Raw genomic sequence first — 64,493 nt, 5'->3', positions numbered from 1 at the left:
TGTGTGTGTGTGTGTGTGTGTGTGTGTTTAATTGATTTAAGAGAGAGAGAGAGAGAGAGAGAGAGAGAGAGAAGCATCAATGTGAGAAACACCAATCATTTGCCTCACATGTATGCACTTACTGGGGATTGAATGACTAGGTATGTGCCCTGAACAGGAATCAATCCCACAAACTTTGGGTGCATGGGACAACGCTCCAGCCAACTGAGCCACACTGGCCAGGGCTATTTGTATTTAATTTGCATCAAATAAAAACTGATGTGGTTTAGTATGAGAGCCACCTGCCCCCCCTCCAAAAAATGTATGCCTCTAGAGCAGTGGTTCTCAACCTTGGCTGCACATTAGAATCACCTGGGAATCTTTTTAAAATCCTGATTTCTGAGCCTCTTCCTCCGGAAATTCTGTTTCTTTGTTACTAATGTTGTGGCCCCACCCCATAACAAAGAAACAGAATTTCCGGAGGAAGAGGCTCAGAAATCAGGATTTTAAAAGGATTCCCAGGTGATTCTAATGTGCAGCCAAGGTTGAGAACCACTGCTCTAGAGTGAGGAGAGTGACAGTTAACATTTTATGGGAGAACACGTTAGTGCCGTGGTTGGCAAACTGCAGCTCGAAAGCCACATGAGACTCTGGCCACTTGAGTGTGTCTCTTCCTAAGCCTTAGGAGTACCCTAACTAAGTTAATAACAATGTACCTTCCTATATAGTTTAAGTTTAAAACATTTGGCTCTCAAAAGAAATTTCAATCATTGTACTGTTGATATTTAGCTCTGTTGACTAATGAGTTTGCCGACCACTGTGTTACTGGAATCTAAAAGGGATCTTAAATTAGGAACTCCTGGTTCCATGAAGATTTTAAGTCAGAAGCACTTTGGAAACAACAGACAGTTATTCAAGTTATTTTCTGCCAGAAGTAAATTGGAAGAATTTCATCAAAAGCAATTATTGAGGTTCTACTATATGCCTGGGATTGTACCAAGTGTGTTATATATGCCATCAAATTAATCCTTACAAAAACTTTCCAAAGCTGGTGCTAGTTTTTTGGTTTTCACTGGGGAAGAAGCAGAGCGTTAGAGAGGCAGACTAAGTCTCCAGATTGCCATGGCTTTAAACCCTGGTCTTGTTGCCTCAAAACTTAATTGATTGCTGCTGCAAGATACTACATTTTTATTTTAACGAGGCTTTTCAGGCCTTAACCCAGCATATAGTTCGATAAGATTTTGTCCCCCAGGGAGCATTGTTAGCAATGTCTGAGACATTTTTGAGGGTCACAACTCAGGGAGGAAGTTGTGCTGTTCACATCCAGTGGGTAGAGACCATTGATACTGATTGTATATACAGTAGGGCCTTGACTTACGAATGTCCCGACTAACGAGTTTTTCGAGATAGGAGCCGTTTCTCGGCCGATTTTTTGCTTTGAGTTGCGAGCTAAAATTCAGGTTATGAGCCAGCTTCAGATACCCCACCGCTATTTGGTGCAGCAAACATCACAGTGAACGCCACAACATCAGCCCAGCATCACGTGTCTCACCCGTTCACTTTTTGATTTGACATACGAGTAATTTGGGTTACAAGCTCTGTAACGGAATGAATTAAACTCGTAAGTCAAGGCCCCACTGTACTAATGCACAGGACAGCCCATTACAACAGAGAATCTTCTGGCACAGAATGTCAAGTGTTGAGGTTGAGAAAACCTGATGCTTGAAAACTGCAGATGCAACAAAGAAAACACTAGGGGTCAGTAAGAACTCATGAAAGTCACTTCCTGTGTAATCTTCCACCTGGTAAAAAGGGTTCTACATTGATTCTAAAACTCTATGTGGTATGTACTGTAGGAAGTGAGTAAAAATGGTTTGGGGAACCAGGTCTTTTCACTGTGGGAGAAGGGATCTACAGATATGAAATGGGCAAAGTGAGGAAGAACCTTTCAGGGTTGGCTTTGACTTGCAGATATTAGTGTAAATAGGCAAACATACACTGTACAAGGAGGAATTCTGATGTCCACCCAAATTTGGGTTTCATATCTAATTCTTTTATTTTTCTTGGAGAGGCCTTCTCTGAGAATTCACCCTGAGAAGATTCCGCCCCCTCCCCGCCCCCAGTTTCTCTCCTCACACACCAGATTTTCCCTTCATAATGCTCATCAAAATGGGTAATTGCATACATACTCCTGTGTGGGTTTTTTAAATGTTTGTAAGATCCATGAGGGCAGGAGCAGGTCTGTTTTGTCCTCACTGTGCATCCAGTACATAGCGCTGTGCCTGACACCCAAGAGGTATAAACAAGCATCTCTTAGCCGAATGACTGGTAATGTTGGTTAGATGGCTTCTGGTGCACTCAGAACAGACACTGTGTGTGATGAAGGCATGGGTTCAATGCTGACGCGGCTCTTGAATCTCCACATTCAGGCACCTGTAGCCCCTGGAAGTAAGTGAACCTGTTAAAATTCAGAGCTAGACTTCAAAAGATGAAGGCAACAATAAAATTCCATATGATTTTATTCAATATTGACATTTCCCCCTCTGCCTCCTCTTCCCCCTGGAAATTACTGAAATTAATATTACTAATTGTTCCTCATAGAACCTACATATATTTATGCTAAGTATGGGTTTATCAATTTAAGCTCTTTGCCCAGTTCATGGTAAATATTTGAAAGGTGTCATTAAAAACAGGAATACATGTTGGCCAGTATTGCTCAGTGGTTGAGCGTCAGCCTATGAACCAAGGAACTCATGGTTTGATTCCTGGTCAAGGCACATCCCCAGGTTGTGCACTGGTTCCCAGTGTGGGCCATGCAAGAGGTAGCTGGTCACTGGTTCTCTCTCATCATTGATATTTCTGTCTCTCTCTCCTTTTCCCTTCCTCTCTGAGATCAATAAAAAATATATTTTAAAGAAAACAGGACTATAGCATTTAGGGGCTGAATAAAGCATGTACCTGAAAAGTATCTCTCTCTCATCTCAATCCCTATATTTTCTAAAACTTGAATATAAGGTGCAACTGAAATGAATTTTTATTCTGAAAAAGGAGAAGTTCTCTGCTAAAGTGGGGGTGGCTATCAGTATTACAAAGGAATAGAGAGCCTTAGTATAGTCCTGATGGAAAAGTGTTTTGAGAAAAAACTTTACTGAGTTTTCTCCACGGCTTCTTGATTTTACACATGAGTAGCCCCACCCAATCCCCTAACTAGCTTAACAAAAAGTATTACAATCCTATCTAATAAAAGAGAAACATGGTAATTGGCGTACGACCGCTACCCTCCCCATTGGCTAATCAGCAAGATATGCAAATTAACTGCCAGCCAAGATGGCGGCCGGCAGCCAGGCAGCTTGAAACTAACATGAGGCTTGCTTGCTTCAGTGACGGAGGACTCCAACGTTCCCTGCCTGCCTTGCCGGCCTCTGAGCCTGCAGTTTCAAACATTGTAACAAATAGAGACACTAAACAAAACCCAAGAAACCAGCTTTCAGCCGGATGGGATCTCAGAGCTGGAGTTGATACAGAGTTTCGATTATAGAACCGAAACAAACCAGATACCTGCTTTCAGGAGCGGAGGCCTAAGAGCTGGAGCCTCAGAGCTAAAGCTGGCCAAGAATTAAAAAAAAAAGAAAAGAAAAAAAGAAGCAGTTGGGAGCTTCAGTCCCAGCCTGAAAACAGCCCTCAGCCCCTCACCCAGACTGGCCAGGCACCCCAGTGGGGACCCCCACCCTGAAGGGTGTGTGACCAGCTGCAAACAGCCATCATCCCCTCACCCAGGCTGGCCAGGCACCCAGTGGGGACCCCTACCCTGATCCAGAACACCCTTCAGGGCAAACCAACCAGCCCCCACCCATGCACCAGGCCTCTATTCTATATAGTAAAAGGGTAATATGCCTCCCAGCACTGGGATCATCGGAGCCGAGAGGCCTCCCGGCACTGGGATCAGTGTGACAGGGGGCAGCGCCCAAACCCCCTGATTGCCCTGTGGCTCTGTGTGTGACAGGGGGCAGGACCACAACCTCCCTATCGGCCCTGCTCTGTGAGTGACATGGGGGAGCTCCTCAACCCCCTGATGGGCCCTGCTCTGTGCATGACAGGGTACAGAGCCCCAACTCCCCTGATGGGCCCTGCTCTGTGCGTGACAGGGGGCAGCGCCCCAACCCCCTGATTGGCCCTGCTCTGTGCATGACAGGGGGTGGCACCACAACCTCCCCATCGACTCTGCCTTGAGTGTGACAGGGGCCAGTGCCCCAACTCCCCAATCGGCCCTACCATGAGCGTGACTGAGGGTGGCATTGCAACCTCCCAATCTGCCCTGCTCTGTGCATGACAGGGGGCGGCGCCCCAACTCCCCAATCGGCCCTGCTCTGAGCCCTGCACATCCCCTACTGGGGATTGAGCCCGAAACCCTGCCATCCAGGAGCAGGCTAAGCCAGCAGGTCATTATCTCCCAAGGGGTCCCAGACTGTGAGAGGGCACAGGCCGGGCTGAGGGGCCCCCCCACCCCTCTAGTGCACAAATTTTTGTGCACCGGGCCTCTAGTAATAATATAATACATATAATGTACATCTCAAATAATTTTGTAATATGTTACAATAGTGTATAATAATATAACAAGACTAAAGGTACGGTGCACGAAATTCATGCACTTGGGGTGGTGAGTGGGGTGTCCCTCAGCCTGGCCTGTGCCCTCTCACAGTCCGGGAGACCTCAGGGGAGCCCTCAGGGGATGTCTGACTGCCAGCTTAGGTCAGCCCTCCCCCCACTCCCCGTGGGCCTAAGCCGGCAGTCAGAAATCCTTAGCACTGCCGCAGAAGTGGAAGAGGCTCCCGCCACCACCGCTGCACTCACCAGCCATGAGCCTGGCTTCTGGCTGAGTGGTGCTCCCCCTGTGGGAGTGCACTGACCACCAGAGGGCAGCTACTATGTTGAGTGTCTGCCCCCTGGTGGTCAGTGCACATCATAGCAAGCTGTTTAGCAGCCTTAGCATATTATTAGCATATTATGCTTTGATTGGTTGAACGGACCACCAGACGACCGAACACTTAGCATATTAGGCTTTTATTATATAGGATTGAGTATATGGAATCTTATTTATACATTCCACTAGAGCTTGTTGGAAAATAACCATACAAATAATAAATTCTCTGACTTACCTCTAAAAACTGTATGCAAAAGAAGATACTAATATGGTTTTAAATATCCTTTCTCACTTTATTAATTCATACTTTTTTAATTCACATAGAGTTATAACATAATGAGAAGAACGTTATAACTTAAATAAAGATCCCTGGCCAGTTCCAAAATTAAACTCATATGACTAGGCCAGTGGTTGGCAAACTCATTAGTCAACAGAGTTAAATATCAACAGTACAACTGTTGAAATTTCTTTTGAGAGCCAAATTTTTTAAACTTAAACTATATAGGTGGGTACATTGTTATTAACTTAATTAAGGTACTCCTAAGGCTTAGGAAGAGCCACACTCAAGGGGCCAAAGAGCCGCATGTGGCTCGCGAGTCGCAGTTTGCCGACCACGGGACTAGGCTGTTCCTTTTCCTCTTTTTAAAAATATGTTTTTATTGAATTTAGAGTGACAAGGGAGAAGGAGAGAAACGTCTATGAAATAAAAGCATCAACATCAATTGGCTACCTTCTGCACATCCCCTACTGGGGATTGAGCCCGAAACCCTGCAAGTGTCCTGACTGGGAATCAATCAAACCAATGACGTCTTGGTACACAGGTCAATGCTTAGCCACTGAGCAACACTGGCCATGCTAGGTTGTTTCTTTAAAGAGAAAGTACCATGTGTCATAGAAAGGAAAATATGAGCCATTGCAGGGAGCCATTCAACTCCTTAGGAGAGCTGCATAAATTCAAGGCATTTGCCTCATTTTGGCCTTTTTTTTTTTTATTGAGTTTTTTACAGAGAGAAAGGGAGAGGGATAGAGAGTTAGAAACATCAATGAGAGAGAAACATTGATCAGCTGCCTCCTGCACACCCCCTACTGGGGATGTGCCCGCAACCAAGGTACATGCCCTTGACTGGAATCAAACCTGGGACCCTTCAGTCCGCAGGCCGACGTTCTGTCCACTGATCCAAACCGGTTATGGCTTTGGCCTTCTTTTTTATTTCTTTTGTTTCTTCACAGATCAAAAGCCCTACCCAATTTTAGAAATACTAGTGCCAGCCTCTGACCTAAGCTAATCATGACCCAGATAAAATTATTAATTAGAATTGGAAGCAAATAAATACCATTCCTCTTATTTTTGTTTTAATTGCCCATATTAAAATGACTCATCAAGATGATGATGAAGTATCTGTCATGGGTTTTCAAAACTCTGCAGAACAGTCACAGGGGGAGGGGTGGAAGGAAAATGTGAGATTGCACAAGTTACAGTCCATAGCGTTTTATGGATCTTTGTTTTAGAAACAATTCCCAAGTAGAATGTTTGTTTCCATACAGCAACTTATGCAAACATTTACAGTTCATTTTTCAAGCAATATTGTTCTTCATAAAGAACTCCCTTATTATCTCTTCTGAAATTTTAATTACTGCCTTATAATTAATTATACGTGTTTATTCCTGATCCTTTGAACATCTAGGTGTCTCGGTCTAAGACAGTGCCAGGTAGAGCTTATTTTAAGTGTTCAACTTAGTGATAATGATTTATTTGTTATTTTGGCATATTTATTCTCCTCATTCCTTGTCCTCAATTTTTCAATGTCAAGATCACACAGATTAATTCGTAATATATGTTGTTTCAAATTTTATCTTTCATCATGTGCCATATTTTTCTTAAAATAAAGACACAATAAACCAGCATTTATCTGCTAGAACAAAGTTGCACATAGAACAGGCCTCAGGCATTCCACCCTGGAATGATGGCTGTGAGGGAGGCAAAGCTTTCTTGAGCAACTGGATCCTTGTTGCTATGTAGAAGGTGGAGACAACTTTGGGTGGCACCATGTTCCCTATGATGCTAAAACAACAGGTGGGAGCTGACTAATTTGTCTAATACTCCCATTGATTCATGTATAAATCCGTATGTAGCTATACATTAATGAACCAGGTAAGCTGTATACAATATGAGGCATGTAAACATTTGAATGTTGTGAACAGAAATGAAATATTTTTATCAAGTATACAATATGGATTTTTAACCTATTGTTCATGCAAATATAGGGGGGGAAGTAGATTTATAGTTGTAAGTACTCAAAACACAGAGTTTATTCTTGTACAATTATTTATTGATGGTTGTATTATTTTCTATACAAACAACTGCAAACCAACTTTTGCCCCACCCTGTATGTAATTCTGCAGTCACTTTTGCCTGTCTGTGTGTATGCCACACACATTGCAGGCTCTTTTGAAATGTTTTCTTTATTTGAAGTGAAAGCATTTTTCTCTAATCCATGCTAACTACCAGAGCCATTGTTAGTTTTAAAATACATATTTATCTATTGTCATAACTATGAATGTTGCCAGGTGGGTACTTGAAATATCAGGGGAGATACTTTGTAAAGTTATGAGATTGTCTAACCACTATGCTGTACATACAAAACTAATATGGAGTACAAAATAATATTGAATGTAAAAAATACAAATTTATAAAATTCCTATGAAAAACAATTTGGTGATGTATATCAAAGTTACAAACACACATTAAAATTGATTCAACATATATGATTTGTACATCATGGCTAATGAAAGAAGCTCTAAGATGCATTGTTAAGTGAATAAATCCAAGTAAAGAAAAGTTAACATCAAGAGAGAAACTAAGATGGCGGCATAGGGAAACACCGAAATTGCTGCCTCCTACAACAACTTCAAAACACAATAAACTGACAAAACGGACATCATCCAGAACTTACAGGAAGGCTGGTGGAGTGGACCTTCTATAACTAGAAGGAAGGAGAAAAGCACATTGAGGGTCAGGAGCTGCGGAAGTAAAGTGCAAAGGTACGGAGGCTCGAGAGTGCGCGGAAAGGGGCTGGTACCTGAGGACGCGGCTGTCTTTTTGAATCAGGAGGGAGTCACAAGCTCCCAACTGCTCTAAACTCCGGTTCCGGGAAGTCTCTGGGGACCCAGGACTCATACGGGGAGAAACTGGACTGTCTGGCAGCGGGCAGAACTCGGAACTCAAGGGCAGCTTTCCCTTAGAGGTGCTTGCAGCAATTGGATTGTCTGGACACTGAGATGCATGCGCGGCCCCTTAGGGCAGGGCTGAGAATCCGCCATAGTTCCTTGCTCCACCCTTTGATTCCCTGAGACCCCGCCCCACCCAGGCTGCAGCAGAGGCTTTTGCATATGAATGCCCTGGCCCTTTGCAACCTGAAAATTACCTAATAAATTGCAGCTGGGCCACAGAACCAGAACTTCCAAGAGAAGACCCAAGGCCCCACAGTAGCTTGCATTGCTTCACAACTGGGCCTCATCAGGGCACCTCCAAACTCCAAAAAAGGAAGGGGAATCTGCAGTTCTCTTCATAGCTCCTGCTGGGTAACCTCCAAGAGCCAGTGTACCCAGTGGTCAGAGAGGGACCATCCGGATTACAACTCCTCAGATCCATAAGGGACACACCCAGGGGGCAGACTCAGTGAGCACCAAAGCCCCACTGAAGCAAGTCTTGCCCCAGAAGGGTGTCTTCAGCACAGAAGTTCTCCCACTGCAGACACAGCCAATTCTCACTGCCAATTGGCCTGGAGATCAATTCCTCCCAGTGATCCTACAACAATCAAGGCTTAACTACAACAAGACTGTGCACAAAGCCCACAAGGGGGTGCACCAAGAGTGTCCACCTCAAGTAACTGGGGAGGCTGAGCCACTGGGCCCTACAGGACACCTAGCACACAAAACCACTCTACCAACACAGGGAAGCATAAAAAATGCGGAGACAAAGAAACAGGTCACAAATGACAGAAATGGAGGAAAGCAAACGACTAGATATAGAGTTCAAAACCACGTTTATAAGGTTTTTCAAGAATTTTATGGAAACCGCCGATAAATTTAGTGAGACCCTCAAGAAATCTAGTGAGACCCTCGAGGATATGAAAAAGGACCAACTAGAAATTAAGCATACACTGGCTGAAATAAAGAATAATATACAGAGATCCAACAGCAGACAAGAGGATCCCAAGAATCAAGTCAAAGATTTGAAATACAAAGAAACAAAAAATACCCAACCGAAAAAGAAAAAAGATTCCAAAAATATGAAGATAGTGTAAGGAGCCTCTGGGACAACTTCAAGCATACCAACATCAGAAGAAGAGAGAGGGCAAGATATTGAAAACCTATTTGAAGAAATAATGACAGAAAACTTCCCCTACCTGGTGAAAGAAATAGACTTACAAGTCCAGGAAGCAGAGAGAACCCCAAACAAAAGGAACCCAAAGAGGACCACACCAAGACATATCATAATTAAAATGCCAAGAGCAAAAGACAAAGAGAGAATCTTAAAAGCAGCAAGAGAAAGAAACTCAGTTACCTATAAGGGAGTACCCATACGACTGTCAGCTGATTTCTCAACAGAAACCATGCAGGCCAGAAGAGAGTGGCAAGAAATATTCAAAGTGATGAATAGCAAGAACCTACAACCAAGATTACTTTATCCAGCAAAGCTATCATTCAGAATTGAAGGTCAGATAAAGAGCTTCACAGATAAGAAAAAGCTAAAGGAGTTCATTACCACCAAACCAGCATTATATGAAATGCTGAAAGGTATTCTTTAAGAAGAGGAAGAAGAAAAAGGAACTCTTACCATTTGCCACAGCATGGATGGAACTGGAGAGTGGATAAATACCACATGATCTCACTCATTTGTGGAATAAAATGAACAACATAAACTGATGAACAAGGACTGATCCAGAGACGGAGAGGCATTGATTGGACTGTCGGGCCTTGGAGGGAAGGTAGGGGAGGATGGGGGGTAAGGGGGAAAGATCAACCAAAGTACTTATATGCAAGCATATAGGCCTAACCAATGGACACGGACAACGGGGGGCGGGGGGGGGGGGGGTGAGGGCATGAGCGGGGGGGGGGGGTAGGGGGTAACGTGGGGATAAGTACACCTATGTAATATCTTAATCAATAAAAAATATATTTTAAAAAAAGTTAACATTTGTTTTAAAGGGGAAGAGAAGGTGAAAACTAAGCAAATTTGATTACATGTGCTGTATATACCTGCCTCTGGAAAGATATGTAAGAAACTCACACCTGAGGTGCTGGGGACTTAGTGAGAATGAGGTTTTTTCTTATACATCCTTTTGCACCTTTTTTGGTAAGAATCATATAAATCTAATATTTATTCAAAAATAATATTAACATTTTAAAAGTAAAATAAATAAAACATTTATCTTCAAAAATCAGTATTTATTAAGGGTAATTCTAAATGGTATATAAATATATAAGTTTTCTTTATTGCTTTTCTTAATAATTGTTTTTTTAATATATTCTTTTCTGTCTTACACAGATACTCTCTCTCTCTTTGAGTGGAGATATTTTTCATCTGTTTTGTTTTTATTTGTCTACATCAAGCAGGTGAAATTCACAGAATTCTATTTCTATTTACAATTTCTGTCTTTGGGTGTTAAAAGATGTAGTGTATTTGTGGGTGGTGGTTAGAGTACGTGACTCTTGGTATGTCCTGTATGCAACATTCTTACCTAGACCCCTTTTCAGGAAATAGCAATTGCAATCAAATTCTGATTGCAGTGTGTTTCTGTGTATCAAATGGATCCTATGCTGTTTAAAATAAAATATATTAATCAAATATGTCAAACTACTTAGATATTCAGCAGTGATTTTGTGGTTAAAGTGATGCTCTAATACATTATAGTGGAAAGAAAAGATTCTTACCTAATGTTTGGCATAGCTTAGTATCATTGAGTAATATTTCTCAATGATACTATAAGGGGGTAGGTCTATAAGGAAATATCTGATATTCTAGTAGACCCTGAAAGAAAAGCAGAGTATAAGCCTCGCTAAAAGAATAAAAATGGAAGAGTGAAGAAGGGCAGACGAATAGCTGGAGAGCGAGGGTATGACTGTGTGCTGTGAGGGGTGAAGAATGGATGGTTTGCAGGGAGAAGGCAGAAGAGTAAAACAATGAATGTAAAGATGAAATCAAAGCCCACATTATCTAAGTATTATTGAAGTGCAAGTCTAGCAAAAAGTTTCAGTAGTCTGAATGTTAGAGGAGAAAAAAATATTACTAATGGCGCCTGATCAGGTAACCGATAACATAACCCAATGTAGAATTCAGAAAGTATAATCCGTGGGTTCATTCAAGGATAGATCCAGGCATTTCGTAAATTTACTTATTAAAAAAAAATGCTAAAACTATTTAAACATCTCTTTTAAAAAAAAAAAAACAAACTAATCACATTTTTAAATGAGGCGCCACATAAAAAACATGGCCCATGAAGCTTCAGGATTCTACTTGTTGGGAAGAGCAGGCTGCCATCCCAAGACTAAAGGCTCCTTTCAGCAGAGCTGGCTGCCACACCCTCCAGAAACATGTCCCTGGCAAGGCGAGCCGTGGGGAGGAGGCTTGATTGTGTTGTTTATATTAGAGATACACTGGTTTAGTACTCAGCCTCTTTTCTTAGACTTTCATTCTTATAGAAAAGAATTCCCAAAACTATGTGAGTCCCATTTTCTCCAATCACAGTTTTCTTTTCTTTTTAGTTTTTTCCTGTATAGCTAAACAGGGGAATGGATGCAAAAGCTTAATAATAAGAAAAATTCCAACCTGACCAGTGTATCTCAGTGGTTAGAGCATGGCCCGAGCACCAAAGTGAGTTCAATTCTCAGTCAAGGACACGTACCTGGGTTGTGAGTTTGCTTCCCACTCCTGGTCTGGGGTCCTGAGGAGGCAACCAGTCTATGTTTCTCTCTCTCTCTCTCTCTCTCTCTCTCTCTCTCTCTCTCTCTCTCTCTCTTTCTCTCCTTCTCTCTCTTCCCTCTGAAAAGCCAATAGAAAAAAGTATCTTGAGGTGAAGAACATCAAAAAAGAAAGAAAGAAAACTCCCCAACATTCAAATAAAAAAATCCACAACTGAAATGTTTCACCATTTCAGTTGCCCTTGCCCTTGCCCCTTACCTTTCTTTGACGTCATTGGCTTGACCAGTATCAATTGGCTGCTTCTGACAGTACTTCATTTGGAAACTATGGTGACTCAGACATCAGCTGAGACAATGAAAGTTATTTGAAACAAGATCTGGGAGTGTATTATTGGGGTGTACCCCGTCACTTGTGTAGCATAGGATATGCAAAGTTACTCAATGCAAAGCCCTCTCAGGCCACTCTTAAATGTTTAATGGTACAGTGTTACCAGTACTTTTCAGTAGTAAAACATTACAGAATTTTTGTTCAGTTCTGTCTAAAGCTATTAAAAATCTAAATTGTAGGTAGTGAAGATAGTGAAGCAATCTCATTACAATGAAGCAGCATCATGGGAATGATTCACCTGATACAAGTTTCCAATCCAGCAAGTTAAGAACGGTGGTTAATATTATAGTTATTATATCAGTGAATTTCAAGTTGAATTAAGTTTGACATGAGCAAAGGTATTGAACTAGTTATAAGCTGGAGTGTGTCCCCAGCTCACTTAAAAGTGGAAATACTATTCAAATTTTAAGTGTTTGGGGAAAATACTCTAAACTTTCTCTGAATCATTGCCATCAGATAAAACTAAAAATGCAGAATGACTGCAAAATTAACACACACACACACACACACACACACACACACACACACACACACACACAGGGTATGCAACTGGCATTAGATAATCAAGCCCAGAGACAACACAAAGAAGGAGTAGGACTCTTCTCAAAAGAGAAAGCAGAGAGGAAAAAAGGGAGGGACCCAACAAAGGAAGGGATGACCCTAAAGAGGATGCAGAGGGCCCCTTTGCTGTGCCCCGGACAGTTGTACATTTTGGCGGCATGTAATTATAAAGTTAACAACTATCAAGCTTTTTCTTTTGTGTTAACTTGTGAATCTCCCAGCAGCCTTAGGAAGGGAGCAGGATTGGAACTGTCTCACCCAGTTTGTCACTTACCAAGTGGACAAAGTCAGGATTTCAAGTTAGTTCTTCTGACTTCACATCCAGGATTCTTTCTGTCCTGTTCTCAGTGGGAGCCCTTGGAAAGGGACTTGAGACAATGAGCACCTGGAGTCCAGGAGGAAGAAGAGCTTGATGATCAGAAAGTGGGAATTGAGAAGTAGAGAGGGACACACATGTGCACGCACACGTGCACGCGCGTGCACACACACACAGGAGAGATCATAAAATAAAAACACATTTTCCTTTTAAATAATTTCAAGTATGAAACTTCTTTGTAAACTTGAAAAATTCTGCAAGTGTCATTTCTAAACTGTGCCCATTCCTTTGTGAAATAAAGGAGAAAAACAACTCCCCTCTTTTTCTTCCTGCTTCATTTTTTATCATAGAGGCCCTGGCTCCAAGTCTCAGAATACAGACTTATGAATAGAACAGGATTGATCATGGTTAAGAGGTGGGATCTTGTATCAAACTTTCTGGATTTGAAAATACAGTCAGTCATTTATGTGTTAAATAGCTAAACCTGTATAAGTTTCCCATCTTTAAAATGAAAAAAAAACACACACAATAATTCCTGACTCTCAGGATTTTGATGAAAATTATGTTAGGTCATCATGGGAGTGCCTGGTACCTGCCACACACCCAATGAAGATTAGCTCCTCTTACTAAATGCCTATAGTTCAGCTGCTGATGAACAATATTTTTCCTTTGGGGGAAAAAAACACTGAGGTTTAATAACCTTTAAATGAGGTTCTGAGCAAGTTGATGGTGACTTAAGAAAGAAGTGGTGTTGATCATAATTTTTTAAATAAGTAAAATGAATGGCATGCCATAATTTGTTTAACCAATGTAAACAAAACCAAGGATGGATATTCTATGTGAGATAGCTGAAAAATAAAAACATTGTTAAGAAGCATGGTTTAACTCTCTCAGTTGCACCTATACCGAGTGTTTTCTACAAATAAAATTCAGCTAATTTGAAGAATCAGAAGGTTGTTTGAGTACAGTCAGTCCCTTGCTTAAGGGGTGAAAATTCTGCCATAGAGAAGAATAGTCTTGGTTTCCTTGTGAAAGATAAGAAAGAGGAAAAACGCGCAGTCCACCCTGAAGATTTCAGGATTTTCCACTCTGCTTGTTTGGTTGGTGAGGGTTAACTCTGAATCATCCTCAGTAACCTCTAGCACGGCCAGTGGATTATCTTGGAGACTGCCAGGCTTTGACCTGCAGTTATGCCAGACAAATTAGCCCTTGAGATGTCAAAGACATCAGTCATTTATGGAGCTGCCAATATGGCAGTCAAATCTCCATTGCACCAATCAGGTCTGAGCTGAAGTGAGGAGGCTAAAAAGAGCTAATTCCAATGTAATCCTGATATTCGGGGGGCTAGCAATCTAAATCCATGCCAGTCAGCCCAGTGTACATTCTTGATAACCTATAATTAAGTCACTACCTCGTTCCCAGAAACTGGTCTTGCAGAACCTGTTACAGAGGCCATAAAACTGTGAACAGTGCACTGCCGTGGAGGGAGGGTTATTAACGCTGGCACCAGGCCAGACCATCAGATATGGCCTGGAGACCCCCCAACACCTGGGGGCCTTCTTGCAAAGCTCACAAAAAGGACCGGAAGCATAATCCATATTTGCAGGACAAAGACCCCAGGAAGATACAAAAGAGAAGCCCCCTGCATGTTACTTTATTAACATTTGGAAAGTTATTCTGAGTCCACCAGCATAAATAAACAGTGTCCCTCCTTTTCCTTAAAGCTTCGCTTGGATTTTTCTTGGTCTTCTGCAACAGAAGCAGATGCAGAACCACAGCTGTGTCTCTCATGTTGGCTGAGCCTATCCATATTTTTAGTTCTTCACAGGTGAGTTTCTTGGTAACCTATGGGAGAGAAAGTGAGAATCAACATGTAAATGAATTTTATATTGAAAATAAAATTATACTAAAACGTGAAGCATCCTAAGGGTTGGATGTGAGATTATGAGTAAGCAAGGCTAGTTCTCACTGTCATTTTGGGAAGCAGATTCTATCACAGTGCTAGTAAGTGGAAGAAATTCGGCCATGGGCAAGAATTGCAGTCAAAGCTTGTAGTCCTAGAATCTGTGCCTTTGAACCTATAATTCAAAGCATGGAATCTAAGCCTGGGCACACCAACCAAGAGCCACTCAGGAAAACATAGATCATCATGGGAAGTTTCTACTTTCCTTCCTCCTATGATTCCTCTATAAATTGCTTAATTTATATATAATAACTGAACACTTTATATAAGTGTCCACCCTTTTCTGGTGGTCACATTAAAGGAAATCTTTGGAACCTGAGATCCTCCAATTCTGACAACACAAGTTATAATTCTAGATTGAACAACTCAACTTAAAATATCCAAATGGATTGTATTTATATCAAAGTAAGTAACATGTAAAACAACCACCAACCAGGAAGACCCAAAGAGGAAGTACATGGTTGTGCTTTGAAAGTCATAAACTTTTACAAGTGCAAGCAACACACTCTAGTGCATGGGTGTCCTTTATTTAGAGATCCTGCTCATTTTTTAAGTGGACATTAGCACTGCATTAAGTAGTGTGTACGCGGTTGGTTTTAATGCTTCAGCCTCTGTATGTGTAATCCTCAAGCTCAGAGCCTTCTCCTGTGGCTGTGGCCGTGAAGGCTCTGTGGTTTTTCTGTTCCAGGTGGATGTCCTCCCTGGGGAGGAGGATGACCATATTCTGGTGATCCTCTGTATCAGGCATCTTAAGGACCTGGACTTTATGGCTCCTTTATGGAGTCCAATTTCAAGTGTTCTTGAGCCTCATCATCTGCAAAGCTTTACTCTGGAACTGTAAACCTAAACACAATGAAACAGCAAAACTAATGCCTTCTTATTTTTCCACTTAAGACAGGAAATTTCCATTTATATTCATTCTCCAAAATTGCCCACATTGAGTGATCAAAACAAAAGCCACTCATCTTTCCACAGAGTTATATGTGATCATTATTGTGATGATTTAAAGGTGAGGGGAGCCTAAACAAAGAAATGATTGAAGCACAAAGGATATTCTGTTTTTGGTCAACTGTCCTTTCTTGATGCCCACAAGCCGTTAATTCACTTCAAAGAGCTAAATATGCACCATAAGATCTTATCAGGATAACCATTTTTAAAAGTCAAATAGGTTCTTTCAAGAATATAATTTAGGAATCTCTCCAGCTCACGTAAAATCCACCAGTCTGCAGCATTGAGTTGCAGATTACAAAATAGTTACAAATAAGTCAAGAATGTAGAACTCAGGCTCTACATAATGAAGCCATTTAATGAAATTTAGTTACGACTATCACCCTTTTTTATGTTTATCTCTTTCAAATGCCTATTAACTGGCTAAAGATATCTGTATTGACCAGATTTTACTGGGAAATTAAAGATTCTGTTTATTAACTGTTTTCTCTAGCAAGTCTGTTTTTGGTGTATGTTTGCCCTTTCAAGTATCTCTATGAATCCTGCTAAAATCTTTCACTCCATCTTCCTAATACTGTGGTCCCCTCAACTGGGCTGATCCTTGAACAAACCTATAGAAGCTACTTAAAAATACATATATGCAAGCACTTCTTGCAAATCAGAATCTTCAGGATTGTGGCCCTGGAATCTTAAATTAAAAAAAGAAAAGAGCTATAAAATATATAATTTTATTATTGGTTTTATGATCTCAATATCTGATGGCAATATTCTTTTGAAAGAGAGTTCTAGATACTTCCAGAGGTGACTGATGTGTTTGGCTAGAGAATTACATTTTTCCTTGAAGTCATTCACTATTTCTTTTACAGGAAAAATATTTATTCACAAATATAAGCTCTCCTAATTTTTACAGTTGACTATAACAAATTTTAAATTGACCAATAATTTCAAACATTTGTTGGTAATACATCTGATAAAGTGTATACATTTGATAGCAAAAGGACTTAATTATAATGTACAAACTCATTCTTTCATGTTAAATAGCATGTTTTGTTTTGATTGCAGCCTGCTATTTGGGAGGCACTAAGCAAAGAAGTTGGAAGACTAAGGTTGATAGGACAGTGTACCTGGGACCTTTTATTTTGACTGTGAATCTTGTTCACCAATGTTGATGTACTTCTTAAGATCACACCCACTTTATGATCTGCCTGGTGTGCTGTTTGTTGTTGTTTTTCTGAATATTTTTTGTAATTTTTAAAATTGTTTCAATTAGTTTCAGGACATGCCTCTTAATTCCAGCAGTGTCTATTAGTTCTTCCCCATCATCTACTTTATTTCCAGTTTTCAGTAAGTACATTACCTCATAATGTCTTAAGGTTAGCCTAAATTTACTGTAAGGCCTTTCAAGGCCTTATATTTTTTACATCAGTTTTAATTTTACAACTAAAGTGCTAAAAAAAACACAAAAAACAGCATTTCTCTTTTCAAAATATGATAAAAAGCACTATGGTGAATTTTTTAAGGTTCAATAAATCTTTTAAATGTATTGAAAATCAAACTTGCACTTTATTGAAAATGTAGCAAAGAAAGCCACTTGGAAATTAACTTACCTACCAAAGGCCAGAAATAATTTAACAGATTGTAAGGGTGAAAAAACTTTGAGGTTTACCTTTAAGAGAAAAGCAAATTAAATCATGAGACTACCTCATCCAACCTGAAAGCCATAGTTTTGGTGTGGCCTTTCTGAAATGCATACTTCCAGGTCCCTCTGAAGGAGATGACATGAACCAGCACTAACTGATCAGAAGACGTGAGGTTTCTGGTGGCAAGAGGTCCTTGATTTCACCTTTGGGAAGGCAATCAGTAAGATCACACCTGGTAAGTCATGAAATATGAGTTATTTTCACTAGTTTTGTGTTGAATTGACATAAGTAACTGCCACTCAATATCTTCAGCTACACTAAAAAGATTTTTGAGCAAATATGTAAAGCACTCATATTTATTTAATAAATGAAGAACGTAGGCTGCAGAAGAAAACAAAGTGAGTGTATAGCCTATCTGCCTCCTTATGGCTACGTACAAAATTGTTGGTTAAGTTTTATTGTCTTACTCTATTAATAAATGCTATGTTTCTCTACCTTTGGTAAAATTCTTACACTAATAATAACTTGAGTTCCAGCTAAAACAGAAACGTATGGGAAAGGCCCATGAAAATCTCCTGAGGAATGCTTACATATTTCCTTACACATACACTTACATGCACAATGTTCGAGTCCAATCTGTACACCTTAGGAAGGTCAAAAAGTCTTCAGAAAAGGCCTTTTTTATCCTGGAGGTCTAAAAGGGGAGACTCTATATGATGAGATTCCTAAAGGAGCTTCTGAAAAGGAAAACTAGAAGTTGCTGGGTTGGAGTGAGAATATAAATAGAAAAGTGGTAATTCTTTCTCCTGACAACTTAACTTATAGAATGTCTTGCCAATATCCCGAGGCCCAGAGACAATGTCTCTGGTCTGATGGGTGCAGTTCCAGTACAGCAGCCTACAGAATTCCTACACAGAAAAGAGCAAACTTAAATAATTTGGCTGGTGTGTGGCTGATGTTTTATAGGGACAAGAAATGTTCCCACTTGCTTGAAAAGCCATCACTCTGTTCACATCAACATGGAAGTAAAATCCTCTAAGACATCAGTATATTTCTGTTGCCTATTGTCATATAACTAGGAATGGAGTGGGGAGCAGGCAAAAAATGGGGTCAGGTGGGGTTCAAGTTCATAGAAAATAGAAATAAATGTACAGACCAGGACCTGTTTCTCAGAGTCTGTGAGGCACTTGACCCATTGGTTGTGTGTGTGTGTGTGTGTGTGTGTGTGTGTGTGTTTCCTGCCTTTTGCCCAACCGTTTGGTAAGCCTGCTACCTGGTAAATTACATGGTCACCCTACAATCAAAAATATTTCTCTGGCTATAGCAGATTACTCTAATTGGATCCACATAATCCAAAAAACATGAAAGACCATTAGTTGAAGTGGCCCACCAAGTGTCTTTATAAGAGAGACCTTTTAAATTAGACACACTTGTGTTTTAACATGAACTTTGCCTTTTGTCATTTATGTAACTAACTTGATTCTCTGAACCTAGTTATTAAATGGGATAATAGCAGATACAACACGGTTGTTGTGAGTGTTAAATATGATGATGATAATAAAGCCTCTAAATAGAAAAAGTATTCAATAATGTTTATCTTTCCTCCTCCTTTCTAGGGATTATGGATTAAACTCAAAGAAGAGTCACAGACTTGAGAAGAAAACTACCAGCCTCCCAAATTAATTCTATAAATGGGGAACTGAAGTCCTCCTAAAGACAGAGTCTAGGAATATGTTATACTTGAATGGCAATGGGTGGAAATGGAGTTAATCAGAAAACCCAATTTCTCCCAAAACACATACCACTGCATACCAGTTAAATTCATTCCTTGCAAAGGTCTCTGAAAGACATCATAGTCATTTCAGGTGTGGCAGGTTAATGACAAAATTATTTTGGTCAGGAGATACTCTACATTTTTAAAATTATGTCACATTCACTCATTCATGCCATATTCATGGATTCCATAATATTTGTTGAAAGTCAAGTATCTGCCAGGTCTAGCATGCCGCATCACAGAGACATGCTATAGGCTACTAGAAAGTTCAACGTGGTCTACTGATTCTCAATTTATTTTTCATCTGCTGTGTAAAGCTACCTATAACCTATTATAAATATCCACAGGTACTAATCTTTCCCCCTTATGAATTTAAGTCCTCATATTAAAATTAGCTCATCAGCCTATGTAAGTAGATATAAAAGTAACTTTCATGTGTAATACATTAACAACATTTAATGAAATCAGATAGGTATTTGTAAAGCATTCTTTTTTTTTTCATTGCTTGCTTGTTCAGCCTAGAAAAAATATATTGCTGGCAGTCTCACAATTGGTCATAGGAGAACAATCACACCGGTATAGTTATGTTGTTTTTCTTTATTCTGATAAATAGAGAAAACACATGTAAACTCTACAGCATATGAAATAATACACTGTACATAACAACTGGCAACCGTTAAAAGGTATTTAATATTTGAAAAAACTATGTACATATTAAGTGTCTATCAAGGAAAAGCCAAACGACATTCATTCACTTGAAGTTATCCGTGAAATAATTTGGTTGGCCCCCAATCCCAAATCCATATTTTTTTTTTGCTTTTAGATTAGAGACTGATTTCACATCAAATGTTCAAGTCAATTCTAATGTCTTCTTAGGTCAGCAAGGAAAAGTGATCCCTCACACTTATTTCTAGCAGGCGGGCTTGTTTTCTAGACCATGTACAATAAAACTAGACTATCAGGGACACTAGAGTTTCAGAAAAGATCTCTAGGGTGGCTTCTACATTGTCATTTCCAGTGGAGTACATGTCCACAATTCCCAGATGCCATGCCCAGAACTGTGTACAAGTGGCTATGGAGTAGACTGGTAGAAATGAGTGTGGGTAGAAAGACAATGGAATTATAAATGGGTGGGGAAGACGGAGGTAGAAATGCTAAGAGCAAGATGGGGATAATGAACCAGGTGTCAGAGAAAGGTCAAGTCACCAAAGTCATCTGCTGACCAATGTGAGAGAAAGTAAACTAAAGGGAGCTCCATATGCTTCCTATTAAATTTTATCTATTCACATGTGGTGGTTCCTTGATATCGATGGGACTATCATAATAGAAACCAATTGGACTGTCAAGGGCAAGAGACTTTGCCACTAAACAAGATGATGTCATTCTTCATGATGACAAATAAGAATGGGTGATCAGCCCTGAACACAGTAGACTCGGGGAGTAGCTTTTCTACAATGGTGTTTTCTGAGACAGCAGCCGCCTCTGTGCCGTCCTCATTAACTTCTATGTACGAGTCATGCATCAGTTTTGACAAAGATAAACGACCTCCTGAAGCTATGCCAGAGAAATCAGCTCTGGTTTCATCGAAGATATCTCTCAGCCCAAGGGCTTGTAAATAACGTTTAATTTCATATTTCTTCTCTATCTTGAACTGAGGAATAAACACCTTGACGTACTGATGCCTCATTTTTCTTGGGCTGGTCCATTTCATTAGATTTTTGAAGGTCAGTTGGTTTTCAATCTGTAGGAATATTCAAAAGGCAATTTAGAACCCCATGGTTAAAAAACAACTACAAAGATATATGGCTTTTCATAATTATCCTCTCCCAGACACTGTATTTATGTGTAAGTATGTGAATGGGTCCTGGAGATTTTGGAAATAGGAAATGATTAAAACAAATAGTTCAAGCACTCTTTCATAAATCACATGCTTAATTTGCTCTGCTATGACAAGGTGTGATTTAATTGTATTCCAGGGAATTTCTGTTCTCTGCCTACATATGAACATATATAGCCAAAGTGAAACAATGGTCCAGTGAAGGAACTAGGGAATCAGAGATCATCAGAGGGAGAAAGGAGCTCAGTAGTCATTTAAGTCAGTGTTGCCTGACCATTTTCTCAGGATGGGCAGCAAAGAAAATGATATTTGCATAGCTTGCAGGAGTAAACCAATGGAAGGAACCACGGGGGGACCTAAGGCAAGGAGCATAGAGCTCCAGCCTCAAGGATCTGGGGGATCAATATCTTCCAGCACAGTCATCCATGCTATCAGGGAGGCTTGGATCCTAAATAACTCTCCTACTCGACACATGGGAGGACTGAAACTCAAGAGCATGTTGGGAGATGTGCCCGAAGTACATAGCTAGGAAACTTAGTTATATAGCTAGGAGCTTACATCTCTCTCCAACACCCTTGCTGACCCCAAATGACTCACATATTAAATTCACTAATTCCTGAGAACTGGTCATAGCTTATTCCAGACCTATAATGGGAAGATTTTTCATGTACATTGTTTCCAGATCTCATATATGGACATTTGTTCTCAAATTCAGGCTCACTGGGAATCGTAAAGAGATTTTCACAGCTATTCATCCTTACCTGTATTCTTATCAAGAATCCAAATTTATAAGCAAATTTAGTCTTATTTAAATTTTCTATAAATTATCCAGTTTGAAGTTAACCTGTAATAACTTTTTATTCTATGTTAGTTTTTCTCATTTGGCCCAATGCAAAGCCAGCTTCCTCATTATTATTTAGTAATGTAGGATTATGTAGTTATGTAGATTTAGTTAGTTATTAATACTAGACACCTAATGATCCACACATTAGAGCAATCTATTACAGAAAAAGACAACTCGGACAATAAGTACAAAAAGAAATCTATCTTTTGAGTTACCTACTGCTTGTTTTATCCAGGCTACTTTTTCTATCATTGCAGATTATTTGAAGTTAAAATAATTGATATGTGCTAAAATCTCATTGGTATAAATATCACCAAATAAATTATTTAATATGAGTACCATATTTCATGCTGTTTCGCTTTCAATTTAAAAATGCCAACTTCATGAATTTCATTTGTTGTTTATGTCAAACTACATAATATAAATGAAGCATCTGGCACATTGTAGGTATTCAGTAAACAGTCCTTTTAATTGTAAGCACAGAGAAGGGACATGAAATCTAAGCTTCTAGGACTGCAGGCTGAAGACTAGCCAAATACATGAGGAGAAGAGGACAAAGGGCTGAAAGAGTATTGGGATCTGAGATACAGTAACCATGCCTGGCTTACATAGCCACCACCATCTGCTCCTTGCACTGTGCTGGTCTGTTGATATATATATATATATATATATATATATATATATATATATATATATATATATATAATTGAATTTCAGAGAAAAAGGGAGAGGGAGAGAGAGATAAAAACATCCATGATGAGAGAGAATCATTGATCAGCTGCCCTTTACTGGGGATCGAGCCGGAAACCCAGGCATGTATCCTGATCGGGAATCGAACCATGACCTCTTGGTTCATAGGTCAATGCTCAACTACTTAGCCACACCGGCTGGTCTGGTCTGTTGCTTTTGCTATATCACTCACTAGGCAGTTCCTCACCTGTGCTTTTCCTAGAGACACAGCCGCACAAGTCAGATGATACATTTTAATTCTCAAAGGGCTATGACTTCAAAACACCATCATATCATTCCTGCCTGAAAATGCTTATTCTATCAAAATTTCAATATACGTGAAAGACAGTTTTCATGGCCAAGGGCGAAGAACTCTGAAACTCATGCGCTATTTCCTCCATAGCTGAGATTTGAGAGGATTCCAATTTTACAATTGTTTAAATAAAATTATGCTAAGCTGAGTTAAGGCAATCTCAACATCCATAATAATGCTTGGCACATAGTAGGTACTCATTAAATATTTGGCAAATAAATTAATAAGTGGGTAAATCTCTAGCATTCCAACAACCTGAAACCTTAAAATTGATAAATGAACACACAAGTACCAGTATCCTAAAAGTCGTCCCCAGCAGTGGAAGTGGGAGTGGTAACTTACTTCGGAGAGGCTTTCACTCTGAGGCAGCATGATGTACATGCTTATGCCACCCTGATATCTGAGTTCAAGAACTTGCATAGGTGGGTCCTGAATGACAGACAGATTGAACATCCGTTCTTGATACATCATGGCAACTGCTTTTCCAGGACACTGGAAGTCAAGTCACAAAAACATTTTAATGAGCCCACCTGTTTCACTTATTGACCAGGTACAAAAGAAAAAATGTCTCAGTTTTTGTTCAGTTGATCCTGTAGGTTTTCCCTCACATGTTACCATTGGTGCACATCTTCATGGTGAAAGCATAGGCTTTAACTGCCTGAGTTTAAAACTCCCCAGCTGTGTGACCTTGGGCAAGTTACTTCACCTCTCTGTGCCTCCATTTCCTCCTCTAAATAATGAGGATAATGATAGTCTGTACTGCAAAGGATTATTGTAAGGGTTATGACAGTTAATATATCTAGTACTTGGAACATTGCCTTGTACTTAGTGTTTTATCTGAAATGTCTATATAATAAGTAATAAACAATTATTAAATAGCATTATAATTAAAAATGACTGCTATAGATTTTTTCTCTCATCAGAAATAAAATGCAACCTAGTACTATGAAAATTACACAATTTAAGAATGAGGTCTTGTAAAAAAATTAACTTTTGTAAAATACATCACTCAGATTAACACAATAGGTCTAGCCTTGAGGAATATAATTTGCAGATTTGGAAACACTGCAGAGGTGTCATAAACCACCTTTTTCTGAAATGATATTGTGATTCTGCAACGTTGTCATCTTGTCTGTCATATCTCGCTTTAGTACAGGAAATTCTATAGGAGGAGGATAGATAATGATTTGTGCTGAAAGCAAAAGTCCTTCTCTCTCTGGAAAGGATATCCATTTTGACTGAAAGTTTGAACCTCATAAAGAACACACCTGAAGCATTAAAGCGGAAAAGGCACCTGCCTACTGAGACAGATCAGCCGAACTGAGCCTGGTGCGAATAGGGGCTGGATGTTACAGTCATAATATCACATTCCGTGCCGGGGCAAGGATCGCACAGCTGAGTCATGCGGAGAAAGGCTGAAACAAGGCTTTTTAGCAAAGAGGTCACTTCACCAAAACTGATGTCAGTGATATAGATTCCATAGTCTGTCAGATGCTCTATATCATAACTATGTTATAAGGGACATGCAATTGGCAGGAAGATTATTTTAAACAGTTATTACATGTTAACACTTATGTAAGTAAAAACTTCTTTAGGGGTAAAAACCCACAAACAGTGCAGGGGACAGGCACACAGTGTCTTCACGGAAGGAAATTAATCAATACAGTCTACATGGGAGGTGCTGGAGGAAAGTGTGGAACAAAAGCTCACACCAAACTCTATTAACATGCCAGCGGTTCCTAAAATTCTAGTTGCTGCCTAATATTCTTCCTATTCAATTGTGCAGATAATGTCTGTAGAGACAGCTGCATTCTTATTAGGATTTATCGCATTATTATGTTTTCACATACAAATTTCAAACTATTTCTGTGCCCCTCTCTTTGTTCCCATGGAGACACTTGCATTGTAAACTTGCTCCTCGAGGTTGTCTTAGGACCCTGTAGCCAGGGACACAAGGCAGGGCTGGCTGTACTCCCTGCAAAGGGCAGTCACCGAAATAAGCCAGAGGGTCAGCCTATTACCTTTCTATTCTGTTCTTGTGCCTTCTCCTTCCTCTCAAATATCTCCCAAATGCCTTCCTCCTGCCCTACCTGTGGTTCCACTCTGCCTAGGTGGCCTTTTATTACCCACCTCCTTGCTCATCCAGTGACCTCTCATTTCTACCAGCATTCAGCTCTCCTGTGTCTTAAACTTCTGAAGTGGGGAAATGTAGAAAGAAGATTTCAATTGCATTTTCCACTTGAAAAATAAAACTAAGTTTAAAAGTTAAATCTGAATTTCTCTACCTCAGCTTAATAGACTGGGTGATTGAAAGGGAAATTAGAGGAGCTTTATGGAATCACTGTATTTCGCTTGTGAGGAGCTCTGCAATGGTTAACTTGCTAAGACAAGGCAGCTTCCATGAGTCGAGGTGGGCACCCCGATGTGGTATTTCTGACTCCAAAGCCTTTGATCTTCTACTATACTAAGGTTATTATGTACAAATTGGTTTAAGTTTTTTTTAAGAATACATATTTTAGAAGGTTGTTTTAAATCAAAGAGAATTAAATTAAGGAACAGATATGACCAATATTTGGAAATTCATAACTTTATTAAACACAATTTTATGTCTTATAAAATGAAACACATATTTGCCTTAACTCAGGGAAAATCATTGATATTAAATGATTCTGTGCATCCTGCAGTTAGAATCATGAAAAATAAAACCTAGGCTTTAGTCATATTTTCTTCTTATAGGCCCCCTCCTAGAATGCCTTCAAATAAATTCGTATGTCATTCCTTTTCTCAATTTCAAATATATTTTAAGAAATATCAATTTACAGAGCACCTCCAGTTGTATTCTATAACCTGCATTAGCAGGAAAATAGGAAGTTTATCTTATAAGTACTTGACTATATAATATTGTTAACACCGAAGAAAATGAGTGAAGAACTGCTGAGCCCAGCCTCTGTCTATGTAAACACCACAACTGCTATTAAGGAATACTATCAGCAAAATACTTCCTAAGTTAAACAGATCCCCATACCTGGGGAGATTTGAAACGGCAGCGCATGGTGTCACTCTTGGTAAAGGCCGACTCCCACTTGCCTTTGAAGTACACAGCGTTCACCAGCACCATGACCGCCGATGAACTGATGCTACCTTCACTAATGATGTTCTTGATCTTGCCTTTGGAGAAATAAATTGAGAAAAAAATGTCAATTTTTTAATGTAAGTTTTTTAAAAAAAATTAAGATGAAATAAGCATATTTTTCTTATCACATAGTTATTGTAATAATCTATGAGCGATTACTCTGTCAAGCACTTTTTAAATGCTGTATATGCAGTATTTAGTTTAATCCTCACAAAATCCCTGTGAAGCGGGACTGCAATTATCAAAGAGACTTGGGCAGAGAGAGGTTAAGTAATTTGCACAGAGTCACACAACAAGAAATACTAGCAAGAGGATTCTGACCCAGGAAGACAATTCCCAGATCCCCTCCATATTCACAGGCACCAAAATGCCTTTATTGACTTGACCAGGCCACAACATCCAAATGTAATTTTTACCCGTTCCAGCGAAAGAGCGAACTCCTTCCTTCATTCCACATTAACCAGATTTTTGCATTTAGCTCTGGATACTTGAACAACAATAGTGAAAGACAGTCCATATCATCATTGGGCTCACACTCCAGAACAGAGAAGGCAACAACCAACACATTAAAGGCCCCTGGTGTCATAGCTACATGCGCAGTATGCTGGGTCACAGGCTAGAGGCACTCGTCTCTGGCTCGGTGGCCTGCTGAGGTGAGGGCAAGGTGTGGACTGGGAGAGCTTCCATAAAGCCAGGACTTTTTATTCAGACATGGAAGCCTGGGAGAGCAGTGTGTTTGGGGCAACCCTATCACATTCTGATGCCATAGGAAGAGTAAAGCTGGAGAAGTTGGAGGCAGGGGCCAGATAATGAAGAGCCTTCAATGTCTGCTAAGAATTTTGGATTATCCTGAAGGCAGTGGAGAATTCTTGTTCACTATTCATTGGAAGACAAGAAAGGGAATGGTTTTGATGAATCAGATTTGTCTTTCAAAAGGATGGCTCTGGTAGTGCGTGGAGGATGGGGAGCGATAGAACCTACATGGTTTTGTTATAACATTGGCAGTATTTGAAGTGTTCCCCCAAGTGACATTGAGTTCATATGCTTATCAAAATGAGAATAATTATATATGTATTTTTGCATGGAAAAGGAAAGAACAGAAATAAATAAATGTTCAAAATTGAGAAAAGTATTAGTAATCTCATACCTTTAAATACTAAATAGTAAATAGAAGCTCACTCAGTTATTTAAAAAGTAATTGTGTAGTTTCTCTTGATGTATGAATGGTATATTTGAAACATGTGGTAGCTCATGGTCAAAGTCACCCTCTACTGATGTAATGATGAATTATGACTAAAAGAATATTGAGACACTGTATTCTTGTTTGCAGGACTAATTGTACATTGTTGAATATTTGCATTTAACAGTACAAATCGCATGTCTCGTATTTCGAACACAGAGCCAGCCTCATCAAATACATGTATATTGTTCAAAGTATAAAACAAAGCCAAGCATTAGGTAAAGAAATGGCTGGCTTTGGAGTCAGTCAATTAACAAAACAACAAGGAATAAATGTCCTTATTTGCTTTGTGCAGAACATTAGCTGTGATTCTGTGTTAAGTTCTGAAAGAGACTTAACTTTTTTTAAAAGGCACTACCTGTGCCCCATATACTATTTTGACAAATAAAAATAATGTTTAAATTAAAGATAAAGTATGAATCCCTTAGAAAACACAATGATATGAAATATATTTCTTAGACAGTAGGATGTCATAATTTTAATAAGACCCTTCAGCCCAAGAAGGAACAGTAAGATGCTAGGTTGATCATTAGAATGAAATATGTTGTGGTCATTAAACAATGTCCTATAAACTGCTCTTAATCTTGTTCACTAGCCAGGCATAAGATATTGAGGATAACAGAGTAAACTACCTTAACTTATAACTAATTTATGAAATGGCCATAATAAAATTTATTGGTCTCACAAGATTATTTTCCAATCAAATGAGATCATGCAATAGCCAAGACTTCTTAAAAGCATAAAGCATTCAAATTATTAAGATTGCTCAACACCACATTACAGATACTAAAGCAATTTTAAATAACAACCATCATTGCTTTGGATCAGGAAAAGCAGTGCCTTCTGTGTACAAAACACTCCCAATTGTAATGTTGACAGTTCTCAACATTCACATATAACTGACCTGTGGAAAAATTGAGCATTGCACTCACCATGTGTCTCATTTCTAATCCAGCTATTAATTTTATATCTGGCATCTTCTACAGCATTTGTAAAGTCAACTCGTTCCACTTTGGCATTGTATAATTTTTCAGCACACCTAATATATTCCTATAAATACAAATAATATATAGTTCTGTAAGTAATATACAGTTCTTATATTTCCAAATCACCACCAACTAAGCATATAAGAAATATATTCCTGAATTTGTCTCTTTATTTTTACTACCCTACTCAAAGATTTGTTCTTGCCTCAAAGATAATGAAATGCAGCTAGAAATATATAAATATAGCTAGAAGAGGAGCTGGAGAACTCATGCTGACTGATAAACTTATATTTATCTGAAATGTATTGAGGGGACTAACAGAGATTATGGCTAATGCCCACCTCCTTGCCTTTACCGCTGCTTTGTCATCATAAATACTTCAAGAGCCTCCAAACTTGTCTCCCTTGCTGATATTACCCCCATCCTACTGAAAACATGTCAAGTCCACTTCCTGCACTTAAGATAAAGCCCAAATCTCTGGATCTGGCCTGCAAGGCTCTGCTGATCTTCACCCACTTCCCTATTTCTAGCCACTGTCCCCTTCACACTCTGCTCCCTAGCCAGACTCAACTACAGGAAGCTCTCAGAAGTGCCATGTGTCCTGTCTCTCTGGAGGCCTTTGAACAACATTCATTCTGCCTGGAATGTACCCTAGTTCTCGTAGTTATGTCTTACGCATTTTCTAGTTTCAAGCATAGATGCCCTTCCTTGATAGCAGTATTCCCTGAACCTTCCTATGTCCTCCAATAGTCCGTGTTATCATACCCATCTTACTTACATATGAGATTTCCCGAGCCCCTCACAAGAGAGTAAATTCTGTAAAGTCAGGACAATATATGCCTTAGTTATTATTGTGTTCCCAGTCCCTGGCACATTGTCTTGCACATAATAGGTACTCAAGAAATATTTGTTGTTTTTAGTAAATATAAATCATAGCAATCTAATTTATCAACATACCAACAATACAACAAATACACACATGTACATTTTCAGGGAAATCTATGTATATAAAAAGCCAGCGATTGGAACGCCGGAACGACCAGAATGGCTGGAACGACCCGTCACTATAACGCCCACTGTGGCCGGCCAACTGGCCCGATCGGGGGTGGAGCCAGCCAGCCAACCTCCTGGCCACCCCAACGGCCCCACCCATGCTCACCCCCCCATAGGGGGTGGGGCAGGCCAACCGCCCACAGCCCCTCCCCGCCCAGCCGGCCCAGCCCCTGATTGGCCCCCATCAGGGTGGGCGAGCCAGATCCCATCCACGCACAAATTCATGCACCAGGCCTCTAGTATTTTCATAAATAGGGAAAATAAGATTCATTACAAGTCATATGTATTGTCAAGACATATCCTGATAAATTTTATAGGATTTTCAACCCTAATAATGAGGATTGGTTATTTATCCACTATCTGACTGCAGGATAATATTACCTCTATAAAGAAGATTTTATGTGTAATTTCCATAAATAAGGCTCTGTCCATCTTCTGATTAATCCATCCATCAATCCATTTATCCATCCATCCATTTTGAAACTAGCTACACAGAATAGTTTTAAGAACCAATCCCTGGCTTGATGATTTGACGACTGCACAGCGTCAACACTTTTGGGAAATTCTAGAAAAGCTTTGGGTCACCAAAAATATGTGTGTGCGTGTGTGTGATACATATAATTTTTGAGTAGTCCAGCTAGTATGTCTTGCCAATCTCCTTCAATCCCTGCTGCTTATGTCCCTACAAGAATACATGAAACACAAATAACAAAGAATAAAACTATTGAGGATTGACTGTCTGTCCATATGCTAATTGGCCATTTAAATATGTTCTTTTGTAAAATGTCAGTTCAAGATTTTCTACTGGGCTGTTTGTGTTTTTCTTATTGTTTTGTAGGAGTTTTTGGATTTGGATCTCAGTTTTTTTATTCTTATATGTATTGCAAATACGTTCTGTCACTGTGGCTTGCCATTTTACTCTCTATATGATGTCCTTTAATGAAAACAAATTCTTAATTCTAATGTCATCTATCCTGTCTGCTTTATCCTATATGATTAGTGCTTTATATATCCCAAAACAAAGATTAAAAAATATTTGCTTATCCAAGGTCTTAAGAATAATCTATATTTATCTACTAAATATTTTGATGTTTCATCATTTACATTTATATCTATGATCCACCTGGAACTGATTCTTTTGTATATGGATAGGTGATAAGATACATTTTTTTTGTTATGGCATTTATTACAATGCCATTTATTACAAATATCATCCCTTAGAATTGCTCTGCAGAGTCACATTTATCATAAATCCAGGGTCTCTATGCATCTGTTTCAGGATTCTCTACTGTGTTCCACTGGTCAACTGCCTATCTTTGCAAAAATGCCAGAAAATCTTAATTATTGTAGCTTTTAAGCCTTAATTTTCAGTAATGTAAATCCTCTGGGTGTTTTTATTTCCTTTCTTCACAGTTAACTTTTTTCTTAATTCTTTGCATGTCCATGTAAATTTTAAAATCAGATCTTAAGTTTATCCAAAATCAATTGCTTTGAATCTATAAATAGACATCTTTATAATATTGAGTATTCTATGCATAAACAAAATGTATCCTTTGTTTCTAAATCCTTCTTTCTCTTATCAACTTTTTTATTTGTGGACATCTTTCATTAGATTTATTCCCAGGTATTTAGTATAGATGTTATTTTTTATTTTATTTTTAAATTATAAATAAAAGATAAATGCAACTTAATTTGTATTCTAAACTTGCTAAATTCACTATTAAATTTAATTGATTTCTAAAATCTTTTAGATTTTCTACACAGTTGTTATCTGTGAACAATGATGATTTTATTTCCTCCTTCCCAATCCAAATCAATTTTACTTCTTTTTCTTTCTGTCTGTTACTTCTACTTCAATGTTTGTATTGGTTATGACTCCAATAAAATGTTTATGGAAATGTTACAAAAAACGTTCTTGTCTTGTTCTTGGCATTAAGGCAAAAATATTTGGAATTTTACCAAAAAAATTTTATGTAGAAAATTTATTTTCTAGTTTGTGAGAATTTTATTTTCTACATCTATTGAATTGGTGTCAAGTTCTTTCTCCTTTAATCGCCCAATGTAGTGAATTACATTTATTGATTTTTAAATGTTAACTCAACATTGAATCCTGTAGCTATTTCTGCATCCTCTCTATATCTTGAATGATTCTTTGCACTTTGTCAGAGCTCAGGAAATGGTTGTTGCATATTGAATGAAGATGGCACATTAGTAACACTTTAGTTTAGCTGCCACAAAAATACTATGCACAATTTCCATTTTCAATGCATATTGTAGATTAAAAATTACAAGCTCAACCATGAGAGTTGAGAGCCATAGAGACTATTAAGTATAATTCCTTCATTATATCAACCAGAAAACTGAGGTTTAGACATATCAACATTATTGAAGGACAAAAAGCAATAAAGTGACAGAGTTAGGACTCAGGTAAACCTGACCCTTAACCTGGCACTCCTCATTCTACCTTTAAATGCCTTTAAAAAAATTAATATGGGATTCAGTTATTTGGGAGGGCCCTTGATTACATATAGTACTGCAGGGTTTCAGATTGGGAAAGAGAGTTCCTCTGATTCTCCTTGTCTTCTTATAGACTATGGTTCTTGCTTCGTCCCATCAAGGACTGTCTTCTTCAATCAGTGGCCTGGGTGATACTCTTCTCTGTGGTCTGTGTTGATGCAATCACCTGGTTGAATTGTTGAATTAAAGATTTTTTATTGTGTGCGTTCCTATGAATGAAGGGTGAACTGAGATTTCCTCATCCCTCATCCTGTGACCAATAAAAGAGTTTTCTCTCTTTTTTTAAATTGAAGAATAAATAGATTTCATAATTCAAAGTTCCATTGTGGTATCATGATGCTTAGACTGTTACTCATCTCTTGATTTTGAAAATATCTGATGGTCATTAAGTTGTGGTGGGAAGAGCCCTTGTTGCAGTAAAACCAACTGGGTGAATTCTACATGCTAACCTTCAGTTTCCTATACATTTAATGAAGATCACGTGCATAGCTTTTGATTTGTAAGAATCAACTGCTCTATAAATGTCACGATGTCATCACCTTCATGTTACCAAATCATGAGCAGACTTTCAATGTCTCCATTTTTCCAAGTTCTTGATCAGCTCTCACCTTTATTGTGCTTCTAGGTGCCTTGCTCTATACACACACTGAGGGCCAGAAAAGGGAACATGGGAGCCTACTATAAATAGTAGCATGATAGACATGTCAACTTCCAATTGAAGAGAGCTGGCAGTCCTTCAGGGACACAGCAGTTTGCGTATGAATAGAGGCATAAAATGTGGGGATGAACATACAGGGCGGCCTCTGGAACACTTGTCTGGGATTCTTTGGATAAGATTGAAAAACAGCATGGCCTAATGCTTCATAATTGGCAGGCTGGCAAAAGATTTGGGAGTGGTGCTGGAAAGGGGCAAAGAATGTGAGTGGGTGACAGCAGAGAACACAGTAATGGTTGGGTGGAACACAGAGTGCTGGGAAGATGCAAGTAGGAATTAGTCCGGAGTTGTCACAGAGGTGCAGTTTTATAGTTGTCTCAGAACTAGAAAATTAAAAGGGAGAACAAACATGCCCAGAGAAACATGGCCACTGTGTCTGCTTGAATAGCACTAACCAGCTTCTGGGTGTCACAGCAGTGATGGTTCTAGGGGCTGAGCATAGAAATATATAGAGTGAATTCTTATCTCATTGGTATTTGGATGAGAAGATACTAGGATGAATAAATTGATAATACAAACACCAAATAGTAATATTAAAGTTTAGTCTGCTGACCTCAAGAAAACCTACCCCCCCCCCCCACTTCTGTGTCAAGTCTTAACTGCTCCTCTGCCAATGGATGGTCTCATCTCTACTACCGGGAACTCTTTTTTATAAATGATTTTACTGAAAAGATAAGTAAGTCAGTCCTTTAAGGAGAAATGAAAGGCATGGCTGAGAAAAAAGGAGGTGAATTCAACACTGGAGATGCAAAACTATGCCAGTAGGCGCAAAGCCCAGAGGGAAAAATGACAGACTGTTCCCCTGCTGCCCAAGGACAACCCTACGTAGGCTCTCTGTTTTCCCACCCCAATGACAGGTCCACATCACATCCAAGGGGCATGTTCTCTTTGGTTTGGGAGCCTGTCCATCTAGTGACCCTGAATATGTGGATCACTCGTGTGAAGTAAAGTTGTACTTTGAAAGCAGGTGATGATATTTTGAATACACCTGGGAACATAGTTAGTAGTGACAAGAAAGAAAACACCTTTGTATGGCTGAGTAGAAAGATGCAAGCCTTTATTCAGATGCTGGATTGAATAAGACGCAGATCCAGAATGAAAATAGCCTTCTAAGACAGGAGGCTGAACTTACCTCATGAAAGTCAAACATTTTTTCTGCAAAAAGACCACTGGCAATGCTGAGCTCATATTCCTTGTGGAATGTGTTTATGTCAGAGAGAATTCTTTTCAGTTGAAATTGGAGTCCTGGCTGTTATTTAAAAGATTAATTAAAATGTAGTATTGGACTGAAAAGATATGCATATTCTTTAGGATATAAACCATGTATATTGTACAATAAAATAATTGAAAAATAATGGCACTATAAAAGCATCAAATAATGCCACATAAACCTACAATTTCTTACCCTTTCTCACAGTAGTGTCTGTGATTAAAGTGAATTAAAGGATTTACTAAAGTAAATGACTAACCTTAGAATAAAATTATTAACAGAAGATAATGAATTTGCCTACTATGTTCACTTAATAATTCATTTTACCAATGTAAGTTGGCTGTGAATATCAAAGATAAAAGTAACACATTTAGTTCCACACTTCCTTGCCCAAATCTGGCCAATACACAAGTAAAACATATTGGTAAATTAATAATCAAAAAAGATATTATAAAAAAATCATATTTGAAATATTCACAATATGGAAATCTGAGTGAAACTTGTTCTTTTGCTTAAAAGGACAGGGAGCATAATTAAATGTGTCAGTGAGACAGGAATTTTTCTAAACTTAGATTTAGAGTCTGTTTTCCTAAAAGAAAACATTGTCTTTACCTGAGTATTAGGAGAGTTTCCATGTCCTGACATGGTATTGGTGTGAAGTACCTGCAAACAGGGACAAGGAAAACAGTTAGCAAGTCAGGCTGAACAAGAAGGAACCTGGGGAAATAAAATAAGGTATGGAGACTTCATTGGTAGTGTGTGTGTGTGTGTGTGTGAGAGAGAGAGAGAGAGAGAGACTCATTGCTAATCTTGAATAATAATATGAGATGGAATGAGAAATAAGGTAAAATCAACAAGGCAGATTTATACAAATTAGTAGTCAATTTATAATTCACAAGTGAGGTCTTTGCAGTCTGAGTGTCATTTTTCCCTCTAATTCTATGATGTTATAGAGCATGAAGAACATCAGCCCCCTTTCTCATTTTGCTTTGGCCAAACACAAAGATTTTCAGTGCCTTAAAGTATACTGTGGGGAGGGAGGGGGTGTGGTAAGAGATCAACCGAAGGACTTGTATGCAAGCATATAAGCATAACCAATGGACACAGACAGTAGGTGGGCAGGGCATGTGCTGAGGGGCAGGAGCAGCTGGGGAGAGGTCAATGGTGGGAAAAGGAGATATATGTAATCTTTTCAACAATAAAGAATTTAATTTTTAAAAAATTAAAGAATATTACAGTTATCTCTTTCCAAGTGATAAGAGTTGTGAAGGTCCTTAAACAATTCTGCTTCACAACTTTTGGGTCAACTTCCTTGTGATTATGACTCCTCCATTGGTGAACATGGAGCTAGTAACTTGTCTAAGAGAAGATGGTTCAATGAGGACCTTCCATTTCCATGGAATCATTTAATTTTTTGTTACAAGGAGAGGAAATAAAAGCATGAGTCTTTATAAGTTGGATTATGTCATTATCATTTTTTTCATTCTGCAATGTAACATTTATATAAGAAAGTGGATGAAGTTTACCTGTCAGTGTCCCCAAAATGAAAACAAAAAGGTTGCAAAGAGAAGCTATCACCATAAATCACCTCAGCATAGGATGGAGAGGGAGAGAAGCAATGGCCAGTGTGTCCCCCAAGCTTGAACTTAGCTGGTCCCTTATGTGCCTTTCCTCCCTAAGAGGTGGTCTGGGGTGGGAGGTTCAAAACAGCTTAAGGAGAAATACTTAAGCAACAGGAGGGGGAGAAAGCACTTGAAGTCATTGTTATTAATGTGTAATCTTGAGGAAAATATAAATGCCTTTGTGGAAAAACCTTTTGAATGATGTCTGTCCCTCAGTTTTAAACATTTTACTCACTCCATCATGAAAAGAACCTAGTAATTAAAGTGAAGCCTAGCAAGCAGAAATAAAAGCTCTTACTTTTGGGCCAAAATTCTTCCTAAAGTCAGACTAACTTTTTTAAATGTTCTGTAGTTTTCTTTAAAAAAAAAAAAAAAAAAAAAAGGTCCTAACATCATTATTGCATAGATTGGCAAATGGAAGTAAATGAATGTACCAGAAAAATAAAAGAGCATCATAAAGTGTCAGGACTCAATGACCCCAATATCTTTTCTGAGCTAACTTTGTGGGACCCAGACAATATAAAAAGCATATGAATCTCCAGAAATTATTCTTCTTTACTTTTGAGAAAAACTTTAATAGCACCAATATTTAATATTATCCTTTAATTATTTCTAACTAGAGGCCCAGTGCACAAAAATTTGTGCACTCAGGGGGGTCCCTCAGGCTGCCCTGTGCCCTCTCGCAGTCTGGGACCCCTCTGGGAATGACTACCTGCTGGCTTAGGCCCACTCCCCAGGGGATTGGGCCTAAGCTGGCAGTCAGACATCCCTTTGGCAGCCTGGGAACCCTCAGGGGATGTCCACTTGCCAGCGGGGAGCAGGCCTAAGCTGAAGTTGGACATCCTTAGCACTGCTGAGGAGGCAGGAGAGGCTCCCACCACCACCACTGTACTGGCAGCCATCAGCCTGGCTTGTGGCTGAGCAGAGCTCCCCCTGTGGGAGCACACTGACCACCAGGGGCTGCTCCTGCATTGAGCGTCTGCCCCTGGTGGTCAGTGTGTGTCATAGAGACCAGTCATTCCCAGTCGTTCTGCTGTTAGGGTCAATTTGCATATTACCCTTTTATTATATAGGATTTTACTCCATTTTGAGACTAATTTGGTTGTTTTTTCTGACATTTATAATTCGTTTTTAGTAAAGTAGACTGATATGATATTAAGGCAGTACATATCTGTTTCCATATTTTTCAGAATTCTAAGAAATTATAGGTCCAATAATAAAACCACTATAGCTAAAGATGAATAATAATACTAACAATATTTAAATGTGTTCAATATTAAATAAAATTTCAAAGGGCATATTTACCATAATTTGAAATGCTAGGAGTCCTATATTTTCAAATACCCTAGTGTCCCTATTTAAGAAAATCAGAGTTTCTTTTTTTAAATAACTGGTAACAAATATACTCAGATGATGGCAAAAAGGAAAATTATGAACCTATACAATGTAAGAAATTTCAGGATATTAGGATTGAAGGTAAAAAAAAAAAAAAGATACTATGAGTCACCTGTATCCCAATGACTTCTACCTGTATTTTCATGCTAAATTACAAAACTATTATATCTTCCCACAGAAGTGGTAGACTAAAGAATATATTATAGTAATTATTTTTATAATGTTTTTGGTAAAACACAATTGTGTTTTAGAAAATTTAAATTTGTATAACTTTTAAATGATATTGTAATATGAAGACATGATTTAAGATAAAAAGTTATGATTGACTATACCTCAATGGAAATGTTATATGAGAGATGAGAGGGGCAAGAAGCTCCAAAAAAAGGAAATAGATTTTTTTATATTAAAACAAGAAAATACAGTTATGCCCTAACCGGTTTTGGCTCAGTGGATAGAGCGTCAGCCTGGAGATTGAAGGGTCCCAGGTTTGATTCAGGTCAAGGGCATGTACTTTGGTTGCAGGCACATCCCCAGTAGGGGGTGTGCAGGAGGCAGCTGATCAATGTTTCTCTCTCATCGATGTTTCTAACTCTCTATCCCTCTCCCTTCTTCTCTGTAAAAAAATCAATAAAATATATTTTTAAAAATAAAATACAGTTATATTACAGCTAAATAAAAGAATATGAAACTGAACACATGATCTCGTAAATCAATATACTTTTTTTGGTTCTTTCATTCAAATGGCAAGCAGCTTCCAGGCCACCTTAACTCCATGAAACCTCACATAGACCGATTCTGGGCTTTAATACTATTATCTAGTAAAAGGACCAAGCTTTGCAGAGATTAGCTGGCCTTTCTTTGAGCCAAGAAAATTAAAGACAGGTCCAGAAAATCTCGTTGTCAGTAAGCAAAGATATTTCAGAATCATCTGGAAGAACTTATTTAAAAAATAGTTTAAAAGGATTTGTATTGGCCCAACTGTGACCATTTGAACATCAAAAGAAAAAAGACTTTGGTCCATGGTAGTACTTAGAAGAGACATATAGATGGATGCCATAATGGGAGGAACTGGTGAATGAAAGGCGTGACAATGGCTTCCACATGTAGCCTGGTGTCTCTCCTGCTACTAAATTTCATTGACAAAGTGTGGGAAACCATGACCATGTCACTTCCCTGTGCAGCCTGGCTCAGGGCAGCATACGAGAGTGAGTTAATAAGCACTTTCTAAAGGTGGTAGTGACAATGTGATGACCATTCAGGGAGGCTGTTATTACCTGGAATGCCCTATTATGTTCTTTGTGCCCAGGTCACTAGCATTTCAACTAGGACTTCATTGCTATCTCCTTAGAGCTTTTCTTTCTCACCCATATCTACTCAAGCAGTGGTTCCCAAACTTTTGTGTGCACCTAGGGAGCTTGTTTAACACAGACTGCTGGGATCCATCCCCATGGTTTTTACTTCAGTGGCATTTGCATTTCTAACAAGTCCTCTAAGTGACACCACTGGGCTGGGAAACACACTTTGAGAACATGTTCTAAGATAAAAACAAAACAACAACAACAACAAAAACCAACACTGCAGTTTTGGAAGCATTCTTGCTATCTCCCAGCTGACAAACAAGGGCTGCGAGCGGTGTGCATTCCTCACACCTGGAGAGAGGCTCATTGGTATGTCCTCACTTAGCTGGGACCATTGCAATCAAATATTTGGGGGGTTGGGGGTGGGGGACAAGTTGCCCTAAAGATTCATTGCAGAAACCACAACTGAGACTGACCTTATCCATCTGAGCAGCACCGTCACCTCGTGCACCCAAGCGGACCACGGCCAGGGCAGTGAAGATGCTCAGAGAGGAAAAGAAGACATTTCCACTTCCTTGGTTGTTATCCATCTCTCGGAATAGATTGAAGCAAAATTCTGCATTTACTGCAGCAAGGGAGGCCATCATGAAATGGAGTGTCGCCTGGAGAAGAATAAGGAAACAAAATGAGTTCCAAGTGTATTTTTTGTGAATATAACGGGTTGTATATTCTTTTACTTTTTAAAAGCTTCATTTCTTCAGCTTTGGATGTAACTATCAAATAACTTAGAACAACAACAACAAAAAGTTCCTTTGGTCCAGTATTCTTACTGCCAACACTAAAACCCTCTCTTCTGGCAACCATATTATGTAACACTCTTTTTTTTCACATTGATATGCTCTAGTGCAATGCTTCTGTACTTCTGCCCATAGTCTCATATTCTTATCTAGGACATATTCCTATTTCTCCTTGATGTGGCATTTCTATCCAGTGGCCTCTGATATTTTCATTTTTATTGAATTTATTGGGGTGACACTGGTTAACAATATTATACAAGTTTCAGGTGCACAGTTTTACAACACATCATCTGTACATTGTATTGTGTGTTCACCACCCCAAGTCAAGTCTCCATCCATCACCATTTATCCCCCTATAGCCCCGTCCATCATTCCCACTCAACCGCCCCTGCCCCCCGCATTTTAAAGTCCTAAGCAGACACATTCATGGGCCTATTCTAAAATCACCCCAGATTTCTAAGCTGTTTGCAGTAAAATAAATAATACAACATTAGACAGTCTATTAAAGGGGCTATAGTCCTAGAGATTTAACAGAATTTCCCTACCCATTGCCTCCATCATGGTCTGCATACACATTCTTAGAATAATCATACATCCTAACTTTCTTTAGGACCATCCTAATTTCAAATATTATGCATCCTCTGTCCTATAAGTGTATTTATTATTTTCTGCTTATTTTGGGAATGGAAATGTAATTACCATTTTATGTATCACAAACATTCATAAGACTTTCCAACACAGAGTTCTATCTCTTACTAGAGAACCTAAGGTATAATAGCAAATGTAGAATCCAGGATGAAAATGGCATTATTTGAATTCTTGATAATGTTGTTACTGTCCCCACAATGGACTTCTTCAGGAAACTGTTTTGGTATTTCTTTACATACTTTCTCCACCGCCACAGTAGAAGTTGTCCCAGACTATATGAATTAACATGAATACTTTCATTATTCCTCCTGTATATTCTGTGACATCACATCTGATGGTGTGGCAGTTCCCAAGAGATGGGAACCCCTCAGTCCTAATTCCAACAATGTTGCTAATAGTTATGTGACCTGGGTCAAGTCTTTAACCTCTCTGAGCTTTTCAGTTTCATCATATTCAATGAGATGATCAATTGACAGGACAGAAAAACATGTGTTCTTCTACGTTTACACCTATAAGAGGACCACACCATAACATCAGGGCATTTGGAGTGAAGGGTCAGGGAATGGGGTGGAAACAAAAGAAGGTCAGAAGGTGGGACATACAAGTTGTTTGAAAGAAGAATATTCTAAAATTATCACCTAACTGACTTTGTTGAAGCCACAAAAATGCAATGCCTTTTAAAATTAAAAATGACATTAACATAAGTTTTCAATTTCTATTTTAACAAATGGGAGCTTGAGTTTAAAAATAAAATTGAGAAACATCTCTATAAAATGCCTGACTCACTATAGATGAAAGCTGCTACATTCCTTCTTCTCTAGTAAATGCTAACAATCTGTTCTGTCCTGAAAACCAACAAATTGGAGATTTCCAGCGTGTTTGAGAACCCCATATTCTGCCCGTTGGAATTTCAAGCCCTGAGACATCACCAAGGCACAAGGTCATAAATGAGACTGTCTTTCAAGGTCAAATTCAGCACCTGTCAATTCCAGGTAAGTCCTGCTCTACAGTTATAACCCCAGGAATACAGGGTGAGAAAATCACAATCCACACAAATTTTACTCTAAGAAAGAACACCTATGTTCTTTTAATAGCTACCTGAAAAATATTTAACTAATTTCACATTGAACCCAGTGAGCAATATTGATAGTGTCTAAAGTCCCCAAACTTTTCAGGTACTCAAAATCATATTTTATATCTGAAATATAAGTATTGTTTCTAAAATATGAAAAATGGTAAAATTAAAATTAATGAGCATAGAAGTAAATACACTAATTTGAAGCAGAAGTTGATTTTTATATTGTTTAATAGTCATAAAAATTTCTTTAATTTTGGGGAGAAATTCTGAGCTAGACTATCTTGAAACAATTTCTAAGACTTCATGTTGCTTGCTGAAAATCATAGTATCTATACTAATAAAAGGGTAATATGCTAATTAGGGCAGGTGTCTTCTGGACTTCCATTCGGATGTCCATCTGGACAAAGAGCAGGTGTGAGGACCAGGGCTCAGGCAGCCTTGGTCTCAGGCAGTCTTGAGCCCGGGTGGCTGCGACGCCCAGGGCTCAGGCCTTGAAGCTGCCATGGCTGGCAGTGGCAGGAGCAGCAGGGTGTTGGAGGCAGTGCCTTCCCTGATTGGCCGGTTGCCTCCACAGAGGGAGACCAGACTGTGGCTTAGGCCTGCTCCCCACAGGGACAGTAGGACATCACCTGAGGGCTCCCAGACTGTGAGAGGGGGCAAGCTGAACTGAGGGACCCCGCCAGCGCACAAATTTTCGTGCACCAGGTCTCTAGTATGAAATAAATGACTCTTAGGAAACTAACATTAAATGCAAAGTCATAATAATCCTTTTAAACTATTTACAGTGAAAATTATATTTAAGAGAGAATTGTGGGTATATTTTAATATATTTGGTATAATATGGACTAGCATCTTTAAAATAAGACCTGAAAGATTTTTAAATGACCCTGTTAGGGGACCTGACTGCTTGGTCCAATGGGGTCTGGAAGCTACTTGGTACTACCATATTCCAAAGCACAAAAACACATTTTCCAGTACATTTTTCTTTGCTCAGGCTCCAACTTATCTTGTTTCTTTACAAATTTATGTTTTATTATTTTACCTTCTGGGGTGAAAAAAAAAACTCTTTCAAATCATTCTTTAAATTACTTTCTAAGCAATAATCACAAATTTTCAGTTTCTAACCTTTTAGTCATTCTGGTAACTTTTCACAAAACATACACAACAGAAAAGAAACTACACAGAAATATGTGGATTTAGGTATCAAGTACATTTTTTTTAAATTACTTAGGTAAGTTTTATGGCAAAGAAACCATACTAGAAAAATAATCATTACAGAGACATATGAACCAAGACATTCCTAGACCCTTATCAATTCTCAAGCAATGGCTTTTAAAATGATAAATGGCACTAGATAATACATCTTTAAGCAATCTTGTGCATACATGTTGAAAATAAATACCAAAAAGTATGTTTCACGTCATATAATTGATGTGATAAGCTTTATTTGGTTCACTGTAGGTTCCAGAAATAAAAGCAAGACACTTTTCTTCTCATCTGACATAAAGTTGGAATCTCGCTGGCAAACAGAGAACTATATTCAAGGCTGACTTAATTGTTTTACACCTAGGTTTCCATCAGGGGACAGATAATAAATGTTAACATGGTGCCAAAACTGATTTTTTCTTTCTTTTATAATTTCTTTTCACACCAACTCTTTGAAGAAAAAAAGAACAGCAAAATTCAACAAGCCATCAACAAGTACCTAATGACTTGGGTCCTAGTTAAATAACTAAAGGAAAGTAAAAAGAAAAATAAATAATGTTAAGCTACAGAAAAGATATCGTATGATACTACCTCATATGCCGTTGTCAGGACATAGCAATGAAGGAAAATTATTTTCATATGGTAAGAACTTGGCTTTTTATTAACTTTATATTTTACTGCAAGTATACCATATTCTTATGTTCCTTACATAAATACTTTAGCTTAATATATTGATATGTAGTTAATTTATAATTTTCAAGCTAATACAACTCATGTTTTCAATCCCAAACATCAGACTTGAGGACCTAGAAGTCCACCAAAGCTTGAAGCCTATTTGCTTACTTATGATATGTTTCAATCCAAGAAATGCTTTATCCCTTTCTTCCTATTGTCAACACAAAAGAATAAATATGTACTCACTAAAGCATTTTTAAAAATCTAATAAAAAGAAAGAAAAGTAATTGTTTAAAAAAACAGAGACAAACCACATTCAATAAAACATGAACTTACAATGATAATATTTCATGTACCCAAGCTTACTATACTTAATTGATCAATTATGTGCCTTACATGTTTGATCAAAATATTATCTAATCTTAGAATAATTTTGTCTGTAAAAGGAAAAGTAATCATATTTCATGGAATATTACTAAGAGAATAAAACTCTTGTATTTACCAAACCAAATACACAGATTGGAGAAAAAATGAATAATTACTATTTAGCATGTTTAATTTTTATCATTAACATATAAGTTAAGTGCTATAAATAGAGTTACTCCTTTACACAAATATTTTCTAATCTTTCCATTTATATTAAAAATGTGGTTTCAAATATTGACGAATCCCTAATCAGATGTGCACTTTGCTATGCAATTAAAACAGAGTTCAAGTCTAATCTCAAAAATGAGTATATTTCAACCTACAATGCCTTAACTAAGAACATTGGAAATATAGAGTCTAGCTTTGTACAGAATTCCCAAAATACTATTTATCATTCGAAGAGTGGAACATGAAGTGTTCAGCTGGCCTGATCCCCTGCACACCGTGCTCCCAGGACACCACAGAAAGTCAGCCATAGACAAAGCCATGAGATAGAGAAGTTGAGAACATGACCAGGCAACAATTTGGATATTATTAGATGAGTTTAGACTCTCAGATACAGAGAAGGAGCATGATTCATTCACGGCTCTCTTTCGCCTCTCTCTCACTCAACAGTGTCTGCAAAGACTTTTAAGTTATGGGCTTCAGAAATATTTACCTTACTCTCTTCATAGAGGAAGTTAGCAGCTGGTTGGGTGAGTCTGAAAGAGTTCCATGCACGACTGTGAAATATAAAGCCTCTGACTCAGACACTCCCTACTTCCTTTTGTGATGACCATGGTAGTTTTAAATAATGTCGTTAAGATGGACTTGTGTTCAGGCCCTTTATGGAGCAAATTAAAAGAAGTGGGTAGAGTATTAGCTACAGATCCCTTTCAAAGTAGTCAAAATAGATATTTTGTAATGAACCAAATTTCAGCATGAAATTTTACTTGATTTGATATTAATATCACATAGTACTTTCCTATTGTATGTGTAGATATTCATGCATTGTGGTACAACTGGTATTTTTATATGTGGAAAGGTATGCTTTTCAAATTCAAGAGCTGATTTTAGTTACTGTTGATTCGATTCCTCCTCCTCCTCCAACTCTGGTGCCTAATGAGGAATATGGCAGAGCCTCACCTTCAAGGTTTCCTAGTGTAACATAACATAGCTAAACGTAACTATCACAGAGAAGCATCAGCCCTAGGGGAATGAAGAGAGCAAAGTGCTGGAGGAGGTGGGGATGGGGGGAAGCGCAGCTCTGCCTGGGGAATTAGGGACTGCTGGATTTGAGGGAGTTAAGTGAGCTGACTGTTTCAGGAGAGAAAGGTTTTACTTTACATAGTGTTTCGGACTTTATCTTACACATTATTCCTACAAGCATTTTTCCCACCCTAACTTTATTTTTTTAATATATTTTTATAGATCTCAGAGAGGAAGGGATAGAGAGAGAGAGAGATAAAGACATCAATGATGAAAGGCAATCATTGTTCGGCTGCCTCCTACATGCCCCACACTGGGAATTGAGTCCACAACCCAGGTATGTGCCATTGACCAGAATCAAACCCAGGACCCTTCAGTCCGCAGGCCATCACTCTATCTACTAAGCCAAACCAGCTAGGACACCCCTACCTTTAACTGTATGCTTTAATGCTAAAATAGAATACCCTTACCATTTGAAGTTCTCTAAGGTGAATATTCTATCAGAGGGACATGTGTTTGGAGAGCTATCTAACCCCGTCAGAAGGAATACATTAGTGAACACCAAACAAGCAAAAACAAAACAAAACAAAACAAACAAAAAAAAAAAACAGGAAAAGAAAAGAAAAGAAAAATGATAATAACTCCAAAGAAAACAAAGATTACAGTGTGAAATGTATATTATACCACCCTTTATAGTTCATCTGTGAAATATTCTCTTCGTTGTAATGATTTAAATATGTTTTATTGAGCAAACTTCTGATATACCTCCGTAGGGGTATTAGAAGTAGACTGTGGAGTGGGAGTGTGGGGAACAGAGCATCCAAGAGGCAATGGTCCTTCCATGAAAAGAGCTCTGTAGCGAGTGTCTAAATGTGATGAGCCTAAAAGACCAGCATTGGCATGTTATTTAGGTTCCTGGAGGAAGATACAAGAAGCAGCATTAAAAGTAATTGAGATTGGAGATAAGTATACGTACACCCTTGAAACCATCGCTACGAATCAATCATATTTCAATAAAGTTGTTTTGTTTTTGTTTTTTTTAAAAAAGGCAATTGAAAGTTGCTGCTCCTGTTAAGTGGGAGACAGAGGGGGAGGGGGAAGAGAGGTAGCTGCTGTTTTACATAAGCTTTTCTGTCTCATTTGGACTCCTCACTCCTTAGATAATATATAACCTTGGCATAGATGAAGGATAAAATACTAGGTCAGTGATGGCAAACCTTTTGAGCTCGGCGTGTCAGCATTTTGAAAAACCCTAACTTAACTCTGGTGCCATGTCACATATAGAAATGTTTTGATATTTGCAACCATAGTAAAACAAAGACTTATACTTTTGATATTTATTTTGTATATTTAAATGCCATTTAACAAAGAAAAATCAACCAAAAAAATGAGTCCCTGTGTCACCTCTGACACGCGTGTCATAGGTTCGCCATCACTGTACTAGGTGGAGGTTAAACCCCAACTCAGCAGCTCTAGTAGCTATGTGACCTGGAGCAAGTAACTTCATTTCTCAGAGCCCCCATTTTCTCATCCAGAAAATAAGAATTGAAATAAATTATATCAATTATATTACATTTTCATTTTAAATGCATCTTTGTACATATTTCATATATGTGCATGTGTATGTAAGTACATAATCAACAGCATGACGTTTGGTGCAGGATAGACCTTCAATAATTTTAATCCTTCCCACCTGCCCTCCATGCTCACTTGGCTGGCATTTGTATTGTATTACATGTTATTACCCTACAACATACAAAGTTGGATCATTTCAGGCATTTTTTATAGCATTTACCTCCCAGAATCTGGGTTTTACTGCTACTACCCCTCAGTGTGATAGTTCTACCCATCTGAGGCAGATAATACACTGGCTTCATCAGAAGGAGTTTCATTACAGGAGTGGGGAGAGCTTTTAGGAGTAGAGGACAATTGTGAGTGAAAACTCAGAGTCAAGAACAGGGAGAGGCAATGGCTGACAGCATGGAGGTTAATATGTGGAGGGAAGGACAAGGTGACAAACATGACTAGTAGGAGATATCCTGGGAGCAGGTGTTGATGGAGGATGGGCTTGGACCCTGAGCCAAGGATAAGCAAAGTGGCAGTGAAGTAAAGAAAAAATGCCCCCAAAAAGTGCCAAATAAAACCAGGAAGGCTGACAGACATGACACGTGACAGAAACCAGCGCTCATGGTACTCCCTCTGGCAACTCCAAAACCTAACAAGAATTCCTGGCGGTGACACAGGCTGCCTCCCCAGAAGAGCAATTCCTCCAGAGGAGCCACCTAGAAGGATTTCAGGCTTTGAATGTGATCATCCATAGGCCATTTTCTCTGTTTCTCGAGATTCAGTAATGAGCTTATGTCTCCCTAAGGCAGCAGAGATAGGAGCAGCCTATTTGAATATGCAAGTCAATAATGTGTGCACACTGCATCTGGTAGAAACAATGATGAAAATCGGATCTCCTTCCCCAACGTGGTCCATTCTTGCTCACAAGTAAACGTTTTCCCCACACACTTAAGAAGGTGACAATGAAGAACTGGATGGTAGTCTGATGAACTACCATCTCATGAAACCCAGAAAAGCACCTTGAAACTGATACTTTTCCTAAAATCCTTAGAATCGGGTTTTAAAGGCTGTCCTTAGGTACAATCTACACCCTGCCCAAGCCCCTGTTTGTTGATGTGTAGGCCTAGCTTCTTGGATGGTTTCCCTGTGTCAGAGTAAGTGCTGTCCCTAAAGAAGCTTATCAACATTTAGCCTTTGCACCAGGTTTCAAACTAATATCTAAGGAGGTCACTATGAGGGTTCATTCAGTTTGCGTGCGAATCAGATTTAAGCGATAACTTGCCCATCTCTGTTCTTCCAATGTCAATGGCTTTAATGTAGGCAAACCAATGAATGTCAGGGTCCACAGTGTTTATCAGCCTGTGCCAGCACATACCTCTGCTTGTGAGAGGAAGCATCACTTGACTAAAGCAAGATAGCAGTGACTCTGGGAGTTTAGTGTGCAATGTTATTGCAATGTGTCATTGAGCTCTTATAGTCTGATTTCTTCCAACCCTATCCTGTGTAAAGACTTTTGGCATAGAGACCTAAAATTGAATGTGATACAATATTTTCATCATTCCTCAAACTCAGATGTTCATCTGCACCCCAAACTATTTCAGCTGTGGCTTCTCTTTGTATTATTCTCCATCCTTCCCCGACTCCCTCTTCTTCCCAGTTTTCTCTAACTTGGAATTTTCCAGAGACCCATCTGTCAGGTTAGTAATCTCACCTGGACGCTTACCTGAACTGAGCAGCTTCAGATAGGAGCTGAAACTTGGGGTGTTAATTCATTCTTGTTACCCTGCCAGCCGCTTCTCCACCCTTCTGACCTAGCAATGGAAAGTCACATCTGCAACACTCAGACCTTCCCTGCTACAGTATAAGCCAGGGTTTACTGAAGTGGGTTTTCCCTTTGAAAAGTGGTCAAGTCTAGGCAGAGGTAGGTTAGGACCTTTGCCATTAGAACATGCCACAGAGAGGAATGCATGCCAGTCTTGGCACCAGGATCACATTGTTGAGCTAGAAGTTGCACCCACCTGCATCTGCTATGCACAGGAGGAACAGCAAGCCTGGTTCTTCTGGATGAATGTTTTCTAAATCATAGCCAGTGCTTACCCAGATGACTGGGTCCTCTATTTTGAAAACCTATTGGAATCTGCAGGGACCATCATCTTAGAGTTGCTTCTCAATTTCATCTAGTTTTGCCTCTTTCCAGGATGAAGGGTATCCTGGAGCTTCTCCAAAATCAAATAGAGCAGCTCTTGCTTACTTCCATGATGGTTTATGAGTAATATAACAGAGGAAAATAAAGTCACAAATAATGCCTAAAAATTAATCTTGATTTAGTGATTGCAGTAAATTTTCTGATGGAGAAGATTGATGTTAATATGAAAAATATATGCTTACAAATCAATTTTTCTGTTCTCTGTATTCTGATTACAGTGATCATTGACTAGAATGAACTAAAATATTTTAAAGCCACATCCTTTCTATTATCTACCTATTGTAGGGATAAAGGACTTCCAAGTGGTGAAATGGCTAGTAGGTAAAAGGCAAGATACCTGAGTGACATACAAAATGGCTAATCCTCCTGGAATTACCAGTCAGCCATAATTAAAGCTCTTCTCACCATTGTTTTCTCCCTCACTTTAATCCAGACAACCCTCCTACTACTGTGTTTACTCCCAACTAACCAATCCCAAAGTGACATAAATCAGAGAAGAAAACTCAGCCATGGGAACTAGCGTGTCGTATACATTCTTCTCCCTTGCCGTACAGTGATAACCCAAATTTCCACGGGCCTTACCAGTTCCAGAGTACAGATAAGGTCACATGAATTTTAATAACCTAAATTTGGTTGTCTCTTGTCCTCCCTTATTTACCCAGAATTGAAGCTTGCTATGAAGTTTGCTCATCACCTATAGCCATCACATAGGTCTTCCTTATTTCTCTTCTGTTCAGGTACTCTCATCAACATCCTCAATCTCCAGGATTTTTTAGGATTCCTCACCTTTGTCACTGTTTCTGGTACTCACTGAGAGAGCACCAGTGTCCCTGCTAAGAATACTACTTCCTGGTGCCTTTAAAACCCCCAGGTAGGGGTCAGCACCTTCATTTGGTTGCATTAAGAAATCAGAAGGAGGTTGCTTCCTCACTCTTACACCTTATTGACAGGATCTAGCAGAGATGCTTACTGCACCTACATCTTCCAGAGCTTATCATCCCCACAGTTTCCTTGGCTGAGGCTTATCCTTGGGACCAGGTGAATAACAGAGATTATTCTGTGTTTCTTCATTCACCCACTATACCCACAGATGCCCATGCATAAGCATTGTTCCTATAGGTCCTTGCCTCAATTAAGTGAACAATTATAAATAAGCACTTTGAGGAACTACTGAACCGACATACAACCTATTTTCTTTCCTATTAATGAATTTTCCATCTTTAACAGTTTATATGAAGGTTTCATCTGAAACCACTAGCCATATTTTCTCTTTAAAGTTATGGTATAAAGTGAATAAAAATATTCACCTTTCCCAACAGAAGGCCGGGAAATAAAACAAAAATGTTCTATTTGGACCCAAAGAATTTTCTGCTTCAAACTGTGTATGTCCTACCTATGTAGGGAGTAATTTAGTAAATAATTAGGGGAAACCCCAGTGTCTGTGATGCAAACGCTGCTTTCTCACAATCATTGTCATACTAACTCCACAGGAAAGGGATGTTTGCCACATAGCTTTGATGTCATGACTGCTCATCTCAGAAAGTTTTTATTTGTGGTGGTTCTCCAGCTACCTATTTTTTTCATTTTTTGAAGATTAAAATATATTTAATCAAGTTTAACATGGGGATGCCCACCATTGTAAGTCTATATGTTATCTATATTCTAGATACCAGAAGACTCCTTCAGGCAAGAAACCAAGACTTATTTCTCTTTCTTCCCTCATGTTTATGATAATATCAGCCTTAATAAATGTTATTGAATGAATAAAATGACCTATAGTAGAATAAGTGTTATGACAGGAAGGGAAACCGGGAAACCAATGAAAGCATGGATGAAGGCATAATTCATTGGAAGTGGGTCTCACCAATGAGCAAGGATTTTATCTGGAACTTGGAAAATAAAGACGAGAAGCATGCCAGGGAGAATAGCATGAGTAAAAACTTGTGGGAATTTATGTACATGATGTGTTCTGGAAATAGCTAGAAAATACTTAGTAAGGCAATGGCAAAGGGTGGTGGCACTTCAGGTTCTGTTGCCTGGATGAATGAGGATGTCATTACCAGAGACAGAAAATTCTGGAGTAGGACTATGAATGACAGAGGGAGAAGAAATAATAAGCTCTGATTTGGATATATTGAGTTTGAGATGCCCATATGACATCCAGTTGGAAAAGTAGCTGGAAATTCAGGTCCATATATAAAGGTGGTTGGTGACAGAGATACTAATTTGGGTGCCTTTTACCACAGGTTATAATTAAAACCATGAATGAGATTCTCAATCACAGAGTCCAGAGTAAGAAGAATTCATTGGGAAGACTCCTTGGGAAATTACTACATTTAAAGACATAACAAGGGTATGAAGAGGCAGAAGCAAAGATGAGAGAAGTTTAGGGAAATTGGAATGAAGATCTGCAGGCCTCTAAAGTTCTTAATCTTCTCACTACACTAAACTGTCTTGTATTCATTGACATAAAATTTTTTTCACCTTTCTCCCCTGAAGTTTCTCTTTGCACAATTGAGATGGAGAATTAATTGTTATAATACATTCATGGCTACTTCTTGACCTTCTCCTGTGAAAAGCAATGAATTTCATACTATATCACTTCTGCCTTTTATTCAGGAGCACTATTGGGGGGTAGTAATTATTAAAATCCATCAATAAAATAGCAATAAGACATAAGTCAAGAGAAATTTCCTTCACATCCTAAAATATATTCAAATATTCCCTGAAAGCTAAAGTCACTTGTGTTTTATTTGTGTGTTTGGTGTTTTATTTGTTCTGAACTGCAGAAACTGATATTTTGTTATGAACTGTATTTACCATATCTAATCCTTCTAATCTAAGTTATCTATTTGAATAAAATCCTGTAGTAGCGAGTTCCATGACTTAATTGCATGTTGTGTCATGGTTAATTCATTGTAAATGCTTTGAATGTTAGGTCTATTTTTACTTCTTGAGGTATTCTTTGTTGTTTCACTATGAGCAGAGCACAAAAGAATTCAATTAGTCTACATCTCTTATTTACATGTAAATATTTACCCTCTCTTCTCTTTCTACCTTCTCCACTTTCTTCTTCTCTTTTATGTTTGAAATGAATAAACTTAGCTTTCAGTTGGCTATAGATACTATTATACAGTATTTCCCTTGGACATTTAAATGAACGCAATCTTTGGAACTTTCCAAGATCTCTTCCCATCAGAATTTGAAATACTGGAGGCCTGAGTGGTTTCACTTCTTTGTGCCATGTCATTTTAACACAATATCATGATCACAACAGAATAATGAATGGCAAATTCCCAAAAGATTTAGTCATCACTATTGCCTATATGTGAACTTTTTTTATTTGAACTCTTTCAGTTTTATGATATTTATGAACACACAGGCAGGAGGTTTTCTAAAAGAAATCCAATTCTAATTTCTTAAGCAAATTAGAGTTCCTTTCCCACCACAGAATTTCTACTTCCCAAATAAATGCCATAATTGGTCCCATTTGACTTCCTGGACTATTTTTTTTTTTACCTCATCTTGAATATCATTATCTTTCATGAAAAGCAAATATTTTGAATCTCCAAATTTATTGAGTTTTACCCTTGAACAGTTCCAGTGGCAAAGTTAAATGTAAACAATGTATTTATTTTTCCCATAAGCTTTTACTTTTTTATCCTTTAAAATCATTGCTCTGGTTCTCAATGACTGCTTTAAAACTATATTCTATCTATATTCTTCTACTTGCAGTGTTATTTTTAAATCTCAACATAATTGTTAATTAATTCTAGAAATTCAGTGACCTGGGACATAAACATAAATTCACTTTTTCTTTATAAATGGATAGGCATATAATCAGTGAAAGGAAATTTAGAGATCATTTAAGTCTAAATGTCCCATTTTATAATACGAAAAAACTAGGACTCAGAAAGCTTGTGCTTTTCCAAATAGGAAGTTGGAACTGCTTTATATGATTATCTCAACATAGGATGAAAAAGCTACCGACACAATCCTATACCCATTCATAATAAGAAAATTTTAAAAACACTTAAGAAAAAAAAAACGATGCCTACTATCTCTGCTACTACTGAGCATCACACGGACTAAATTAGCAAGTCAATCAAAGAATAAGAGTGGGCCAAAAAATAAGTCAAATATTTATAGATGTTGTAAGAGTATACGTGGGAAACCATACATAATTAATTATAAGAATGGCTTAGTAGTTGAACATTTTGACCTATGAACCAGGAGGTCAAGGTTCAATTTCCGTTCAGGGCACATGTCTGGGTTGCGGGCTTCATCCCCAGTGTGGGGCATGCAGGAGGCAACCCATCAATGATTCTCTCTCATCATTGATGTTTCTATATCTCTCTCCCTCTCCCTTCTTCTCTAAAATCAATAAAAAAAATATATTTTTAAAAAGCAAGTCAAATAATAAAAGAATATAGTGAAGTAACAGGTATAAAGTTAATCTACAAAAATCAGTAGAAAGTCCAGAGTTATAGTCAAATACCTATGGAAAGTTAGAATGTGATAAAGGCAACCTCTCAAATCAATAGGATAAAAAAGGATATTTAAATAAACAACTCTGAAAAAGATAAAATTATATCTACATCTCATCCCATACATAGTAATAAACTCCAAATGAACTAGGGATCAAATAAAACCTTAGATGTTCTAGAATAAATATATATAAGTCAATTCCTCTTTAACTGTTGTGGAAAAGGCTTTCTAACTATGACTTAAAATCCAGAAAAAGAAAAGACAAGACTGATAAATTTGACTACAAAATAAAAATTAAAACTTGTGTATGTCAGAAAATACCAAAACCAAGCCAAACTGGGGAAAATACTAGTATTCATAACACATACCACAAAGTTTTATGTCTCTAATATGTATAAAAACTCTTAAGCATGAGGAGCACAGCGTACCAAAAAGTTAATAGAAAAAAATGTAAAAAAAGACATGAACAGGCAGCTCACAGAATAATTGTTTAGTTTTAAATAAACTGTATTTCTTAGAGCAGTTTTAGGTTCACAGCAAAATTGAGCAGGAAGTAAAGCGATTTCCCCAATACTCCCTGCTCCTTACACGCATTAGCCTTCACATAATCAATGTCCCCCACCAGAGTGATACATTTGTTACAACTAATGAACCTCCACTGACGCATCATTATCACCCACAATCCAGAGTTTCCATTAGGATTCACTCTTGGTGTTGTACATTCTAGGGGTTTGGACAAACAGGTGACATGTATCCACCAATATAGTATCATACAGAATGGTTTCACTGACCTGAATGTCCTCTGTGCTCCACCTAGTCACTCTTCTCCCGCCTCACTCCTATTTTATATTTCTTTGTACTTAAAAATATATTATTTCTTCTTCTGCTCTTATGTTTAGAACTTCTCTGAGATTCAGTACCTGATTACCCACGTCTTCTACTAGTTTGGTTTGTTTCATTTTTGTTTCCTTGTACAATTTTTTGCTATGAAGTGAAAATCTATATATCTAATTATAACAATAATTAACTATTCTACTGTTATTTCTTTAAACTCTTTCCCCCAAATGTGTATGATTCCCATTCATCACAAGTTCAATTTTAACCATGTAAATTTCTGAGCTATATTCTGTTCCATCAATCCGTCCACTTTTTTATTAATTAAAACTGTTTAATAATACTATATTTCAGCATTTGATAGAACAAGGCCCTCAAACTTGCTTCTGAGCAGACTGTTGAACCTCAGAGGGAAGGCAGGGGAAGGTGAGTGGGAAGAGATTAACCAATGAACTTCTATGCATATATGCATAACCCGTGGACACAGACAATCTGAGGGCCAGGGGGTAGGGACAGGAGTGGAAGAGGTTAATGGAGGGAAAAGGAGGGCCAATGTAATGCTTTCAACAATAAAGATTTTTTTATTTAAATAGGGTCCCATTGCTTCTTGTTTTCAAAACATTCTTGATTATTTTGATTTATTTAATTTTCCACAGGAATTTTAGGCTTATTCTTCAAGAAAAAGATCCCAGTACAGAGTGACATTAATTGCTGTGATTTTAAAAGCATACTGGGTCACATGTCACTTTAAGGAGAATAGCCTCGGTGCTCTAGTACAGCACCTCTTGGAAGCAATACTAGGATCTGGTTCCTCAGGACAACGCAATCAGTGGCCTGGGAGGAGCAGGAGACTGTACAGGAGATGTAGACACCAAACAGGGACAGCCAAACTCAAATAAGCACAGACCTGACTTCAAGAAAGGGCCAAACCCTTTGATCACTCAATATTTACTTGAATATGAATCAGGGAGAAGACAAATTTGGCTTTCAAACCTCAAAGATACAAGACTTGCAACATACAAGCTAAAAAAGAACAGAGACGTCGCTGCTTCTCAGATTAGGTAACCAAGGCTGTAAGTAATTGAGAAAAATTCACCTAAGCCTATCCAGTCAGCCAGGCCTCACAGAGTTTGAGTCTTGGGAGAAACCCTCTTTTACACTGAAAGCTGCCTAAGTTTTGCTGTAGGACCTGCCTTCAGTTTGGCTCTGAGCATATAAATGGCATGCAGAGTTTCTGTTTTCATAACTTAGGAAGTACTACTCAGTTGTAATTGTATTATAATGCAATTCTCTACAGTGACCCATTTAGAAACACAGGTCAAACTTGTTCTCTTCTGGCTTCCATGGCCTGGAATATGCTCTCAAGTCATGGAATTTCCAAAGCATGGCATGATGAGATGTTAGGATTTAAGGCATCAAAAATTAGTCTTTAATTTAGTATGTTAGTGAGTATATATTCAAAGGATATAATCTTTAACAAAGAAAAATAGCTACAGTAATTTTTGCCTACAGTCAGTAATCTCTACCCCACTCAACAAAACTCGCCGTTCACCTAAGTTATTGTTTGTTAGCCCCTAGTCTTCCCTGACTTTCTGTTTTTTAAAATATTCTTCATAAATGCTTTATATTCCCAAAACACCTTAACATCAGCTACTTATATTTTGACTAGCAATCATTCTTTAGGTCAAGCATTGGATGAATTTAGCTTCTGACTGTGACTGCACCAGGATTATTTTAAAACTAGAGGCCCAGTGCACGAAATTCATGCTGGGTAGGGTCCTCAGCAGCTGCCAGCTGGCAGCCTGGCCTCCCTTCGCACTCACCTGCCATATTCCATGTTGCCCCCGGTGGTCAGCGCACATCTAACTCCCAGTAGGTCGAACTCCCGCCCATGGGGACAATTTACATATTAGCCTTTTATTATATCCTATCTAATAAAGAGGGAATATGCTAATTGACCCTCACACCATCACAAAGAAGGTGGCGCCCACAGCCAATAAGGAGGGAATATGCTAATTGACTGTCACACCCTCAAAAATGGCAGATCCCACAGCCAGTTCCCTCAGCCCCACCAGGGCGCCTGCCTCCAGAGTCCCCCAGTCCCCTCTGACCCCCAGCCACCCAGGGCCAGCCTGAGGTTCAGGCAAGCCTCGGATGGCGGCTGCCCAGCAACCCAGGGCCACCCGAGGCTTAGGTAACCAGGGCTAGCCAGGCTTGCGCTGCCGGCAGTGGCAGCAGCAGAGGTGTGATGGGGCATCGCCTTCCCCTGATCGCTGGGTCGCCTCCTGCCCCTGAGGGCTCCTGGACTGTGAGAGGGGGCAGGCCGGACTGAGGACCTCCCCTCCAGTGCATGAATTTTCATGCTCTGGGCCTCCAGTAGGATAATAAAAGCTTATTTTAGACACCTTCACAAATTTAAAATGGATTCTTTTCCAATTTTTTAAATATTAAAAGTTAGACCAGTGCAACCATAGCATCATTTTAGGTTGAAAAATGTTTAAATTTTTAAGTAGTAACAACAGAAACCCTATAGAACAGTTTATTCTAGTGAGGAAATTTCTTTCTGAGAGATGTCTCAATTTTTTCTACTTGTTAGAATACTATTTGCATTTGTTTAAAAATGAATTAGTAGCAGGAAATTTTGAAGCACAAAGCTGAATGAAGGTGACAAATTTTCAACAACTCTGTGAAGAATCTCAGAAAAAAATTATGTCAACACTTTGAGAATGAAAAGTAGAAGTTTATGCGTTATTGGTTAGGTTGCTCAGTCTCTTTCTAAAGCAGGATTTTCATCCATAATTCCACTCCTTTTCGCAAACAATTATAAAGTGAGTCTGTGACTAACCACAATTCACCCAAACCCCAAGGTGATGGAATAATTTTAACACTAGACCACAATTTCTGGATCCTCCCTGCTCCATTGTTTTTCTGATGCTATCTTAAAATAAGGATATGACCTAACCTCCAACAAATCTCATCAACCTGTTCATTCACAAGATGTGAATTTGCTTATGTTATAGGTAAAAGTGTAATTCAATGTTTAATTAAAAATACCCTCTTGTTGTATTTATATAACTCTTGCTTTGACCAAATACATGATAATTGAGAAATAAATATCAATCTAGAATGTGTTATGCTGAATGTAGTGAAATATGTCATCACATGAAATAACTCTTCTTTTGTATATGAAAAGGCAAAGATTAATAAAACCCATATTTGCCATGCCTATTTAAAAAGTCTCAGTGATCATAGCACTTAGTTGTAAAGAGGGAAAAATGCTCAAAACCACAGACCAGGTTAGGTGTATCAACAAAACTCTGGCATTCTGACACTTAGTTTCCTGCACTTGCCAATGTCCACAGATATTTTCCTCTGAGATGGATAAAAGTCAGACAGAGCTTATACCATGTCCTCTTAGCCTCCTTGCTGGCTTTTCCTGTTCCCTTTATGCTCTAAATATTGGTCCCTTTACTCTCCTCACTCTTACTCTATGAGTTCTCACTCTTCCCATCACTTCCAAGACCACCCACCCCTAAGGACTCCCAAATTTGTATCTCCAAATCTAATATTTCCTTTAATTCTATATTCCAACACTTACTTGATATTTCAAGAACATCTTCAACTTCTCGCCTTCACATTTGCCCTCATGATCTTTCCCTAAACCTGCTCTTTCTCTCCAGACTTCCCCATATCACTAAATGGAACTTCCATCAACCCAATTGTCCAAGTATACATTTTTTTAAATATGTTTTTGTATTGATTTCAGAGAGAGGAAGGGAGAAGAAGAGAGAGATAGAAACATCAATGATGAGAGAGAATCATTGATTGGCCTCCTGCACACACACACACACACACACTGGGGACCGAGCCCGCAACTCCAGGCATGAGCCTTGACCAGGAATTGTACCGTGACCTTCTAGTTCATGGGTCATGCACTGAACCACACTGCCTAGGCTGTTCAAATATGAAATTTGAGAGTGGTCTTTGACTTCTCCATTTCCCCCAAATTTATGCAATCCATTGCCAAATGCTACTGATTCCTCCTCCAAACCACATCTCAGAACTGTCCATTTGTCAACTCTCAACTGTTGCAACGGTTTCCTCCCTCCTAACTCCTATAATGTGTTGAATTATATTCCCCCCAAAATATGTATTTTACCCTTACTCCCTAGTACACATGAATATGACCTTACTTGTATATACTTATCTATTGAATGGTTGTCTGTTCTTTACACTCTAGGTTTCATGAAGACAATGTCTGTATCTTTTTATGCCACTAAGGTAGCCTCTATCTAGTAGTTCTAGTATTGAAAATAGTTCTTCAATAAATGAAATTAAAGAGATGAAAGGGGACAAAAGGACCTCCTTTTGTTGGTGAGTATTCTGAGAAATGGCATGTCCCATGTTGAGTTAGCTGAATTCCATCAACTTTGTGTTAAAGTTAAGTTTATAAAATGTTGATACAATAAATTATATTCCATAGATATATATTAATCCAATTAAATCAATATGATATTTGAAATTAAAATATCATTATAAGAAAGAAAAAAACCTCCTCTTTGATATTTGATCTACTGGAGAACAAGGTGGATTTTTGCTTGCATGTGCTTACTACCAGGTGCACTGGCTGAGACAGCCACAATACGCAGTTCAAAGCCATGCCAAGGAAAACCATGCAAATCAGATCCTTGGCACATGAATGGCCTGAAGCTGAGATCCTTAGCATATATGATTTCTTCTTAAGGAGGAAGCCAACATGTCTCCTAGACCTGATATATACGCACTGATGTACATAACATTCTATAAGTCAGACTCAATAATAGAGGCATATTTTGGGCAGATAAGATCTGAATCAGGATACAAAAACTATGTCACCAGAGAGAAGAGGAAAACATCACAATCTTATTTCAGAGGGAAATTCCATGGACATTTTGGCATTGTGAACAAAGCCAAAGAAGAGTGTTGACTATAATAAAACTTATTTTAAGAAAGTTGTCCATTCAGATCCATCTTTTCTCCACTCATCAATTCAACATTCATCCATTCACTGATTCAACAGACTCTTACCAAGGGTCGATGAAGTACTCGGTCCTGTGCCAGACTGGAGGAATACTACATTAAGGAAGATGCAGTTACTTCATTCAATGGGCCCCTAGTTTGAGCTAGGGGACAGTTTATGAGCAATTACAAGGCAGCATGAAATGTGCCACAGGGGTGATGTGATGTCTGAACAACCAAGAAATAGAGTTCATTGATCACTGAACAGAGGGAGCAGAGAAATTTAGAACCATCAGATAAGTTGGTATTGGCCAGAGAGAGCCACACAGCAAGCTTTCAGGGGCCACAGAGAACATGGTGGTCCTTCAAGTGACCAACAGAGCTGGTGGTCAAAGGCAGGAAAAAGAGAAATCAAAAGGTCAGAAGGGGAAAAAAATAAGAAAAGAGAAAAGCTAGGTAATGAAATAAGAAGGGAATCAAGATTTGAAAATAATCAATTGTGGAAGAAAAAAATGAGTATTTCCAGAGAGCCTAATCACTCTCATTTTATTAGAATCAGAATCTAAATTTTCATATTGCAGGTGACTAACTGAATTTCCAGAATCTAAATTTTCATGTTGCAGGTGACTAACTATATTTCCTAGATAAGCAAGATCACTAACTCTTCTTTAATATAATTTAGTACATCTTGAATTTTATTTATTTTACTTTTTTATTAAATTTACTGGGATGACATTGTTGGGTAGAAACTTTCAAAATGGTGATGCATACTAATGTGGGAAGAGGTAGAGAATTTGACAAAAAGAAGGCTTGTAATTCACTAGGCACAGCTACAAAGAAATAAGGGTCCTTGTAAGTTTTTCCTCTCTCTCTCTCTCTCTCTCTCTCTCTCTCTCTCTCTCTCACACACACACACACACACACACACACACACACACACACACACACACACACATTCCCCTTGGACTCTGCCAGCGAAATCTAGAATGTAGGACAGGAAAATACAGTGCCAGGCCTAACTGCCCTAAATAATCAATGCCTTCTAATCTCACAGAATGTCCTTCCCAGGTCCTCAAGAAATGTCCAGGGTGGAGGCAGGAACCTCTCATTATCCTCCACCCTGACTCCAAATGGGACAGAGAGGAAACCAGGCCCCACTACATCATGGAAGAATGAATGGCGGTGTGGCTCAGAATACCCTTAACAGACCAGCAGATGAGCTTAGTTATGGCTCAGTGATGTCACTGGATTCCTCCATGGGTTCTGCAGGTGAATCTTGGGACAAACTACTCATGATATGCTACACACACACACACACACACACACACACACACACACACACACACAATGCATTCCTGCCCTGGCTGGGTGGCTCAGTTAGTTGGAGCATCTGCCTGTGCACCAAAACGTTGTGGGTTCGATCCCCAGTCATGTCACCTATGGGACAGACAACCAATCAATGTCTCTCTCTCTCTCTCTCTCTCTCTCTCTCTCTCTCTCTCTCTCTCTCTCCTTCCTTTCTCTCTAAAAATTAATTTTAACAAATATGCATTCCTGACCAGCTTGCTGAAACATCCCACACACCCACAGCATAATGGTTTTATGGGGCCTACTACACAGTGGAGTTCATACTTGAGACTGAAGCAGGTACCAACGTGCATGAGAAAATATCTCTGTCTGTACTTTACATCCCTTATGGTGCACTCCCATTGCATAACATCCCTAGGTACTGATGTTTAAAAAAAAAAGTTGCCGAAACCGGTTTGACTCAGTGGATAGAGCGTCGGCCTGTGGACTGACAGGTTCCGGGTTCAATTCCAGTCAAGGGCATGTACCTGGGTTGCGGGCACATCCCCAGTAGGAGGTGTGCAGAAGGCGGCTGATCGATGTTTCTCTCTCATCGATGTTTCTAACTCTCTATCTCTCTCCCTTCCTCTCTGTAAAAAATCAATAAAATATATTTTTTTTAAAAAAGCATCCCTCTGCTTTTCAATTCAAAGGTTCATGTGTAAATCGCTAGCATTTATCTCACTAAATACTGTTACTATTTGTGTCCACCTTGAGTGATAGGTAATAACATATTGGTAAGGCATTATAATGACCTTATAGAGAGAAATTGATGCTTTTTTATTTGTGAAGTGATGCAGTTCTTTCCAATAGTCAAATAAGGATTGTAAAAGTTTTTCAAAATGCAGATCTATTGAGCATTGTTTGCCTCTTACTCACCTTTCAAAGTGATGTTATTGCAAGTGAGTTTTTCTTAGCTCACCTGCAAACTCCAGTGTCTGCCATTAAAACAGGCTAATTATATACCAAAGGGACCAGTAGAAAGAATCTAGGATCATTCTCATTTTATCCTTAATTTTCATCCCTATCCATGCCTCCTACAATCCAAAAATTTCTCATCACTTCTCATAGGAAAGGAAAATTTGAAAACAAGTGAAAAAATGAGAAGAAAAGATGCAGTAAAAAAAAGAGGGGGGCGTTCATTATTTCAGAAGAAGTAGGGAAAAACGGAAAGTTTCTAACTATGGCCTGAAACAGCACCTTCAATCCAACACCTTAGTTTAAACACCAAGGGCACTCAGAAATTAAGACATTTTCCCCACACCATCCCCAGGAATCCATGACCTAAAAGTACATTAGAACAGTGGACTACTGTCACTACAATGTGATGACTGTGATGGCTGAAGATGCTCAGAAAGTACTTTAGGAAAGTGGAGGGGTTACAGAAAGCTTTTGAGTGGAGATGATGCTCAAACTCCTCTGGCAGAAAGAAGGGCACAATTCAGGGAAGTGGACTGGGCTGGAGGGAGGCTCAGGAGTAGAGATTCACAGGACTGCCATTGTCCTCACTCTGTCTCTCTCTTAAAAAATATATTTTTACTGATTTCAGACAGGAAGGGAGAGGGAAAGAGAAATAGAAACATCTATGATGAGAGACAATTATTGATCGGCAGCCTCCTGCATGTCCCCTACTGGGGATGGAGCCCTCAACCCAGGCATGTTCCCTTGACTGGAATTGAACCCGACACCCTTCAGTCCGCAGACTGACATTCTGTGCACCAACCAGCTAGGGCACTGGTTTCTCTCTGACTGCCCAACGACCAGGATTAACCCTGGCAACTGTCTTTTCTCCTCAGAGAATCATCTAAGACCACAGGCTGGTGCCTGCAAGATGTCATTTGTGAAGCTGTTATCTCTTTACTGGTTTTCTCGTCAGCATCACCTGTGGCAACACAACCAAGTTCAGACAGGAACACAATCTGATCAGTTCTCACAGAATAAATGAGCAAATCCTTGTTTGCTAGGCAGCAAACCCAGACACTCGGTCTTCACTCATTAATCATGAATAAAACAGCACACTTCCCTGCGGTGAAACTTCATTTTTCATTCCACCCTACGCACATCTCTAACGCACATTTCAGACAAATGGGAGACTTTACACCTTTTTCTAAGAAAACCTTTCAGAATCGTTTTACATAATCCCTTCAGACGAATCAATGTGATTTTTCTTATCAGAATAAATAGAACCTTCTCTACTCATGTGTTAGCATTGGACAGCCTGGATCAAAATCTTCCAGATAAAACTGTGATTAAACACAAGGTCTCCTGTTGTTACCATTTTTCTCCTAATCACCACAGATATTAGGGCCCCACAAATAGAAATAGTTCTCCTCCCTCTCCTCTGTGTCACACCTTATGAGAGGGTCTCATTAGAAGCCCACTCTCCAGTTCACTGTTATTAGTACAAAAACACAAGCAGAGATATCCAGGCTATAAATTATTGTAGAAAAATACAGTTACAGCAAAGAGATTTCCCAAAGCTCAGCTATACACTGCTTTGCATTTTTTAGAGAACCTTTGATTCTGAATACGCTTACCAAGTACTCAAAATTGCCTAATATTACTAAAAACAATGACAACAAACTCAGGCCTCTCACCATTGCTACTAAAGTTGCCAAATATCATTGATAATAATGGAAATATAATCAATAGGGAGTATCTCCTGCCAGCAGACTTTTGGGGGAACTATTATAATCATTACATTGTTGTCTCTAGCTTTTGTTCTTGGCTTGGGAATTGACATGTAACTTGTCACTAGGGTTCTAGATCATTTGCTGTAAAAAATAGAAAATATTAGCTTGTAAATATTCATTCATTTCATTCATTCACACATGTTTATTCAGCACTGCTGTGACTCCCTGGGATAGAAATCCCAGACATAAGCATTACATATATTCAGTGCAAGTTATCTTTTATAAGAATCAAGATTTGTTCAGCAGTCAGTAGGCATATTTCACATAAGGTAAAGAATAATACTGGTTTCCCTATATCCAACATGTTGGTCAACATTATAAATGCTGCCCTCCTGTGATCTCAAAGATCACTCTACAACAACTGTGTAGAGAACAGATATTGGATAGGGAAGCTTATGATACCTTCAAGGAAGTGCAGAAAGCTATGGTTTTACCAAGCAAGGGGATGTCTTACTGTCAAGATCCTGCCTTTCCTCACCCAAGAGCTAGAAAGAGGTGCAGAGGCTGAAGGAAAGGTGGGAGTCGTAGCCATCCAGTTAGAGGAAAAGCTATAATTGAAGGCAGATGAATGCTCCCACAGAGAGCTCCAGGGACTGTCCATTAATTTTAGGGAGCCTGATAATACTTAGAAGCCTAGAATGCATAAGAATTACCCAGCATGTGTAAGAATGCCACTTACCTCCTCCCACAGCACTTCAGAGGCCTTCACTGCTGGCTCCAGTTCCTCCTGCCTCCTCTCTCCTAAGACTCCTCACCCCTCCCATCTCACCTCTGCCAAGGTTCATGGAAAATGTCCCAGATGTCCCATTGGCTCAACCCCAAGGGAGAGGTTGGTAACAGCAGCAGCAGCTGCAGCAGTGACAATAATTTGTGAGAAGTCCCTCCCCTCTCCCAGACTGTTCTCAGAGGAAAATCAGAGAAGAAATATCAGATGGGCTTCCTTGTCCAGCTCAGGGAGGCTCATGGCATCTCCCTACTCAGCTGGAAACAGAGAGCAGGGCCATGGTGCATGTTATTCATCCAACTACTCATTCATGAAGAGGCAAACCCAAAATTCAACAGACTCTCCTTTCACATTCTTATCTACACTGTATGTACCTGGACGTAGGGAAAATTATAGGTTAAGAGTCAGGAATCAGAGCTAGCAGCATAGAACATAGGGAAAAGGTAAACATGAGAGTGAGCCAGAGTCAAGATGAGCCAAGCAACAGGTAAAGAACTTAGCCAATCCTGTCCTCCACCCAGGACAGAGGTCCAATGCCTCGGTTTTATCCACTCCCAGGACAGTCATTATCTAGGGTTCAAATGGTGTCCCTGAAAGATGAAGTGACTCAAGTCCAGATCTCATGATAAGCTTGCAACATAGGGATGGTTTTGTCAATAACACATGGCAATGCGCAACTCTGGGGAAAGGCTGACAGCCCACACATAGGCAGCAGAGACCATCTACTCTGAACCAAACATCAGGATGGGTCTTCCAGAAAGTGCACTTTTGCTGGCAGAACTCAGAAGGTGTGGTGTAGTGGGAAAACTCCAGCTTCTCATCTTGTACCTGGGTGACCTTCGGCAAGCTGTTCAGCCTCTCTACGTCTTGCTTTCCTGATTTGAAAAAATGGAGAGAATTTTAGTGAAGTTATGATTGAAAGGGTCATAGGTAACATGTATAAAGTACTTAGTGTATACAGTTGACCCTTGAATATTGAAGGGATTAGGGGAACTGAAGCAATGTACTCAAATATCCATATGTAAATTTGCCTCCCTGAAAACTTAACTACTAATAATTCACTTGCAAATATCCATCAATCACATGAGCAGTGACCTTGAGGCAGTAAGTGATGGAGTTCCTACACCAGTGATGGTGAACCTATGACACGCGTGTCAGAGGTGACATGCGAACTCATTTTTTTGGTTGAGTTTTCTTTGTTAAATGGCATTTAAATATATAAATAAATATCAAAAATAGAAATCTTTGTTTTACTATGGTTGCAAATATCAAAACATTTCTATATGTGACAGGGCACCAGAGTTAAGCTAGGG

At 38.8% G+C, this 64,493-nt stretch overlaps 1 protein-coding gene across 5 annotated transcripts; it reads right to left on the bottom strand.

The window, feature by feature from the left end:
* Nucleotides 1–20,085: 20,085 nt before the first annotated feature.
* On the bottom strand, nt 20,086–63,666 carry SERPINB7 (serpin family B member 7). Of its 5 annotated transcripts, none has more exons than XM_059706309.1 (8): nt 63,136–63,666; nt 38,783–38,968; nt 34,604–34,654; nt 33,914–34,030; nt 28,443–28,560; nt 26,163–26,305; nt 23,480–23,629; nt 20,086–21,155 (listed from the first exon to the last, which is right to left on the bottom strand). In XM_059706309.1, exons 2-8 carry the CDS (start codon nt 38,951–38,953, stop codon nt 20,757–20,759), a joined length of 1,149 nt encoding a protein of 382 aa, XP_059562292.1. In that variant the 5' UTR covers nt 38,954–38,968; nt 63,136–63,666; the 3' UTR covers nt 20,086–20,756. The 5 variants fall into 5 exon arrangements, with proteins under 5 accessions (XP_059562292.1, XP_059562291.1, XP_059562294.1 ...); XM_059706308.1 differs by lacking the exon at nt 63,136–63,666 and adding an exon at nt 43,795–43,951; XM_059706311.1 differs by lacking the exons at nt 23,480–23,629; nt 63,136–63,666 and adding an exon at nt 43,795–43,956.
* Between the last annotated feature and the right edge of the window lie 827 nt (nt 63,667–64,493).

The sequence above is a fragment of the Myotis daubentonii genome, chromosome 8 (genome assembly GCF_963259705.1).
Source record: "Myotis daubentonii chromosome 8, mMyoDau2.1, whole genome shotgun sequence".
In the NCBI taxonomy this organism is placed as follows: Eukaryota; Metazoa; Chordata; class Mammalia; order Chiroptera; family Vespertilionidae; genus Myotis; species Myotis daubentonii.
Note: the sequence above shows the minus strand (reverse complement) of the source record. Positions and strands in the feature narration are given on the sequence as shown.

Coding starts and splice junctions, on each gene's coding strand:
- SERPINB7 (XM_059706309.1), bottom strand. CDS start 38,953: ATGATGGCCTCCCTTGCTGCAGTAAATGCAGAATTTTGCTTCAATCTA. Junction 34,655..38,782: donor GTGCTGCTCAGATGGATAAG/GTCAGTCTCAGT, acceptor CCCTGTTTGCAG/GTACTTCACACCAATACCAT. Junction 23,630..26,162: donor GCCGTTTCAAATCTCCCCAG/GTATGGGGATCT, acceptor CTTGACTTCCAG/TGTCCTGGAAAAGCAGTTGC.